Genomic DNA, 72089 nt, shown 5'->3' on the forward strand with positions numbered 1-72089 from the left:
AAGGCCCGACGGGCTCCCGGAAAATTCGGAATGGCGATATACCTTTAGATCTCAGTTGGCCGTAACTTCTTCGGTGACGTCAAATTAGTGAAATTTTGCGATTTCTTTGTCGCCGCATAGCTCGAGAACGGGTTAACGCCCGGGGGCGAGAGTAGACTCTTCGGACGGAGGACGCGGAGACGAAGGTTTACCGCGCGAAAAATTCGCGACAATTCGCGAAAAATTTTTTACGTGTGCATCGGTGACGCGTCGACCTCGGCGGAAGATATGTTACAGACCACCACCGGCAGTGGTCGGTAACGCTCGGGGGGTATAAGCTGCCGCGTTAAAAATGAAACCCGAATCTCGGCGCTTCCACGGTTCAGGGCTGAAAAGGGCCCGAAAGAAAATAACTGATTCAAACGTTCGAATTTAACGCCAATTTCGCAACGCTGACTTCGCATCGGTGGTGAGTGCGGCTACAGTCGCCGCATTTACTCTCCCCTGATAGTTGAGCGAATCGACTTGTAACTTCGAGGTTACGAATCCGATTCTACGTTTAGGTTTACATTTTCCATTCATTTTGAAGGGACGGGGGTTGGGGGGGAGGATGGCGATGACAGACCAATCGCGCGCCTCTCCGCCACCATCGTCACTACAGACGACCACGACCTCGAGCCGAGCCGAGCCCAGCCGGGCGGGGCCGAAGGCCCGACAGGCTCCCGGAAAATTCGGAAAGGCGATATACCTTTAGTTCCCAGTTGGCCGTAACTTTTTCGGTGACGTCAAATTAGTGAAATTTTGCGATTTCTTTGTCGCCGTATAGCTCTAGAACGGGTCGACGGGTGCGGGCGAGAGTAAGCTCGTCGGACGGAGGACGCGGAGACGAAAGTTTACCGCGCGAAAAATTCGCGAAAACTCGCGAGAAATTTTTTACGTGTGCATCGGTAACGCGCGTCGACCTCGGTGGAGGATAACTTACCGACCACCACCGGCAGTGGTCGGTAACGCTCGGGGGGTATAAGTTGCCGCGTTAAAAATGAAACCCGAATTTCGGCGCTTCCACGGTTCAGGGCTGAAAAGGGCCCGAAAGAATATAACTGATTCAAACATTCGAATTTAACGCCAACTGCGCGACGCTGACTTCGCATCGGTGGTGAGTGCCGCCACAGTCGCCGCGTTTACTCTCCCCTGATACTTGAGCGAATCGACTTGTAACTTCGAGGTTACGAATCCGATTCTACGTTTAGGTTTACATGTTCCATTCATTTTAAAGGGAGGGGGGTTGGGGGGGGAGGATGTCGATGACAGACCAATCGCGCGCCTCCCCGCCACCATCGTCGCTACCGACGACCTCGACCTCGAGCCGAGCCGAGCCGAGCCGAACGGGGCCGAAGGCCCGATGAGCTCCCGGAAAATTTGGGAAGGCGATATACCTTTAATTCCCAGTTGGCCGTAACTTTTTCGATGACGTCAAATTAGTGCAAAATCAAAGTTTCTTTGTCGCCGTATAGCTCGAAAACGGGTCGACGGGTGCGGGCGAGAGTAGGCTCGTCGGACGGAGGACGCGGAGACGAAGGTTTACCGCGCGAAAAATTCGCGAATCTCGGCGCTTCCACGGTTCAGGGCTGAAAAGGGCCCGAAAGAAAATAACTGATTCAAACGTTCGAATTTAACGCCAACTTCGCGACGCTGACTTCGCATCGGTGGCGAGTGCCGCCACAGTCGCCGCGTTTACTCTACCTTGATAGTTGAGCGAATCGACTTGTAACTTCGAGCTTACGAATCCGATTCTACGTTTAGGCTTACATGTTCCATTCATTTTAAAGGGAGGGGGGTTGGGGGGGGAGGATGACGATGACAGACCAATCGCGCGCCTCCCCGCCACCATCGTCGCTACCGACGACCTCGACCAAAAGCCGAGGCGAGCGGGGCCCAAGGCCCGATGGCCTCCCGGAAAATTCGGGAAGGCGATATACCTTTAATTCCCAGTTGGCCGTAACTTTTTGGATGACGTCAAATTAGTGAAAAGTCAAAGTTTCTTTGTCGCCGTATAGCTCGAGAACGGGTCGAGGGGTGCGGGCGAGAGTAGGCTCGTCGGACGGAGGATGCGGAGACGAAGGTTTACCGCGCGAAAAATTCGCGACAATTCGCGAAAAATTTTTTACGTGTGCATCGGTAACGCGCGTCGACCTCGGCGGAGGATAACTTACCGACCACCACCGGCAGTGGTCGGTAACGCTCGGGGGGTATAAGCTGCCGCGTTAAAAATGAAACCCGAATTTCGGCGCTTCCACGGTTCAGGGCTGAAAAGGGCCCGAAAGAATATAACTGATTCAAACATTCGAATTTGACGCCAACTGCGCGACGCTGACTTCGCATCGGTGGTGAGTGCCGCCACAGTCGCCGCGTTTACTCTACCTTGATAGTTGAGCGAATCGACTTGTAACTTCGAGCTTACGAATCCGATTCTACGTTTAGGCTTACATGTTCCATTCATTTTAAAGGGAGGGGGGTTGGGGGGGGGAGGATGACGATGACAGACCAATCGCGCGCCTCCCCGCCACCATCGTCGCTACCGACGACCTCGACCTCGAGCCGAGCCGAGCGGGGCCGAAGGCCCGATGGCCTCCCGGAAAATTCGGGAAGGCGATATACCTTTAATTCCCAGTTGGCCGTAACTTTTTGGATGACGTCAAATTAGTGAAAAATCAAAGTTTCTTTGTCGCCGTATAGCTCGAGAACGTGTCGACGGGTGCCGGCGAGAGTAGGCTCGTCGGACGGAGAACGCGGAGACGAAGGTTTACCGCGCGAAAAATTCGCGAAAAATTTTTTACGTGTGCATCGGTGACGCGTCGACCTCGGCGGAGGATAAGTTACCGACCACCACCGGCAGTGGTCGGTAACGTTCGGGGGGTATAAGCTGCCGCGTTAAAAATGAAACCCGAATCTCGGCGCTTCCACGGTTCAGGGCTGAAAAGGGCCCGAAAGAAAATAACTGATTCAAACGTTCGAATTTAACGCCAACTTCGCGACGCTGACTTCGCATCGGTGGCGAGTGCCGCCACAGTCGCCGCGTTTACTCTACCTTGATAGTTGAGCGAATCGACTTGTAACTTCGAGCTTACGAATCCGATTCTACGTTTAGGCTTACATGTTCCATTCATTTTAAAGGGAGGGGGGTTGGGGGGGGAGGATGACAATGACAGACCAATCGCGCGCCTCCCCGCCACCATCGTCGCTACCGACGACCTCGACCAAGAGCCGAGGCGAGCGGGGCCGAAGGCCCGATGGCCTCCCGGAAAATTCGGGAAGGCGATATACCTTTAATTCCCAGTTGGCCGTAACTTTTTGGATGACGTCAAATTAGTGAAAAATCAAAGTTTCTTTGTCGCCGTATAGCTCGAGAACGGGTCGAGGGGTGCGGGCGAGAGTAGGCTCGTCGGACGGAGGATGCGGAGACGAAGGTTTACCGCGCGAAAAATTCGCGACAATTCGCGAAAAATTTTTTACGTGTGCATCGGTAACGCGCGTCGACCTCGGCGGAGGATAACTTACAGACCACCACCGGCAGTGGTCGGTAACGCTCGGGGGGTATAAGCTGCCGCGTTAAAAATGAAACCCGAATCTCGGCGCTTCCACGGTTCAGGGCTGAAAAGGGCCCGAAAGAAAATAACTGATTCAAACGTTCGAATTTAACGCCAACTTCGCGACGCTGACTTCGCATCGGTGGCGAGTGCAGCCACAGTCGCCGCGTTTACTCTACCTTGATAGTTGAGCGAATCGACTTGTAACTTCGAGCTTACGAATCCGATTCTACGTTTAGGCTTACATGTTCCATTCATTTTAAAGGGAGGGGGGTTGGGGGGGGGGGAGGATGACAATGACAGACCAATCGCGCGCCTCCCCGCCACCATCGTCGCTACCGACGACCTCGACCAAGAGCCGAGGCGAGCGGGGCCGAAGGCCCGATGGCCTCCCGGAAAATTCGGGAAGGCGATATACCTTTAATTCCCAGTTGGCCGTAACTTTTTGGATGACGTCAAATTAGTGAAAAATCAAAGATTCTTTGTCGCCGTATAGCTCGAGAACGGGTCGACGGGTGCGGGCGAGAGTAGGCTCGTCGGACGGAGGACGCGGAGGCGAAGGTTTACCGCGCGAAAAATTCGCGAAACATTTTTTACGTGTGCATCGGTAACGCGCGTCGACCTCGGCGGAGGATAACTTACCGACCACCACCGGCAGTGGTCGGTAACGCTCGGGGGGTATAAGCTGCCGCGTTAAAAATGAAACCCGAATTTCGGCGCTTCCACGGTTCAGGGCTGAAAAGGGCCCGAAAGAATATAACTGATTCAAACATTCGAATTTAACGCCAACTTCGCGACGCTGACTTCGCATCGGTGGCGAGTGCCGCCACAGTCGCCGCGTTTACTCTACCTTGATAGTTGAGCGAATCGACTTCTAACTTCGAGCTTACGAATCCGATTCTACGTTTAGGTTTCCATGTTCCATTCATTTTAAAGGGAGGGGGGTTGGGGGGGGAGGATGACGATGACAGACCAATCGCGCGCCTCCCCGCCACCATCGTTGCTACCGACGACCTCGACCTCGATCCGAGCCGAGCGGGGCCGAAGGCCCGATGGCCTCCCGGAAAATTCGGGAAGGCGATATACCTTTAATTCCCAGTTGGCCGTAACTTTTTGGATGACGTCAAATTAGTGAAAAATCAAAGTTTCTTTGTCGCCGTATAGCTCGAGAACGGGTCGACGGGTGCCGGCGAGAGTAGGCTCGTCGGACGGAGAACGCGGAGACGAAGGTTTACCGCGCGAAAAATTTGCGAAAAATTTTTTACGTGTGCATTGGTAACGCGCGTCGACCTCGGCGGAGGATAACTTACCGACCACCACCGGCAGTGGTCGGTAACGCTCGGGGGGTATAAGCTGCCGCGTTAAAAATGAAACCCGAATTTCGGCGCTTCCACGGTTCAGGGCTGAAAAGGGCCCGAAAGAATATAACTGATTCAAACATTCGAATTTAACGCCAACTGCGCGACGCTGACTTCGCATCGGTGGTGAGTGCCGCCACAGTCGCCGCGTTTACTCTACCTTGATAGTTGAGCGAATCGACTTGTAACTTCGAGCTTACGAATCCGATTCTACGTTTAGGCTTACATGTTCCATTCATTTTAAAGGGAGGGGGGTGGGGGGGGGAGAATGACGATGACAGACCAATCGCGCGCCTCCCCGCCACCATCGTCGCTACCGACGACCTTGACCTCGAGCCGAGCCGAGCGGGGCCGAAGGCCCGATGGCCTCCCGGAAAATTCGGGAAGGCGATATACCTTTAATTCCCAGTAGGCCGTAACTTTTTGGATGACGTCAAATTAGTGAAAAATCAAAGTTTCTTTGTCGCCGTATAGCTCGAGAACGGGTCGACGGGTGCCGGCGAGAGTAGGCTCGTCGGACGGAGAACGCGGAGACGAAGGTTTACCGCGCGAAAAATTCGCGAAAAATTTTTTACGTGTGCATCGGTGACGCGTCGACCTCGGCGGAGGATAAGTTACCGACCACCACCGGCAGTGGTCGGTAACGTTCGGGGGGTATAAGCTGCCGCGTTAAAAATGAAACCCGAATCTCGGCGCTTCCACGGTTGAGGGCTGAAAAGGGCCCGAAAGAAAATAACTGATTAAAACGTTCGAATTTAACGCCAATTTCGCGACGCTGACTTCGCATCGGTGGTGAGTGCCGCTACAGTCGCCGCATTTACTCTCCCCTGATAGTTGAGCGTATCGACTTGTAACTTCGAGGTTACGAATCCGATTCTACGTTTAGGCTTACATGTTCCATTCATTTTAAAGGGAGGGGGGTTGGGGGGGGGAGGATGACGATGACAGACCAATCGCGCGCCTCCCCGCCACCATCGTCTCTACCGACGACCTTGACCTCGAGCCGAGCCGAGCGGGGCCGAAGGCCCGATGGCCTTCCGGAAAATTCGGGAAGGCGATATACCTTTAATTCCCAGTTGGCCGTAACTTTTTGGATGACGTCATATTAGTGAAAAATCAAAGTTTCTTTGTCGCCGAATAGCTAGAGAACGGGTCGACGGGTGCCGGCGAGAGTAGGCTCGTCGGACGGAGAACGCGGAGACGAAGGTTTACCGCGCGAAAAATTCGCGAAAAATTTTTTACGTGTGCATCGGTCACGCGTCGACCTCGGCGGAGGATAAGTTACCGACCACCACCGGCAGTGGTCGGTAACGTTCGGGGGGTATAAGCTGCCGCGTTAAAAATGAAACCCGAATCTCGGCGCTTCCACGGTTCAGGGCTGAAAAGGGCCCGAAAGAAAATAACTGATTCAAACGTTCGAATTTAACGCCAACTTCGCGACGCTGACTTCGCATCGGTGGCGAGTGCAGCCACAGTCGCCGCGTTTACTCTACCTTGATAGTTGAGCGAATCGACTTGTAACTTCGAGCTTACGAATCCGATTCTACGTTTAGGCTTACATGTTCCATTCATTTTAAAGGGAGGGGGGTTGGGGGGGGAGGATGACAATGACAGACCAATCGCGCGCCTCCCCGCCACCATCGTCGCTACCGACGACCTCGACCAAGAGCCGAGGCGAGCGGGGCCGAAGGCCCGATGGCCTCCCGGAAAATTCGGGAAGGCGATATACCTTTAATTCCCAGTTGGCCGTAACTTTTTGGATGACGTCAAATTAGTGAAAAATCAAAGTTTCTTTGTCGCCGTATAGCTCGAGAACGGGTCGACGGGTGCGGGCGAGAGTAGGCTCGTCGGACGGAGGACGCGGAGGCGAAGGTTTACCGCGCGAAAAATTCGCGACAATTCGCGAAACATTTTTTACGTGTGCATCGGTAACGCGCGTCGACCTCGGCGGAGGATAACTTACCGACCACCACCGGCAGTGGTCGGTAACGCTCGGGGGGTATAAGCTGCCGCGTTAAAAATGAAACCCGAATTTCGGCGCTTCCACGGTTCAGGGCTGAAAAGGGCCCGAAAGAATATAACTGATTCAAACATTCGAATTTAACGCCAACTTCGCGACGCTGACTTCGCATCGGTGGCGAGTGCCGCCACAGTCGCCGCGTTTACTCTACCTTGATAGTTGAGCGAATCGACTTGTAACTTCGAGCTTACGAATCCGATTCTACGTTTAGGTTTCCATGTTCCATTCATTTTAAAGGGAGGGGGGTTGGGGGGGGAGGATGACGATGACAGACCAATCGCGCGCCTCCCCGCCACCATCGTTGCTACCGACGACCTCGACCTCGATCCGAGCCGAGCGGGGCCGAAGGCCCGATGGCCTCCCGGAAAATTCGGGAAGGCGATATACCTTTAATTCCCAGTTGGCCGTAACTTTTTGGATGACGTCAAATTAGTGAAAAATCAAAGTTTCTTTGTCGCCGTATAGCTCGAGAACGGGTCGACGGGTGCCGGCGAGAGTAGGCTCGTCGGACGGAGAACGCGGAGACGAAGGTTTACCGCGCGAAAAATTTGCGAAAAATTTTTTACGTGTGCATTGGTAACGCGCGTCGACCTCGGCGGAGGATAACTTACCGACCACCACCGGCAGTGGTCGGTAACGCTCGGGGGGTATAAGCTGCCGCGTTAAAAATGAAACCCGAATTTCGGCGCTTCCACGGTTCAGGGCTGAAAAGGGCCCGAAAGAATATAACTGATTCAAACATTCGAATTTAACGCCAATTGCGCGACGCTGACTTCGCATCGGTGGTGAGTGCCGCCACAGTCGCCGCGTTTACTCTACCTTGATAGTTGAGCGAATCGACTTGTAACTTCGAGCTTACGAATCCGATTCTACGTTTAGGTTTCCATGTTCCATTCATTTTAAAGGGAGGGGGGTTGGGGGGGGGGAGGATGACGATGACAGACCAATCGCGCGCCTCCCCGCCACCATCGTTGCTACCGACGACCTCGACCTCGATCCGAGCCGAGCGGGGCCGAAGGCCCGATGGCCTCCCGGAAAATTCGGGAAGGCGATATACCTTTAATTCCCAGTTGGCCGTAACTTTTTGGATGACGTCAAATTAGTGAAAAATCAAAGTTTCTTTGTCGCCGTATAGCTCGAGAACGGGTCGACGGGTGCCGGCGAGAGTAGGCTCGTCGGACGGAGAACGCGGAGACGAAGGTTTACCGCGCGAAAAATTTGCGAAAAATTTTTTACGTGTGCATCGGAGACGCATCGACCTCGGCGGAGGATAAGTTACCGTCCACCATCGGCAGTGGTCGGTAACGGTCGGGGGGTATAAGTTGCCGCGTTAGAAATGAAATCCGAATCTCGGCGATTCCACGGTTCAGGGCTGAAAAGGGCCCGAAAGAAAATAACTGATTCAAACGTTAAAATTTAACGCCAACTTCGCGACGCTGACTTCGCATCGGTGGCGAGTGCCGCCACAGTCGCCGCGTTTACTCTACCTTGATAGTTGAGCGAATCGACTTGTAACTTCGAGGTTACGAATCCGATTCTACGTTTAGGTTTACATGTTCCATTCATTTTAAAGGGAGGGGGGTTGGGGGGGGGATGACGATGACAGACCAATCGCGCGCCTCCCCGCCACCATCGTCGCTACAGACGACCTCGACCTCGAGCCGAGCCGAGCCCAGCCGGGCGGGGCCGAAGGCCCGACGGGCTCCCGGAAAATTCGGAATGGCGATATACCTTTAGATCTCAGTTGGCCGTAACTTCTTCGGTGACGTCAAATTAGTGAAATTTTGCGATTTCTTTGTCGCCGCATAGCTCGAGAACGGGTTAACGCCCGGGGGCGAGAGTAGACTCGTCGGACGGAGGACGCGGAGACGAAGGTTTACCGCGCGAAAAATTCGCGACAATTCGCGAAAAATTTTTTACGTGTGCATCGGTGACGCGTCGACCTCGGCGGAAGATATGTTACAGACCACCACCGGCAGTGGTCGGTAACGCTCGGGGGGTATAAGCTGCCGCGTTAAAAATGAAACCCGAATCTCGGGGCTTCCACGGTTCAGGGCTGAAAAGGGCCCGAAAGAAAATAACTGATTCAAACGTTCGAATTTAACGCCAATTTCGCAAAGCTGACTTCGCATCGGTGGTGAGTGCGGCTACAGTCGCCGCATTTACTCTCCCCTGATAGTTGAGCGAATCGACTTGTAACTTCGAGGTTACGAATCCGATACTACGTTTAGGTTTACATTTTCCATTCATTTTGAAGGGACGGGGGTTGGGGGGGAGGATGGCGATGACAGACCAATCGCGCGCCTCTCCGCCACCATCGTCACTACAGACGACCACGACCTCGAGCCGAGCCGAGCCCAGCCGGGCGGGGCCGAAGGCCCGACAGGCTCCCGGAAAATTCGGAAAGGCGATATACCTTTAGTTCCCAGTTGGCCGTAACTTTTTCGGTGACGTCAAATTAGTGAAATTTTGCGATTTCTTTGTCGCCGTATAGCTCTAGAACGGGTCGACGGGTGCGGGCGAGAGTAAGCTCGTCGGACGGAGGACGCGGAGACGAAAGTTTACCACGCGAAAAATTCGCGAAAACTCGCGAGAAATTTTTTACGTGTGCATCGGTAACGCGCATCGACCTCGGTGGAGGATAACATACCGACCACCACCGGCAGTGGTCGGTAACGCTAGGGGGGTATAAGCTGCCACGTTAAAAATGAAACCCGAATTTCGGCGCTTCCACGGTTCAGGGCTGAAAAGGGCCCGAAAGAATATAACTGATTCAAACATTCGAATTTAACGCCAACTGCGGGACGCTGACTTCGCATCGGTGGTGAGTGCCGCCACAGTCGCCGCGTTTACTCTACCTTGATAGTTGAGCGAATCGACTTGTAACTTCGAGCTTACGAATCCGATTCTACGTTTAGGCTTACATGTTCCATTCATTTTAAAGGGAGGGGGGTTGGGGGGGGGGGGAGGATGACGATGACAGACCAATCGCGCGCCTCCCCGCCACCATCGTCGCTACCGACGACCTCGACCTCGAGCCGAGCCGAGCGGGGCCGAAGGCCCGATGGCCTCCCGGAAAATTCGGGAAGGCGATATACCTTTAATTCCCAGTTGGCCGTAACTTTTTGGATGACGTCAAATTAGTGAAAAATCAAAGTTTCTTTGTCGCCGTATAGCTCGAGAACGTGTCGACGGGTGCCGGCGAGGGGAGGCGCTCAGTTGCCCACAATACGATTGCCCACATGCACATTGCGCACATATCTTTTGGACACAGCATGATTGGGCACAAGTACAATCGGACACATCTCGATTGCGCACAAGGAGAATCGGACACATCTCGATTGCGCACAAGAAGAATCGGACACATCTCGATTGCGCACATGAAGAATCGGACACATCTCGATTGCGCACAAATAGAATTGGATTCATCTTTATTGGGCACACATAAAATGTAAAATTGCACACACGCGAATCGTGCACAAATAGAATTGCTTACAGTAATTTTTAAACGCAGATGGAAATGCGGCCGATGGCAGATGGAAATGATGGAAGTGCATATCTAGGTTTATGAATTCTTGTGAAGGATCTGCCAAATACACCTTGACGAATTAATTTTTGAAGTGTAGAAATGAATGGTTTTTGGTGTGTGCAATAAATTTTAGGTTATAATGTTTTTACTCATTAAGAGATAAAATTTGTGCAGGAAGAGTACATTAATTATATGTAGATATAACACGTGCCACGGAAAAATGAGTAGATTGTTCGATTTTTAATATTAATGTGATGTGAATTAAAATATTGACAACGAAGAGCGAAGGACTGAAAAATTACACGAATGTATAGAATTGATTTCACAGCTCCCGAATAATTCTGTGTGAAAAAGATAATTTAGATAAGTATTTTTTGCCTATAAAATATAACCATTTTTCTGAGTAATGGATAAGATACTTTGTGATTTTTTATATTTTTCTTTTACATGTGGTGTACGAAGCAGATCTACTAGCTGATCTATTTTAATTTGAACGCACGGTCAGATCCTGATTATTGCAAGGAAAATGTTCTCACGGTGAGTAATATGTAACTTGTGATCTTGAAAACCATCATATTCTTAGATAGAAAGCATTAATAATTGAAGTTTATACGCGACATATATGATCGTGCTTTATACAATCTGTTTTAAACCAGTTAGTCAGCGTGTAATGTCACAGCAGCGTTTAGAATGATAACTGTAAATGTATACTGAATTTCCCCAATCAGATGTACCTTCTTTGATATAGATATATAATCCCTTTTACTTGTCATTTTAACTACATAATATAATGTGAGAAGTAAACCTTGCGGTTGAGTTTTAATTCTTGTATTTTAAATTATCATAAACGCTCCGTAATTTGTGCGTGCCAATGTATGAAATAAGTAAAGGAAAGTAAGTAGATATAGAAAGTAAGAAAGCTTGTATGTAATAATTAAAGGAAAGATTAAATAAGCAGTGCTGGGTAGAATTCAAATGTATTTGTAGAATTATAATATGTAGATACGTACATAAGTTTCTATAACAATAAAAAATGGGAATATAGTAATCTCAACTCTAAACAGTTCTGTTAAAATATATAAGTTTATGAAAGAAGAGTACATCAATTAAATGTAAATATAAGACATGCAACGGAATTCGTGGATTATTAAATTTTTGAAATTAATGTGATTGCGAATTAAAATAGTGACAACGAAGAGCGAAGGACTGAAAAATTACACGAATATGTAGAATTGCTTTCACAGCTCCGGAATAATTCTGTGTGAAAAAGATAATTTAGATAAGTATTTTTTGCCTATAAAATATAATCATTTTTCTGAGTAATGAATACAATACTTTGTGATTTTTTATATTTTTCTTTTACATGTGGTGTACGAAGCAGAATTACTAGCTGAACTATTTTAATTGGAACACACGGTCAGATCCTGATTATTGCAATGACAATGTTCTAACGGTAAAAAGCATTGATAATTTAACTTTCTATTCTTTGTATGTCTTGAAATATTCATAATATGAAGAATAAATAATAATTATCAGTGATAAGAAACATTTTTTAATAAATTTTAGTGCAAATTTCATCCCGATATCTCTGATGGTTCAAGAGTTATAGTAAAATGTCAGGATCCAACCTGCTGTGTTCGGTCGTCGTATGCTGTGTATCGCGCGGTGCAGCATTCAAACAAATTTTTAACAACATTCTTTGTTAGAACTAATTTTACGGAAAGTTTCTATCTTTGTCAGCGATAATATCATCGACCATATTTTCATTTTTATGTTCTTCAGAATCATTTGTTTAGTCAGCGACCACCATTTGTTATTTCATCTGACGCACGCAACGCGTAGCTAACGAATATTACAATACAATATTGTTAGAATCAATTATATTCTAGGTAACGATCGTATTTTCATATTCATTCTATAAAATGTGTAATCGTAATTTTACCGTGTCGTCAATGTTTTACCAATTTTTTTACATATGTTGAATTATGGCTGTTTAAAATTCATTGTATTGCCGATAATATTTTGTTTCTCTCAAAGTAATCATACTGTTAATAGATGGAAAAAATCGCAGGTAAAGTGAAAGGTTCTTTTGTCTTTGTACACAACGATTACGTGTACAATAAAGATCATCGCAGTGAAAATATTTATCGTTGCAACACACGACGCACCACACGATGTTGTGGGGCTGTGATGGTTCTCAGCGATGGGACTATTACGCTATTAAAACCCCATAACCACCCTGGGCAAGAATATATTGCTACGCAGCATTTTATGATAGAGGAAATGATGAAGCTGAGTCGGGAGACATTGATCCCATTTAAACAAATATTTGATGATGTTTGTAGAAAGTATGTTTATGCTTACTTTTCTTATGTGTTTCTTTTATCAACTTTTTTTTATATTTTCTCCAAATATTTTGATCAAATATTTATCTATCTATCGATATGTGACACTCTTACAGATTTCAAAGATTTTTTAATATGTTGTAGAATTGATTTGGAATAGCAGATGTACACAGGAAAGAACAACCATATGGAGTTAGTTTGTGTTAAATTTTTAGAGTGTGTGGGGGTTTTTAAAACATATTAAGAAATCACTGAAATTAATTGTTGACAGTGTCACATATATATAAATTCACTGAAATGTTATACAAATATTTATTTAAAGACATCCAGATGCTGCAGCTTACTGTTCATTTTCAAAATTAAGACCAACGTTGCACAGACAGAGAGCTAATTTCAAACCCACAATTCCGCAATCCTTAGAAATTTTGTATGATCAGATGAAAACTTATCAACCATTGGAAAAACTAAAAATATCTGTTGTGAAGTCATTAAAAGACGAATTTGCTGTTATAATTACAACTGACGGCTTGCTAGAAGGATTAAAGAATTCAAAAGAAATATTCGTTGATGGAACATTTGCAGTAAGTAGCATAAAACTCTTAGATATAATGTTTTTGTTTAACAATTTAATTAACTTAAACTCTATATATTACAGAAGCTATTTAACTTAAATGTTTATATCAAGAATATCAGACTTTTCAAAGTAAACTTACTGTGTATATATGATAATAATAGATAATAATAATAATAGTAGATAATAATAGTCGTCTGTAATTTTAGGTTTTACCCAAGAAGCCACACATGGGACAGCTCTACACCATCCATATACGCTACATGGATAATGTAAAACATAATTTATATTGGATTTACTTCTTAAATTGTATCCAATGCTCCTTCACAAACATAAAGAATTGCTTCTCTGCAGGGTATTGCAACTATACTTGTACTGTGCGAAACACGGACGGCTGCGATGTATACTGCCATATGGAAACAAATATTTACTTTAATACCCGAATTACCAAATAATATAAGATTCATAATGAGTGATTATGAAGCAGCTGCTGTTACAACTCTAAATGAGTTATTCCCTAATGCGCATATACATGGTTGCTGGTTTCACTATTGTCAGGTTGGTGATACTGTTTGAAGTTATATATTATCATATAAATTACAATTTTGTCTATGTATAGAAAGCTACATTTTTTGTCATACATATATGTACGATATATCGCAGGCTATTCTGCGAAAGTGGCGCAAACTTGGTTTGACTAATGTACCTAATACTGTTCTGCGTATGTCAATGTCTTTGGCTTTAGTACCTGAAACAAAATTTCAAGAAGCCTTATTAATTATACAAAAAGAGGCAGACAACATAGCAAGTAATTTCCCCAATGTTCTTTTATTTATGACTTACATGCGAATTAATTGGTTAAAAATGGCATCGCAAGTAAGCGTATACAATTGTCCGGTGCGCACTAACAATATTGCAGAGTCTTTCCATAATGTTGCTGGTCAAAAATTAGGAAAACAGAACATAAACGTTTGGGCATTTCTAGGTATAGTATTATTTAATTTTTTGCAATCAATTTATTTATAATTTAATAACTATATACTTACATCATTGTCATGTCACTCTAAATATGCGGCAGTATGTAGTTAAATGTTATTAAATTTTAGAAAAAATAAGAGATTTGCTTATGGATCAAGAATTAGATTTGAATCGGCTACAAAATGGTGTAGCGTCTCGAAAACCACGTACTCGTGAAAATATTAGTCGAAGGAAAAAAATTGCTAAAGCTCAAGCTGAATTTGATACTGGAAGGTTAACATTCTTTCTATTTATAATTATTTTTATTGTATATATGTTTATAAATTTATATGATTTTGTAGATTATCTCTAGAGGAGTTTTTAAATATATTTCATCATAAAGACACAATTTTTAAAATCAATCAAATCAGTGCATTGGCAGGTAAATATATATTGATAATTTTAAAGCTACCTCATAGAATTAAAATACTTTTTGTACAGATGAAGATATTAATGACGAAATTGCTGATGCTAACTCTTTTGCCAAAACAACTTATAATCCTACAGAAACCGGTAAATAAATTAATTTTATATTATGTAGTACGTATTATCGATTGTAGATATTATATATATTATAATGTTCTCTCCGTATATAATTTGTTGTTAAAGATAAACTAGAATGGATGCATGCAAAAACGTTACCAGGTACGACTTCAGCATCATCGAATTCCTCGACAATACAGGACGGGACAGTGTCAGCAGGTTATCTCCAATCCACATATTAATCTCAACTTTTCTAAATCGTTATTATTAATATAATAAGTGGTGTCAATTATCACCAATTGTGACCGAGGTGTATCGAAAAATCAAATTTTTCATATAACCAAGCAGTACGGATAATTAATTGAACATATATTTTTTAGGCGATTATATTGTTGAAATACTTAATGATAGTTTTTGGGAATGTGAAAAAGGAGATACTAATGATCAAGAAGATAGTAATAACCACAAATCAGGATTTTGCATAATCTGTTTTATTAACAAAGCAACAGAAGTTTGTGTGCCTTGCGGTCATCTTGCTTGTTGTATAACTTGTATCAGCCAATGTGATTGCAAACGATGCCCTGTATGCAATGTCAGCTTTACGATGTACGTGACACTTCGTGAACCAGAAATATAAGTATGCTCAGAAAACATCAACACTATATATCTTAGAATAATAGAAATACGGTTATAACATATCTGGGTCACACATTCCACGCGAAAACGAATACATTTTGGAGTAAAATTTCGGATTTTGTTCTTTAAATATGTGTAGTCTTTAGTGATCTATGAACGAATCTCAAAGGATTTTTCGATGTCTTAAAAATTGTTGATTTTACACACGTGTAAACAAACGTGTTATCTTTTTGTCATTGAGTCATAAGTATAAAACTATCCCAGTATTCATTGTAGTGAAAACACAAGAGTATCTACTAAAAATGTTTTTTCCATAGACATATAGAGATAGACTGCGCGGCCTGAACGAAGCGCTGAAGCCCACAATGGCGGCGTGCGAGAGAGAGAGAGAGCATTAGCCGGGGTCCATAGCGCTCTCTTTCTAATTGATGTGTCGACACATCATATAGAAAGAGAGCGCTATGGACCCCGGCTAATGCTCTCTCTCTCACTCTTTGTACCGCGCGCCGCCATTGTGGGCTTCAACTCGCCCATAAGACGGCGCAGTCTATCTCTATATGTCTATGTGTTTTTTCACCATTTCTTTTGCAATTGTTTTAAACAAATAACGTGTTTTCATAGCAGACCAAATTTGTTGTTTTAAAATAAAATTAAAAATTGTACATTTGTTACTCTTTGGTTATAAATTAACCAGATACATTGATATCTTTGGTTATAAATTTCTCTGTATTTCTTGACATTTATTTTTCATATTATGAATACTTCAAGAAATACAGAGTTTATAACCAAAGACATTGGCTGATTTAAATTATCTGAAAAAATACTGAATAAGTAACAAATTAACAATTTTAAATTCCATTTTAAGACAACAAAATTTGAACAATTAATTAAAAATGATTACAAAAAGTATATATTTATTACAAGAATTATCAACGCATAAAAATCATTTTATAATGAATTTTAGTGCAAATTTTATCTCGATATCTTTTATGGTTCAGCAGTTATAGTAAAATGTCACGATCCAGCCCACTGTGTTTGGCTGTCTGAGGCAGTATATCTTTTTTAATAGAGGTCCGTAAAGGGGACACGGGTCTATTGAAAATTCGGAATATGTTTAAAATGATAGCAAAAGAAATGGTGAAAAAAACATTTTTAGTAGATACTCTTATGATTTCACTACAAGTTCCCAAAAACCCATTTTCATCGCTTTGATAATTCTAAACTTATGACTCAATGAAAAAAGGTTAACACGTTTTGTTAAGATATCAAAAATCACCATATTTAAATTTGAACAAAATCTGAAATTTTACTCCAAAATGTGTCCGTTTTCGCGTGGAATGACCCATCTGTGAAGGTCAATTGGAATCTCTTTGTAAATATTGAAGATCTCTTTGTAACGTACATCCAAAATGGCCAAACGACAAAAATTGTGTTAAAAACTCAAATATTGAGTTTTTCCAATATTACAAGTGGCATTTTTAAGTTTGTGAATTTAGCCTTTTTGCCCAGCAATTCTGCATGTCCACGTACGTTCAGATTATCTGTAAAAAAACAATTTAGTAAGAGAGAAATGAGTTCTTCTCTAGCAATACTAAGTTTAGTCCATATAAATTGTACCTTTGTCCTCCAATTCTTGGTTGACTCTTTTCTTCGTACATTTTTTATATGCACCTGGAATTGTTAAAATAATTATTAAGAAATAATTATTAAGATTGTAGATTTACCGGTTGTCATAAAATTTTCACTAAATTCTGTTTCTCAACTATATCCAGATAGCACTGACAATGAGACGTCTTAAAGATGTCTTTAAACGAGTAAATTCGTTTTTCCTGGATTGCGAGGGTGCGGGATTCGCGTTCTCATTTCTCGATAATACAAAAATGGGGGTTTTCAGTAGACAAAATCGCTAGATAGCTCGATCTAGGCCGCTCTCGCCCTCAAGAGTTCTATTTTTTTATTTGCGGGCGTAATTTGCATTATTCGGAAGCATACAACTAACGTATGTAGCTGATTTCATAGCTATTTTCATAGCTACATGCTTGTCGAATAATGCAAATTACGCCTCATAAACGTAAAAATAGGACTATAGAGGGCGATCGCAGCCCAGATTAATCTTTTATCTAGCGCTTTTCACTACTTAAAATCCCATCTTTGTATTATCTAGAAATGAGAACGCGCATCCCGCATCCTTGCAATTCTGGAAACAAGTCTACCGCCTTAGGGTGGATTTATAGTGGAGCAGCGAGGTGAGCTGTGCGGTGAAAAAAAAAGAAAAACAATGAAAATACATATGTACTTTTTCATTAGTATGTGTCGAAATGTTGTCACGCATGTTGGTTTGTTTTCACCGCGCCGCTATCATCGATGCTCGCAGCTCCACTATAAATCCACACTTAAGTATTAACTTACTTCGATTTTGATCAGTAATTTCATTTTTTATAACACAAATCGGTTCTGGAGTAGTGCAAACATGTACCGCTATAAATAAGGAAAATATTTTATATATTTTATTAAAGTGATTATTAATTTAATATTAATTAGATTATCTATTATAAGTAAAATGTTGAAAATTTTGCAACCTCGGTAAATCATGACAAGAGTATTAAAAGACTTTTTTTATGAGAATCCTCATTACACACTGTTTTAACCAGTCCCGCGTGTTTAAATTATTAATAGATTCAAGACAGGTAACCTAGTCCTACGACATTTCAAATTCTGTAGCTGTATACCGATAGCGTAGTCGTAGACCTATGTTTGTGACCTTACGGTATTCAGCTATAGGCGGTACATAGCTATAAGTCTCACTTAATAACCGCCGGTCGTGAATGTGTTAACAGTTCGAAGTAAAAATGGATGGTAGTTTATTTTGATTGAGGTCATTACGATTCTGGGAAAAACTTATGTGCAATGAAAACAATGCGCGATTAGAACAATCCCTATTTTTGTTTACATTAACACCAATTTTCATACTTTACCTTCATGATCTCCATACATTAATATCTTATGACCTTTATGAAACGATAATAAAAACTCTTTCAAAGTTAATCTAAAAACCAATAAGTAAATATCTTTTATGTATAATTATATTTTTTAACATTTAGGACAAAATCAAACCTTCCACTAGCAAGATGTTTCTGTAGTAATCCAATCTTATTATCTCTTATTACACTTTTCTTGTTGCTTTTACGACGTACACATTGTCCTTCATTGAGTCTTTTTAATTTAATTTCTTCATCCATTATTAGTTGCTTTATAGTTTCTGTAAAGTTTACACAGTTAACTTGGCTTGGATGAGAAATCGTTCTTTTAAATTTTATTTTATACACAAATAAAAATGTATAAATGAAATAAAATTAATGAAAGAATTACCCAAAAATATCCATATGTTTTTTTTCCCTCTTCCTAACTTCAATGAAACAACATTATTGTAAGACTCGGTGGTATTGTTTGTTCTCATGGGACAATCATATACTGAAACTTTTTCTGCTTTTGGCAACCACGTGGATCGTATGTATTCGATAAAAATTTTGATTGGAGGATGCTCAGCGGTAAAAGAAGCTGATTCTCTTTCAATTTCAGCAAACCCTTTTTTAAAGAGGTCTGCAGGAGCTAAAGCTAATGTCATTGCCATTGACAATACTTTAGTTGGTGCATCTGCGAGACCTAAATGGCGCCATTTTCGTAATAAAGCCTGTAAAACGTACACTTGGTTTAAAATTATATCTTTTTATGGGCAGTAAATTTATTCCCTATAAAATTATATTAACCTGATTATAGTGGAACCAGCAGCCTTTTACACTGCTCAATGGAAACTGCTGCTCCAATGCAATCATTGCTGCACTTTCATAATCAGTCATTGTAAACTTCAAATTCTCATGAAGCGTTGGAGCTAATTCTTTTATCTTGCTCCATATTGCTATATACATAGCTTTTGTTAATGTTTCGCACAATATAAATATTGTACCCACTCCCTTTCAAAGCAAAACTTTCATAAGTATAATATAAGCTGTTAAATTTGGTACCACTATCAATACGATGTGAATTTTTACCCTGGTCATAGGGCAGCAGTTACCATGTATTAAAGGGAAAGAATAAAAATTATATGCACTTTTATGCTTGTAGTAAAATTACAAAATAAATAATGTTACAATGGGATATTTAAAACAAACGTCTAAATGCTAATTTCTATATTACATAACAAAACATTACGATAACCTGTAAATGCTCTCTCAATTTAGGGTACTTCGTCAATTATCAAACGTTAACTCGAAAAATATTTCACCTAAAGTGCTATTAACATCTGTCAGTGTTGAGTGCATTTTGATCTTCAAATCTATTTGTCGTGAACTAATTTCGAATAACAAAACATAGTATTTATTTATTACGATACAGATTTATTCGTTACTAATAAATAATTTTTCTCCAAATAATATCGTTACTCGTGATTCAGGAATAAATTCTTACATTATTCTTTGTACGATAATCAAAATAAAATTTGCCCAACATTGCCTATACACATCATATAATTATAGTATAACAAACTAAAATAACATACTTTGGTAATGTATATTATACTTACGGTATCCATGTATACAATGTGAATAATATAAAGTTGTGCAATTGGTGGTTTAGGAGGTAAAACCTTGAATAGAAATAAAATGCAAATTGTATAGAATTGAATAGAAATAAAATATAATATATGTATATGTATACATCTTTTCCATTATTTCGTATTAAAAGAATATTTGTATCACATTATGTCCCCCTTCATATGAAACAACTTTCGGAAGAACATTTTTTAACATTTTCTGTTCCTTCTAAGAAATTAAAAACAGTCCAACTATTATATAATTCGTTGATACATAATACATATATACATTCAGTATTATGTCTATACTACATATTATATGAATACCAGGTATTTCGTTTATCTCATCCATTTTAATGTCTTCATTACTTTTACAAATAACAAAATATACAAAACAATAGTTGTTTTCATTTTCATGTTTTTTTCCGTCAAGAAAATTTTTTTCAAGTTTTAAAGTTTATCGACGATTTTTTTTGTAACAGCGACACATTTTTACTAGTGTAGCTGATTTAAAAAAATGGATTTTAAACACGTATGTTGATCTTGAAATGACCAGACAATTCATAATAATTTGAAGGACTAATAAATTTAATATTTTCTTGTCTGACCAATATCTTTGTTATCTTACAAGAAGCGGTCCTTGCCTGTCCAAGTAGCGTAAGTTCAGGGTAATGAAATACCGTGCTGGAAGTAAGGATGCTACATCTGGTCAGCAGTCGCTCGAAAAATATTTGACTTGGAACATAATTAATAAAGTAAATCTCTATAGAAATATTTTCTTTGTCTTGAGAGTAATAGAGGTCATATCAAGTGTATTTCTTGATAGCCTCATTCAAATTATCATGAATTTTCGGCACAGAGGCATTCCAATATCAACACATTTATACTCATTTATTAGTGAAAAATCGTCGATTACTTCAAAAAGTTGAAAAAACACGAATCGCACAATTTGCTAATTCTTTTACAAGTTACTTCTCAGTGTAATAAACATTTGGATTTGCAAAAACGACAGCAATATTAGAGTAGACAAAATCCTAGAAATACCTTATATATTAATAATAATATACACTATACACACTTTAAACACTGACATAATGTTGTGTGTTTGTCTTATGTGTCTATACATACACATATATTATACAAGGTGTAACAGAATATGTGAGACCCACTTCAGAAACTGATTGTACGTCTAAAACAATGAAAAAAATTCATATAAACATATGCTTGATCTATCTTTGTTTACGAGATATAACGGATTTTGTAAAAAGAGCAAACTCTCTCTGTCCATAAACTGCACAGTAAACCGGTATATCTCATAAGCAAGAATTCACGCAAGCTTCAGACTACAATAAGCTTCTCAACAAATTCGGCAAACACCAGGAGTCTTTCAGAGTGTAACCGGATCCATAACAAGACTTCTACAAGTTTTCTGGAAATTGGCAAGATAGTCATTTTCAATATCTTATGCACACACAGATGGAATTAGATAAGACAAAATTAAAACAGAAAAATCTCATCAAGACAGATAGACATACATTTATATGAATATTTCTCAATGTTTTTAAATATAGTACAATTACAGTTCCTGAGTTGATTCTCACATGTTCTCTGTTACACCCTACATATATACTTTACTTTCACTTGTATACTACTTACGGAGAAAATACCATCAGCATAGATACAGTGGGAGGTATCAAGAACGTTCAAAAGTGTGCCTGTAGTGAACAAAATGGCTGCTTTACCCTCTTCATCCTTTATTACTATTTTAGTAATGTTATCCATGATAGAATGAGTCTCAATGCAGTCATTTATGGCGATTAAATTAGGCGCAACTTGTGGATAGCTTTTTTGTCTTTCTCGGAAAAGTACAGCTTTTATACTGTTATATGATAATGTGCTTGCAGCAATAGGATACCTACACAAAAAAAGAATTTTATTTAGTTTTCTGATAATTTTTAAATCTATTTCATATTGTTCAAAGTTTCTTTCAAAAATATGGTACAATAATTACTGTCTACAGATGTCATCGAAGATTTTTTTTAATGGGATCAATGTCTCCCGACATAGTTGAAGCATATCACTTTTCATTTTCTCCCGCTGGATTGTATGAAACAATTTAGAATGATTGTGGGATTTTAATAGCGTAATAGTCCCATCGCTGAGAACCATCACAGCCCCACAACATCGTGTGGTGCGTCGTGTGTTGCAACGATAAATATTTTCACTGCGATGATCTTTATTGTACACGTAATCGTTGTGTACAAAGACAAAAGAACCTTTCACTTTACCTGCGATTTTTTCCATCTATTAACAGTATGATTACTTTGAGAGAAACAAAATATTATCGGCAATACAATGAATTTTAAACAGCCATAATTCAACATATGTAAAAAAATTGGTAAAACATTGACGACACGGTAAAATTACGATTACACATTTTATAGAATGAATATGAAAATACGATCATTACCTTGAATATAATTGATTCTAACAATATTGTATTGTAATATTCGTTAGCTACGCGTTGCGTGCGTCAGATGAAATAACAAATGGTGGTCGCTGACTAAACAAATGATTCTGAAGAAAATAAAAATGAAAATATGGTCGATGATATTATCGCTGACATAGATAGAAACTTTCCGTAAAATTAGTTCTAACAAGGAATGTTGTTAAAAATTTGTTTGAATGCTGCACCGCGCGATACACAGCATACGACGACCGAACACAGCAGGTTGGATCCTGACATTTTACTATAACTCTTGAACCATCAGAGATATCGGGATGAAATTTGCACTAAAATTTATTAAAAAATGTTTCTTATCTACTGATAATTATTATTTATTCTCCATATTATGAATATTTCAAATCATACAAAGAATAGAAAGTTAAATTATCAATGCTTTTTACCGTTAGAACATTGTCATTGCAATAATCAGGATCTGACCGTGTGTTCCAATTAAAATAGTTCAGCTAGTAATTCTGCTTCGTACACCACATGTAAAAGAAAAATATAAAAAATCACAAAGTATCGTATTCATTACTCAGAAAAATTATTATATTTTATAGGCAAAAAATACTTATCTAAATTATCTTTTTCACACAGAATTATTCAGGAGCTGTGAAAGCAATTCTACATATTCGTGTAATTTTTCAGTCCTTCGCTCTTCGTTGTCACTATTTTAATTCGCAATCACATTAATTTCAAAAATTTAATAATCTACGAATTCCGTTGCATGTCTTATATTTACATTTAATTGATGTACTCTTCTTTCATAAACTTATATATTTTAACAGAACTGTTTAGAGTTGAGATTACTATATTCCCATTTTTTATTGTTATAGAAACTTATGTACGTATCTACATATTATAATTCTACAAATACATTTGAATTCTACCCAGCACTGCTTATTTAATCTTTCCTTTAATTATTACATACATGCTTTCTTACTTTCTATATCTACTTACTTTCCTTTACTTATTTCATACATTGGCACGCACAAATTACGGAGCGGTTATGATAATTTAAAATACAAGAATTAAAACTCAACCGCAAGGTTTACTTCTCACATTATATTATGTAGTTAAAATGACAAGTAAAAGGGATTATGTATCTATATCAAAGAAGGTACATCTGATTGGGGAAATTCAGTATACATTTACAGTTATCATTCTAAACGCTGCTGTGACATTACACGCTGATCAACTGGTTTAAAAAAGATTGTATAAAGCACGATCATATATGTCGCGTATAAACTTCAATTATTAATGCTTTCTATCTAAGAATATAATGGTTTTCAAGATCACAAGTTACATATTACTCACCGTGAGAACATTTTTCTTGCAATAATCAGGATCTGACCGCGCGTTCCAATTAAAATAGTTCAGCTAGTAGATCTGCTTTGTACACCACATGTAAAAGAAAAATATAAAAAATCACAAAGTATCGTATTCATTACTCAGAAAAATTATTATATTTTATAGGCAAAAAATACTTATCTAAATTATCTTTTTCACACAGAATTATTCGGGAGCTGTGAAATCAATTCTATACATTCGTGTAATTTTGTAGTCCTTCGCTCTTCGTTGTCAATATTTTAATTCAAAATCACATTAATATTAAAAATCGAACAATCTACTCATTTTTCCGTGGCACGTGTTATATCTACATATAATTAATGTACTCTTCCTGCACAAATTTACTATCGAAACCATATATCGAGTAAAACATTATAACCTAAAATTTATTGCAGACTCCAAAAACCATTCATTTCTACACTTCAAACATTAATTGGTCCCGGTACATGCGACAGACCCATCACAAGAATTCCTAACAAACATTTGGCACTTCAGATCAAACACAGATAACACGACATTATGACAACGTGGTTGCAATTCCACGTATGTCAAACTTACAAAGACCAAAGCTTACACCACATTCGAAATCCACGAACCAGATTGTTTACTTTATAAACAAGTATTTATAAATGAAAAAAAAAACAGAACTGTTAAGAGTCGAGTTTTCAATATTCCCATTTTTTATTGTTATAGAAACTTATGTACGTATCTACATATTATAATTCTACAAATATATTTGAATTCTACCCAGCACTGCTTATTTAATCTTTCCTTTAATTATTACATGCATGCTTTCTTACTTTCTATATCTACTTACTTTCCTTTACTTATTTCATACATTGGCACGCACAAATTACGGAGCGGTTATGATAATTTAAAATACAAGAATTAAAACTCAACCGCAAGGCTTACTTCTCACATTATATTATGTAGTTAAAATGACAAGTAAAAGGGATTATGTATCTATATCAAAGAAGGTACATCTGATTGGGGAAATTCAATATACATTTACAGTTATCATTCTAAACGCTGCTGTGACATTACACGCTGATTAACTGGTTTAAAAAAGATTGTATAAAGCACGATCATATATGTCGCGTATAAACTTCAATTATTAATGCTTTCTATCTAAGAATATAATGGTTTTCAAGATCACAAGTTACATATTACTCACCGTGAGAACATTTTTCTTGCAATAATCAGGATATGACCGTGCGTTCCAATTAAAATAGTTCAGCTAGTAGATCTGCTTTGTACACCACATGTAAAAGAAAAATATAAAAAATCACAAAGTATCGTATTCATTACTCAGAAAAATTATTATATTTTATAGGCAAAAAATACTTATCTAAATTATTTTTTTCACACAGAATTATTCGGGAGCTGTGAAATCAATTCTATACATTCGTGTAATTTTGTAGTCCTTCGCTCTTCGTTGTCAATATTTTAATTCAAAATCACATTAATATTAAAAATCGAATAATCTACTACTACCCAGACAACCAACTGCTCCGTTCTGCAGCTGTACTGCGCCGCAGCTATGTCGCGTTTTGGATCCCTGCTGCCGCGCCACTGCACGGAGAACGGGGCTCGATTTTGCCTCGCCGTAAGAGGGCAACACGGTCGCGCCAGGTCGCATTAATGTAGGACGTGCTATGTGGTAGATGTCGCTAAAGTAAATGTCTATTATACAAATGTGTAGCAGCAGCAGTCTTTCTTTTTACTGACAAAATTAATATTTTTATTTAAATTACATACTACATACTATCAGGTCGTTCGGAAAGTAATTTCGTTTATCGTGTAGGGATGGCAATGCTTCCGTTTGTCATTACTAGACTGCGAATCTTTCTGCAAAGTAGAAATTGACTACATCGATTGCAAGAAATAGAAATCAAATTGAATGTTATTTCTTCAGCAAAGGAGAAAACGAAATGACTTTCCGAACGAGCTAATACATTAACATATTACAATAGGAGAGCTGCATAAAGTCTAAATAAAATCAATCTCATCATTTTCATACAAAGAAACATTTACCAGTTACTTTTAAGGTTCGGTAGGTGTAGAGGGTTGAAACGTCTTCGTGCAAAAAAATGTGTCGTAGAAGGGAAAAGAAACTTAATTTATAATTTTCGGCTCGAGCGCGTTTCCAGCTACCCGAGTGCATCGGGCTGCCCGGGAGTGTCTCGATCTCGTCGGGCGGGTTCGGAAAGAATCGGACAAGTTCGGGCGAGCGAGTTTTCGCGCTACTCGAGATTCAATTCTGCGTTCGCACGAACTTGTCCGCTTCTGTCTGACGTCTGAACGCGCTCGACGAAGGAGAGCCACTCTCGGGCCACCGGGCCACCCGATGGTGTGTCACGGATAGACTGCGGATCTTTCTGCAAAATAAAAATTTACTATATCGATTGCAAGAAATAGAAATCAAATTGAATTGAATTGTTTCTTCAGCAAAGGAGAAAACGAAATGACTTTCCGAACGAGCTAATACATTAACATATTACAAGGAGAGCTGCATAAAGTCTAAATAAAATCAATCTCATCACTTTCATACAAAGAAACATTTACCAGTTACTTTTAAGGTTCGGTAGGTGTAGAGTGTTGAAATTTATAATTTTCGACTCGAGCGCGTTTCAAGCTACCCGAGTGCATCGGGCTGCCAAGGGGTTTCGAGCTGCCCGGGAGTGTCTCGATCTCGTCGGGCGGGTTCGGAAAGAATCGGACAAGTTCGGGCGAGCGAGTTTTCGCGCTACTCGAGATTCAATTCTGCGTTCGCACGAACTTGACCGCTTCTGTCTGACGTCTGAACGCGCTCGACGAAGTCGAGCCACTCTCGGGCCACCGGGCCACCTGATAGTGTGTCACGGATAGACTGCGTATCTTTATGCAAAATAAAAAATGTCAGCGTCGATTACAGGAAATAGAAACTAAATTGAATGTCATCTCTTCCCTTAATGATTTTAATAGAGGAGAAATCATATATTGACATCTTCAATTTAAAAAATTTTCCAACAACTATCAATTTCATCTACTCAAGTTTGCTATAAATGCATAAAGATCCGCAGTCTATTCGTGACATATCAAGCGGCCCGAGAGTGGCTCGACTTCGTCGAGTGATTTGGAAATTACAGTCAAAACGTGTTGGTCGAGGAAGTGTCGACTTCCAGCTCAATAGTAATGACCTGTCATAAATCTCCCTGTAGAGAACAGCCCCGGGAACGGCACTGAAAGAAATCGAGTCTACCGGGTTGGGTCTGCCTGGGTCTGCCTAGCCCGACCTCAGCCGCGCGCCCGTGGTCTGCCTAGCCCGACCCCAGCCGCGCGCCCGTAGTCTCAATGTGTTGACTTCGATGGCGCACGCTGCGTAGTATGTGTGACCGCTGTAATAAGTATTTCAATACAGCCGAAAATGCATGTGAAACGAGTTCTGCCTCCTCCACTCTGATCCAATCGTCCGCGCATTCGCACCTAGACACGTCACCGTAATCCTGCCTGGGAACCTTCTTCTCAGGCTTACACCAAGTACAATGTCACCAGTTCGAATCCATGCGTGTTGGCGTCTTGCCGCCATCCCCTACAATTGCGTAGTATGTAGTGGGCGGTAACGGTATCGTATCCTAACCCACTGCTGTTCCGCTATCGCTCGTACTTACGAGGCAGTGTATTGGATCACTTGTTGGACATAGACAAATCTAAAATGTTTTTTCACTACGTGAATGAAATATGTAATTTCAGGACCGACGCTGTCGATCCTTACGTTAGAAAATGTCTGTTCCAGGGTTGTTACCTTTCACTTAAAAAGGCATCGTTGGTGAAGACTGGTTGCTAATATTATTCTCGAGGTGTAAATGGGGTTATTTAGTCGTATACAGCGTCCGTTGCCAGCTCCTTGTGACGCCAATTTTTATACCTCCATTTCTTTTGAAGGGCTCATTTTACAGTGGAAACTCCAAGGAATATAAACATATTTTGTTCAAAATTTAAATCACTGACGCACAGTGGTCTGGATTGGAAAATCGTGTGCCATTTTGTTATAACTTTTGAACCAGTAGAGATACTGCAATGAAATTTTCACTAAAAATATTTAAAAAATAGTCATTTTTAACTATAGGTAATTAAATATTTTTTGCGTTTGTTAAACAATAATTTTTTATAAATTTTCATTGATATTTTTGATTTAAAAAAAAATTTTTGGAATATAATCGTACATACTATTTTTTACTGTCTAAATACGTATTTTTTATATTTATGTTTCACACATGTGTAACGTTTTATGGAATACGTAAAATATAAATTTGAGAAGTCTTGTTGCAATCAACATACACAAAAAAAATTACCGTAAAGGTAAAAACGCATTACAAGCGTGTCAAAGATATTTTATATAATAATTTATAATGATTAAAAAACGAAACGAGCCTACTACCTTATATCTTTATTTTGCTAGAGGTGAGCGAAATATCAGAACGAAACAGAATTGAAAAACTTCTATTATATTTTAATACTAAAGAATTACCTCGGATGCAATATTTAACACTAAAATCTTACATTTTTCGCTATGTGAAGTCATCTGATAATAATTTGTACCAACAATATACCTCGCAAACATTCTATTACCAACTTTAATGGCTTTAAACAATAATAATTTGAGCGGGCGGAGAGGGGCGGAATTAATTTTTTCATGATTATTTAGAAGGAAGGTGTACTAAAAATATTCCAATTAATTAGAAAGCTAAACTCGGCTAAACTTTAAAGATATACCATCTTAAATGGAAAGGACTTCACAAATTTTTCTTACGGCATTGAGCATTATTATATAAATAGAGTATTTACGTTAATAAATAATAGAAAGATATGATTTTTATCACAAAAGTCTGCTCTTCAATATAAAAAAAAAGCGAGAGATAATATTAAATAGGAACGTCAGGGCACCGCATCACAGAGAAGCAATTTTTCTCGTGAAAAATCCTCCTCTTAAAATGTCCTATTTTCAATGTTTATTGCAACTATTATATTTATTAAATTGTACTATTTTCTTCATTTCCGAGGTCTGTGAACATTTGGGAAGCAATGTTTATAGATATCGATACGAGAAAGTTCGTTTTTGGGCAGAAAGGCACACGATTTTCCAATCCAGACCACTGTGTGACGGCTCATCGAAAAAGACGTAAAAAACGAATTAGTTTAAATTTTTCGACTCCATACAGTTGATGGTCGAGGTTAAAAAAATAATTTTGCAATAGCCCAATCCTTTCCTAATAAAACCACCAAAAAAAAAAGTGTAGCTCAATCGGATTTCAACGAAAATATGGATTTCATGATGTTTCGTTGACAAAAAATTCGATTTTTTGGAAAATCCTGAGGTGGTAGACAAATTCTGAGACCAGATTTGAAATAAGCGTGGAAGAATGTACGGGAAATGATGTACAGCATGTTGCAAAAAAGTTTTATTGAAATTGTGCAGGTTTAACGAATTTTGTCAAGGTTAAAAAACGTTCGTACCATCATTTCCCTACTTTCCGCATATTCTGCAAAGTTAGAGCTTTAATTTAAAAAAAAATTCATCGTTCTATCTCTTTTCTATCGAAAGTTATTCGACTTTAACACAGAAACTTGCGGCGACCCGTGCAGCGACCCTTGCAGCGACCCAATAGCTGCACGGGTCGCTGCAAGGGTCGCCGCCTGGATCGCGACGGAATGGCCAAAAAAGGTGTGTCACAGCTCTGACCGACCAGTCCTGAACCGCTAGAGGACTCATCAGTAAGGCGGGCCCTGCCCGAGACGCTGCGATATCGGAAGGTGGTTTAAGACTGTATATATAGAGATCGGTGACGGATCAGGTAGCAGCGAGAAAGGTCTTTCTTTGACTATCTGTCCATCTTGTGGCAAATGTAGGAAATTAGCTGCCACAAAAGAGAGCGAGTTATTATTGTCCGCTTCTGTCCGAACGCGCCCGACGAGGTCGACCACGTTCGGGCCACCCGCCCGATGTGTTACGGATAGACAGCGGGTCTTTATGCAAAATAAAAAACGTCAGCGTTGATTACAAGAAATAGAAACTCAAAAGAATGTCATCCCTTTCCTTAATGATTTTAATAAAGGAGAAATCATATATTGACATTTTCAATTTTAAAAATTTTCCAACAACTATCAATTTCATCTGCTCAATTTTGCTATAAATGCATACAGATCCCAAGTCTATCCGTTACACATCGGACGGCTCGAGAGCGGCTCGACATCGGCGAGTGATTTGAGGAGTTGGTGACAGATGGATAGACCGTATGGCGATTAACTTCATCAATCGATTGAATCAATTCGATCAAATTTGTTGCCGGTCAAATCTGGAGTCGGTGAAATGTCGGCGAAAACCGTGTGCGCCGTCCGGCGCAATGTTCGTCGAAATGTCATAACATCTCCAAAAATTCAAGTCTTTTAGTCTCGAATCTAATGTCGTTAATGCTTCGTACAGCGCTGAACATTTCGCTTTGAAACTTTAATTCACTGTGTGAAATTAGGGACTTAATCCCGGTAAAATATTTATACATACCGGACAATACCGGTAACGGTACTATGCCAAGCGGCTGAAATAACACCGAAACCGTTAATATACTTTTTCGAGCAAAAGCTCCTGAAAAACGAAGTTTGGGCTTTTGTTGTGCCATGGCCGAACTGCAATGTGCCACCAGCCGTACCCTTAGGAGTTAATAGCCGTAATAACCATAAAGACATTAAAGACCAAATCGGTCTAACCAGATTCCTTGGGGTTACCGTGCGCTCGCTACCCCCGCCATATAAAAGATTCTGTAGACTTTTTCAAATACAGTGATAGCCAATATTAATACAGTATGATTGTTTAAACATGTTTAAACAACGGTTTTGGAAACAGCGGGACAAACGATTTTTTCGAATCCATATTTATTAAGCTTAAGATTTTTAAAACTAAGAAAATGAAAAAACACTATCCGATTACCCGAAATGTCATCGAAAACGGTCAACACATAAACCAGATATACATAGTAGGCATTGAAAGATGTAAAGAAAAGAATCTTTGAATTTTTCTGCTCACGATTGATCTAAATCGCAGTTTCTTATAATTGTTTTAATTTTTAATTGTTTTCGAGTATCCATATTTCCATGCGAAATAGAACTACTGTTTCGGATTTTGTTCAAATTTGGATATGTTGCAGTCTTTAGTGAAATATGAGAAAACGTATCTCAAACAATTCCTTGAAGTCTTGAAAATTGTTGGTTTTACGGACGTGTAATATGAGGTGTCACAAGTTTTTCCTTAAATTATAACGGCCAAACTAACTGTTTACCCCGACACGAGCACTTCGTTTAAAATCAGGTATGAAGGGTCGGATCAGTCCGGTAGTGGAGAAAGTGTAAGTGGGTGAATTAAAACCACTGGTTTAAACAGGGAAGCCGGGTTTCTGCGACTTCAAGATCACTTTTAATAATAATTTTAAACACGCGGTACAAATAACTGACAATTGAGATGTCGTTTCGGAGGAACAGAGATCTCTCTCAGTCATCAATCTCGACTGTTGCGGATCGGGGTCCTCGCGTAATACGCGGGCATCCCCACCATACTCTCATACTGGGGAGCTCGTTAGAAATCGTTCAAATTGAACGCGAACGGTAAAGACAATAACACGGGACGAGACGGTAGCACAATGCTTTGAACGTATTTACAATCGTGTGTCAAACACTAACAAAACGATGAAAATTAGTTTTTGGTGCTCATATACAGGGTGCTCGACATAATAAAAAGAGACACCTAGCACATATTTTTAAATTTCTTATATTTAAAGGTGGAAAGTGTACACTCCATTATGAATAAAACCACTAGAAACGGTCCTAATTCCGTCGAGTTTAGGCTTTTCTTAATCGGCAGAACGCCACGAATTGGCTCGTGTGACTTTCGTGAGGGCAGCACGGAAAATAATTAAGTTCAGCATTCGCTCCTTAGCGGTTTCATGCCGAGCTACCTGGCTGGCCGGGGGATTGTCGGGCCGTGTTTATTGCACTACTATTGTGTTCTGGGCTCAGGCCTCAGGGCTCGACCCTCGGGCGTCGGTCGTGTTCATTGTAGCCTCGAGTTGGCCGAAAGTATTCATGGATTTATTCATTTTCGAGAAAATAGAATAAAAATAAAATCACTAACCAGTGTTGGGCAAAAATTCAATCGACGATTGACGACTAAATTTCTACTTCAATCGTTAATCGCGATTAACAATTAATATCCTCGTTTAGTCGTTAATTGTGGTTAACGAATAAATACCGATTGATCGTTATATTTGCGGATAAGATTAAATACTTATTAATCGTTAATTGCGGATAACGATTAAATTTCTACTTTAGTCGTTAATCGCGACTAACGATTATCAATCGTAAATCGGATGACCGATTAAATGCCCAACTCATCTGTCACCAACTCCTCAAATCACTCGCCGATGTCGAGCCGCTCTCGAGCCGTCCGATGTGTAACGGATAGACTTGGGATCTGTATGCATTTATAGCAAAATTGAGCAGATGAAATTGATAGTTGTTGGAAAATTTTTAAAATTGAAAATGTCAATATATGATTTCTCCTTTATTAAAATCATTAAGGAAAGGGATGACATTCTTTTGAGTTTCTATTTCTTGTAATCAACGCTGACGTTTTTTATTTTGCATAAAGACCCGCTGTCTATCCGTAACACATCGGGCGGGTGGCCCGAACGTGGTCGACCTCGTCGGGCGCGTTCGGACAGAAGCGGACAATAATAACTCGCTCTCTTTTGTGGCAGCTAATTTCCTACATTTGCCACAAGATGGACAGATAGTCAAAGAAAGACCTTTCTCGCTGCTACCTGATCCGTCACCGATCTCTATATATACAGTCTTAAACCACCTTCCGATATCGCAGCGTCTCGGGCAGGGCCCGCCTTACTGATGAGTCCTCTAGCGGTTCAGGACTGGTCGGTCAGAGCTGTGACACACCTTTTTTGGCCATTCCGTCGCGATCCAGGCGGCGACCCTTGCAGCGACCCGTGCAGCTATTGGGTCGCTGCAAGGGTCGCTGCAAGGGTCGCTGCAAGGGTCGCTGCACGGGTCGCCGCAAGTTTCTGTGTTAAAGTCGAATAACTTTCGATAGAAAAGAGATAGAACGATGAATTTTTTTTAAAATTAAAGCTCTAACTTTGCAGAATATGCGGAAAGTAGGGAAATGATGGTACGAACGTTTTTTAACCTTGACAAAATTCGTTAAACCTGCACAATTTCAATAAAACTTTTTTGCAACATGCTGTACATCATTTCCCGTACATTCTTCCACGCTTATTTCAAATCTGGTCTCAGAATTTGTCTACCACCTCAGGATTTTCCAAAAAATCGAATTTTTTGTCAACGAAACATCATGAAATCCATATTTTCGTTGAAATCCGATTGAGCTACACTTTTTTTTTTGGTGGTTTTATTAGGAAAGGATTGGGCTATTGCAAAATTATTTTTTTAACCTCGACCATCAACTGTATGGAGTCGAAAAATTTAAACTAATTCGTTTTTTACGTCTTTTTCGATGAGCCGTCACACAGTGGTCTGGATTGGAAAATCGTGTGCCTTTCTGCCCAAAAACGAACTTTCTCGTATCGATATCTATAAACATTGCTTCCCAAATGTTCACAGACCTCGGAAATGAAGAAAATAGTACAATTTAATAAATATAATAGTTGCAATAAACATTGAAAATAGGACATTTTAAGAGGAGGATTTTTCACGAGAAAAATTGCTTCTCTGTGATGCGGTGCCCTGACGTTCCTATTTAATATTATCTCTCGCTTTTTTTTTATATTGAAGAGCAGACTTTTGTGATAAAAATCATATCTTTCTATTATTTATTAACGTAAATACTCTATTTATATAATAATGCTCAATGCCGTAAGAAAAATTTGTGAAGTCCTTTCCATTTAAGATGGTATATCTTTAAAGTTTAGCCGAGTTTAGCTTTCTAATTAATTGGAATATTTTTAGTACACCTTCCTTCTAAATAATCATGAAAAAATTAATTCCGCCCCTCTCCGCCCGCTCAAATTATTATTGTTTAAAGCCATTAAAGTTGGTAATAGAATGTTTGCGAGGTATATTGTTGGTACAAATTATTATCAGATGACTTCACATAGCGAAAAATGTAAGATTTTAGTGTTAAATATTGCATCCGAGGTAATTCTTTAGTATTAAAATATAATAGAAGTTTTTCAATTCTGTTTCGTTCTGATATTTCGCTCACCTCTAGCAAAATAAAGATATAAGGTAGTAGGCTCGTTTCGTTTTTTAATCATTATAAATTATTATATAAAATATCTTTGACACGCTTGTAATGCGTTTTTACCTTTACGGTAATTTTTTTTGTGTATGTTGATTGCAACAAGACTTCTCAAATTTATATTTTACGTATTCCATAAAACGTTACACATGTGTGAAACATAAATATAAAAAATACGTATTTAGACAGTAAAAAATAGTATGTACGATTATATTCCAAAAATTTTTTTTTAAATCAAAAATATCAATGAAAATTTATAAAAAATTATTGTTTAACAAACGCAAAAAATATTTAATTACCTATAGTTAAAAATGACTATTTTTTAAATATTTTTAGTGAAAATTTCATTGCAGTATCTCTACTGGTTCAAAAGTTATAACAAAATGGCACACGATTTTCCAATCCAGACCACTGTGCGTCAGTGATTTAAATTTTGAACAAAATATGTTTATATTCCTTGGAGTTTCCACTGTAAAATGAGCCCTTCAAAAGAAATGGAGGTATAAAAATTGGCGTCACAAGGAGCTGGCAACGGACGCTGTATACGACTAAATAACCCCATTTACACCTCGAGAATAATATTAGCAACCAGTCTTCACCAACGATGCCTTTTTAAGTGAAAGGTAACAACCCTGGAACAGACATTTTCTAACGTAAGGATCGACAGCGTCGGTCCTGAAATTACATATTTCATTCACGTAGTGAAAAAACATTTTAGATTTGTCTATGTCCAACAAGTGATCCAATACACTGCCTCGTAAGTACGAGCGATAGCGGAACAGCAGTGGGTTAGGATACGATACCGTTACCGCCCACTACATACTACGCAATTGTAGGGGATGGCGGCAAGACGCCAACACGCATGGATTCGAACTGGTGACATTGTACTTGGTGTAAGCCTGAGAAGAAGGTTCCCAGGCAGGATTACGGTGACGTGTCTAGGTGCGAATGCGCGGACGATTGGATCAGAGTGGAGGAGGCAGAACTCGTTTCACATGCATTTTCGGCTGTATTGAAATACTTATTACAGCGGTCACACATACTACGCAGCGTGCGCCATCGAAGTCAACACATTGAGACTACGGGCGCGCGGCTGGGGTCGGGCTAGGCAGACCCAGGCAGACCCAACCCGGTAGACTCGATTTCTTTCAGTGCCGTTCCCGGGGCTGTTCTCTACAGGGTGATTTATGACAGGTCATTACTATTGAGCTGGAAGTCGACACTTCCTCGACCAACACGTTTTGACTGTAATTTTCAAATCACTCGACGAAGTCGAGCCACTCTCGGGCCGCTTGATATGTCACGAATAGACTGCGGATCTTTATGAATTTATAGCAAACTTGAGTAGATGAAATTGATAGTTGTTGGAAAATTTTTTAAATTGAAGATGTCAATATATGATTTCTCCTCTATTAAAATCATTAAGGGAAGAGATGACATTCAATTTAGTTTCTATTTCCTGTAATCGACGCTGACATTTTTTATTTTGCATAAAGATACGCAGTCTATCCGTGACACACTATCAGGTGGCCCGGTGGCCCGAGAGTGGCTCGACTTCGTCGAGCGCGTTCAGACGTCAGACAGAAGCGGTCAAGTTCGTGCGAACGCAGAATTGAATCTCGAGTAGCGCGAAAACTCGCTCGCTCGAACTTGTCCGATTCTTTCCGAACCCGCCCGACGAGATCGAGACACTCCCGGGCAGCTCGAAACCCCTTGGCAGCCCGATGCACTCGGGTAGCTTGAAACGCGCTCGAGTCGAAAATTATAAATTTCAACACTCTACACCTACCGAACCTTAAAAGTAACTGGTAAATGTTTCTTTGTATGAAAGTGATGAGATTGATTTTATTTAGACTTTATGCAGCTCTCCTTGTAATATGTTAATGTATTAGCTCGTTCGGAAAGTCATTTCGTTTTCTCCTTTGCTGAAGAAACAATTCAATTCAATTTGATTTCTATTTCTTGCAATCGATATAGTAAATTTTTATTTTGCAGAAAGATCCGCAGTCTATCCGTGACACACCATCGGGTGGCCCGGTGGCCCGAGAGTGGCTCGCCTTCGTCGAGCGCGTTCAGACGTCAGACAGAAGCGGACAAGTTCGTGCGAACGCAGAATTGAATCTCGAGTAGCGCGAAAACTCGCTCGCCCGAACTTGTCCGATTCTTTCCGAACCCGCCCGACGAGATCGAGACACTCCCGGGCAGCTCGAAACCCCTTGGCAGCCCGATGCACTCGGGTAGCTTGAAACGCGCTCGAGCCGAAAATTATAAATTTCAACACTCTACACCTACCGAACCTTAAAAGTAACTGGTAAATGTTTCTTTGCATGAAAGTGATGAGATTGATTTTATTTAGACTTTATGCAGCTCTCCTTGTAATATGTTATAATGTATTGGCTCGTTCGGAAAGTCATTTCGTTTTCTCCTTTGCTGAAGTAACAATTCAATTCAATTTGATTTCTATTTCTTGCAATCGATATAGTAAATTTTTATTTTGCAGAAAGATCCGCAGACTATCCGTGACACACCATCGGGTGGCCTGGTGGCCCGAGAGTGGCTCGACTTCGTCGAGCGCGTTCAGACGTCAGACAGAAGCGGACAAGTTCGTGCGAACTGGTGCGAACGCAGAATTGAATTTCGAGTAGCGCGAAAACTCGCTCGCCCGAACTTGTCCGATTCTTTCCGAACCCGCCCGACGAGATCGAGACACTCCCGGGCAGCGCGATGCACTCGGGTAGCTGGAAACGCGCTCGAGCCGAAAATTATAAATTAAGTTTCTTTTCCCTTCTACGACACATTTTTTTTTGCACGAAGACGTTTCAACCCTCTACAGCTACCGAACCTTAAAAGTAACTGGTAAATGTTTCTTTGTATGAAAATGATGAGATTGATTTTATTTAGACTTTATGCAGCTCTCCTATTGTAATATGTTAATGTATTAGCTCGTTCGGAAAGTCATTTCGTTTTCTCCTTTGCTGAAGAAATAATTCAATTCAATTTAGTTTCTATTTCCTGTAATCGACGCTGACATTTTTTATTTTGCAGAAAGATCCGCAGTCTAGTAATGACAAACGGAAGCATTGCCATCCCTACACGATAAACAAAATTACTTTCCGAACGACCTGATAGTATGTAGTATGTAATTTAAATAAAAATATTAATTTTTGTCAGTAAAAAGAAAGACTGCTGCTGCTGCTGCTACACATTTGTACAATAGACATTTACTTTACCGACATCTTAATGTGGAAGATCCACATCAGCGCGACCAGCTCTGTATCACCTTACCGGGGCGAGAGACCCCCTGCTCCCTAGTACAAGGCCTGTACGTGCCTGTATGGCGCTGCGTACGGCATTCGAAACATTGGCGCGACTGTGTTGCCCTCTTACGGTGAGGCAAAATCCCCCACCGTTTTCCGTGCAGCCTCGCGGCAGCAGGGATCCAAAACGCGACATTGCTGCCCGGTGCAGCCCTGGTTGTCTGGGTAACTGCACAAATTTTATCTCTTAATACAGACACTATTGAAACCATATTTCGAGTAAAAACATTATAACCTAAAATTTATTGCACACACCAAAAACCATTAATTTCTACACTTCAAAAATTAATTCGTCTAGGTGTATCTGGCAGATCCTTCACAAGAATACATAAACCTAGATTTGCACTTCCATCATTTCCATCTGCCATCGGCCGCATTTCCATCTGCGTTCAAAATTACAGTAAGCAATTCTATTTGTGCACGATTCGCGTGTGTGCAATTTTGTCTGTGCCCAATAAAGATGAATCCAATTCTATTTGTGCGCAATCGAGATGTGCCCGATTCTTCTTGTGCGCAATCGAGATGTGTCCGATGCTCCTTGTGCGCAATCGAGATGTGTCTGATTGTACTTGTGCCCAATCATGCTGTGTCCAAAAGATATGTGCGCAATGTGCATGTGGGCAATCGTATTGTGCGCAACTGAAGGCCTCTCGCCGGCGAGAGTAGGCTCGTCGGACGGAGAACGCGGAGACGAAGGTTTACCGCGCGAAAAATTCGCGAAAAATTTTTTACGTGTGCATCGGTGACGCGTCGACCTCGGCGGAGGATAAGTTACCGACCACCACCGGCAGTGGTCGGTAACGTTCGGGGGGTATAAGCTGCCGCGTTAAAAATGAAACCCGAATCTCGGCGCTTCCACGGTTCAGGGCTGAAAAGGGCCCGAAAGAAAATAACTGATTCAAACGTTCGAATTTAACGCCAACTTCGCGACGCTGACTTCGCATCGGTGGCGAGTGCCGCCACAGTCGCCGCGTTTACTCTACCTTGATAGTTGAGCGAATCGACTTGTAACTTCGAGCTTACGAATCCGATTCTACGTTTAGGCTTACATGTTCCATTCATTTTAAAGGGAGGGGGGTTGGGGGGGGAGGATGACAATCACAGACCAATCGCGCGCCTCCCCGCCACCATCGTCGCTACCGACGACCTCGACCAAGAGCCGAGGCGAGCGGGGCCGAAGGCCCGATGGCCTCCCGGAAAATTCGGGAAGGCGATATACCTTTAATTCCCAGTTGGCCGTAACTTTTTGGATGACGTCAAATTAGTGAAAAATCAAAGTTTCTTTGTCGCCGTATAGCTCGAGAACGGGTCGACGGGTGCGGGCGAGAGTAGGCTCGTCGGACGGAGGACGCGGAGACGAAGGTTTACCGCGCGAAAAATTCGCGACAATTCGCGAAAAATTTTTTACGTGTGCATCGGTAACGCGCGTCGACCTCGGCGGAGGATAACTTACAGACCACCACCGGCAGTGGTCGGTAACGCTCGGGGGGTATAAGCTGCCGCGTTAAAAATGAAACCCGAATTTCGGCGCTTCCACGGTTCAGGGCTGAAAAGGGCCCGAAAGAATATAACTGATTCAAACATTCGAATTTAACGCCAACTGCGCGACGCTGACTTCGCATCGGTGGTGAGTGCCGCCACAGTCGCCGCGTTTACTCTACCTTGATAGTTGAGCGAATCGACTTGTAACTTCGAGCTTACGAATCCGATTCTACGTTTAGGCTTACATGTTCCATTCATTTTAAAGGGAGGGGGGTTGGGGGGGGGGGAGGATGACGATGACAGACCAATCGCGCGCCTCCCCGCCACCATCGTCGCTACAGACGACCTCGACCTCGAGCCGAGCCGAGCCCAGCCGGGCGGGGCCGAAGGCCCGACGGGCTCCCGGAAAATTCGGAATGGCGATATACCTTTAGATCCCAGTTGGCCGTAACTTTTTCGGTGACGTCAAATTAGTGAAATTTTGCGATTTCTTTGTCGCCGCATAGCTCGAGAACGGGTTAACGCCCGGGGGCGAGAGTAGACTCGTCGGACGGAGGACGCGGAGACGAAGGTTTACCGCGCGAAAAATTCGCGACAATTCGCGAAAAATTTTTTACGTGTGCATCGGTGACGCGTCGACCTCGGCGGAAGATAAGTTACCGACCACCACCGGCAGTGGTCGGTAACGCTCGGGGGGTATAAGTTGCCACGTTAAAAATGAAACCCGAATTTCGGCGCTTCCACGGTTCAGGGCTGAAAAGGGCCCGAAAGAATATAACTGATTCAAACATTCGAATTTAACGCCAACTGCGCGACGCTGACTTCGCATCGGTGGTGAGTGCCGCCACAGTCGCCGCGTTTACTCTCCCCTGATACTTGAGCGAATCGACTTGTAACTTCGAGGTTACGAATCCGATTCTACGTTTAGGTTTACATGTTCCATTCATTTTAAAGGGAGGGGGGTTGGGGGGGGGAGGATGTCGATGACAGACCAATCGCGCGCCTCCCCGCCACCATCGTCGCTACCGACGACCTCGACCTCGAGCCGAGCCGAGCCGAGCCGAACGGGGCCGAAGGCCCGATGAGCTCCCGGAAAATTTGGGAAGGCGATATACCTTTAATTCCCAGTTGGCTGTAACTTTTTCGATGACGTCAAATTAGTGCAAAATCAAAGTTTCTTTGTCGCCGTATAGCTCGAAAACGGGTCGACGGGTGCGGGCGAGAGTAGGCTCGTCGGACGGAGGACGCGGAGACGAAGGTTTACCGCGCGAAAAATTCGCGAATCTCGGCGCTTCCACGGTTCAGGGCTGAAAAGGGCCCGAAAGAAAATAACTGATTCAAACGTTCGAATTTAACGCCAACTTCGCGACGCTGACTTCGCATCGGTGGCGAGTGCCGCCACAGTCGCCGCGTTTACTCTACCTTGATAGTTGAGCGAATCGACTTGTAACTTCGAGCTTACGAATCCGATTCTACGTTTAGGCTTACATGTTCCATTCATTTTAAAGGGAGGGGGGTTGGGGGGGGAGGATGACGATGACAGACCAATCGCGCGCCTCCCCGCCACCATCGTCGCTACCGACGACCTCGACCAAAAGCCGAGGCGAGCGGGGCCCAAGGCCCGATGGCCTCCCGGAAAATTCGGGAAGGCGATATACCTTTAATTCCCAGTTGGCCGTAACTTTTTGGATGACGTCAAATTTGTGAAAAATCAAAGTTTCTTTGTCGCCGTATAGCTCGAGAACGGGTCGACGGGTGCGGGCGAGAGTAGGCTCGTCGGACGGAGGACGCGGAGACGAAGGTTTACCGCGCGAAAAATTCGCGACAATTCGCGATAAATTTTTTACGTGTGCATCGGTAACGCGCGTCGACCTCGGCGGAGGATAACTTACCGACCACCACCGGCAGTGGTCGGTAACGCTCGGGGGGTATAAGCTGCCGCGTTAAAAATGAAACCCGAATTTCGGCGCTTCCACGGTTCAGGGCTGAAAAGGGCCCGAAAGAATATAACTGATTCAAACATTCGAATTTAACGCCAACTGCGCGACGCTGACTTCGCATCGGTGGTGAGTGCCGCCACAGTCGCCGCGTTTACTCTACCTTGATAGTTGAGCGAATCGACTTGTAACTTCGAGCTTACGAATCCGATTCTACGTTTAGGCTTACATGTTCCATTCATTTTAAAGGGAGGGGGGTTGGGGGGGGGGGAGGATGACGATGACAGACCAATCGCGCGCCTCCCCGCCACCATCGTCGCTACCGACGACCTCGACCTCGAGCCGAGCCGAGCGGGGCCGAAGGCCCGATGGCCTCCCGGAAAATTCGGGAAAGCGATATACCTTTAATTCCCAGTTGGCCGTAACTTTTTGGATGACGTCAAATTAGTGAAAAATCAAAGTTTCTTTGTCGCCGTATAGCTCGAGAACGTGTCGACGGGTGCCGGCGAGAGTAGGCTCGTCGGACGGAGAACGCGGAGACGAAGGTTTACCGCGCGAAAAATTGGCGAAAAATTTTTTACGTGTGCATCGGTGACGCGTCGACCTCGGCGGAGGATAAGTTACCGACCACCACCGGCAGTGGTCGGTAACGTTCGGGGGGTATAAGCTGCCGCGTTAAAAATGAAACCCGAATCTCGGCGCTTCCACGGTTCAGGGCTGAAAAGGGCCCGAAAGAAAATAACTGATTCAAACGTTCGAATTTAACGCCAACTTCGCGACGCTGACTTCGCATCGGTGGCGAGTGCCGCCACAGTCGCCGCGTTTACTCTACCTTGATAGTTGAGCGAATCGACTTGTAACTTCGAGCTTACGAATCCGATTCTACGTTTAGGCTTACATGTTCCATTCATTTTAAAGGGAGGGGGGTTGGGGGGGAGGATGACAATGACAGACCAATCGCGCGCCTCCCCGCCACCATCGTCGCTACCGACGACCTCGACCAAAAGCCGAGGCGAGCGGGGCCGAAGGCCCGATGGCCTCCCGGAAAATTCGGGAAGGCGATATACCTTTAATTCCCAGTTGGCCGTAACTTTTTGGATGACGTCAAATTAGTGAAAAATCAAAGTTTCTTTGTCGCCGTATAGCTCGAGAACGGGTCGACGGGTGCGGGCGAGAGTAGGGTCGTCGGACGGAGGACGCGGAGACGAAGGTTTACCGCGCGAAAAATTCGCGACAATTCGCGAAAAATTTTTTACGTGTGCATCGGTAACGCGCGTCGACCTCGGCGGAGGATAACTTACAGACCACCACCGGCAGTGGTCGGTAACGCTCGGGGGGTATAAGCTGCCGCGTTAAAAATGAAACCCGAATTTCGGCGCTTCCACGGTTCAGGGCTGAAAAGGGCCCGAAAGAATATAACTGATTCAAACATTCGAATTTAACGCCAACTGCGCGACGCTGACTTCGCATCGGTGGTGAGTGCCGCCACAGTCGCCGCGTTTACTCTACCTTGATAGTTGAGCGAATCGACTTGTAACTTCGAGCTTACGAATCCGATTCTACGTTTAGGCTTACATGTTCCATTCATTTTAAAGGGAGGGGGGTTGGGGGGGGGAGGATGACGATGACAGACCAATCGCGCGCCTCCCCGCCACCATCGTCTCTACCGACGACCTCGACCTCGAGCCGAGCCGAGCGGGGCCGAAGGCCCGATGGCCTCCCGGAAAATTCGGGAAGGCGATATACCTTTAATTCCCAGTAGGCCGTAACTTTTTGGATGACGTCAAATTAGTGAAAAATCAAAGTTTCTTTGTCGCCGTATAGCTAGAGAACGGGTCGACGGGTGCCGGCGAGAGTAGGCTCGTCGGACGGAGAACGCGGAGACGAAGGCTTACCGCGCGAAAAATTCGCGAAAAATTTTTTACGTGTGCATCGGTGACGCGTCGACCTCGGCGGAGGATAAGTTACCGACCACCACCGGCAGTGGTCGGTAACGTTCGGGGGGTATAAGCTGCCGCGTTAAAAATGAAACCCGAATCTCGGCGCTTCCACGGTTGAGGGCTGAAAAGGGCCCGAAAGAAAATAACTGATTCAAACGTTCGAATTTAACGCCAATTTCGCGACGCTGACTTCGCATCGGTGGTGAGTGCCGCTACAGTCGCCGCATTTACTCTCCCCTGATAGTTGAGCGAATCGACTTGTAACTTCGAGGTTACGAATCCGATTCTACGTTTAGGTTTACATTTTCCATTCATTTTAAAGGGAGGGGGGATGGGGGGGAGGATGGCGATGACAGACCAATCGCGCGCCTCTCCGCCACCATCGTCACTACAGACGACCTCGACCTCGAGCCGAGCCGAGCCCAGCCGGGCGGGGCCGAAGGCCCGACAGGCTCCCGGAAAATTCGGAAAGGCGATATACCTTTAGTTCCCAGGTGGCCGTAACTTTTTCGGTGACGTCAAATTAGTTAAATTTTGCGATTTCTTTGTCGCCGTATAGCTCGAGAACGGGTCGACGGGTGCGGGCGAGAGTAGGCTCGTCGGACGGAGGACGCGGAGACGAAGGTACCGCGCGAAAAATTCGCGACAATTCGCGAAAAATTTTTTACGTGTGCATCGGTAACGCGCGGCGACCTCGGCGGAGGATAACTTACCGACCACCACCGGCAGTGGTCGGTAACGCTCGGGGGGTATAAGCTGCCGCGTTAAAAATGAAACCCGAATTTCGGCGCTTCCACGGTTCAGGGCTGAAAAGGGCCCGAAAGAATATAACTGATTCAAACATTCGAATTTAACGCCAACTGCGCGACGCTGACTTCGCATCGGTGGCGAGTGCCGCTACAGTCGCCGCATTTACTCTACCTTGATAGTTGAGCGAATCGACTTGTAACTTCGAGGTTACGAATCCGATTCTACGTTTAGGCTTACATGTTCCATTCATTTTAAACGGAGGGGGGTTGGGGGGGGAGGATGACGATGACAGACCAATCGCGCGCCTCCCCGCCACCATCGTCGCTACCGACGACCTCGACCAAAAGCCGAGGCGAGCGGGGCCCAAGGCCCGATGGCCTCCCGGAAAATTCGGGAAGGCGATATACCTTTAATTCCCAGTTGGCCGTAACTTTTTGGATGACGTCAAATTAGTGAAAAATCAAAGTTTCTTTGTCGCCGTATAGCTCGAGAACGGGTCGACGGGTGCGGGCGAGAGTAGGCTCGTCGGACGGAGGACGCGGAGACGAAGGTTTACCGCGCGAAAAATTCGCGACAATTCGCGAAAAATTTTTTACGTGTGCATCGGTAACGCGCGTCGACCTCGGCGGAGGATAACTTACCGACCACCACCGGCAGTGGTCGGTAACGCTCGGGGGGTATAAGCTGCCGCGTTAAAAATGAAACCCGAATTTCGGCGCTTCCACGGTTCAGGGATGAAAAGGGCCCGAAAGAAAATAACAGATTCAAACGTTCGAATTTAACGCCAACTTCGCGATGCTGACTTCGCATCGGTGGCGAGTGCCGCTACAGTCGCCGCATTTACTCTACCTTGATAGTTGAGCGAATCGACTTGTAACTTCGAGGTTACGAATCCGATTCTACGTTTAGGCTTACATGTTCCATTCATTTTAAAGGGAGGGGGGTTGGGGGGGAGGATGACGATGACAGACCAATCGCGCGCCTCCCCGCCACCATCGTCGCTACCGACGACCTCGACCAAAAGCCGAGGCGAGCGGGGCCCAAGGCCCGATGGCCTCCCGGAAAATTCGGGAAGGCGATATACCTTTAATTCCCAGTTGGCCGTAACTTTTTGGATGACGTCAAATTAGTGAAAAATCAAAGTTTCTTTGTCGCCGTATAGCTCGAGAACGTGTCGACGGGTGCCGGCGAGAGTAGGCTCGTCGGACGGAGAACGCGGAGACGAAGGTTTACCGCGCGAAAAATTCGCGAAAAATTTTTTACGTGTGCATCGGTAACGCGCGTCGACCTCGGCGGAGGATAACTTACCGACCACCACCGGCAGTGGTCGGTAACGCTCGGGGGGTATAAGCTGCCGCGTTAAAAATGAAACCCGAATTTCGGCGCTTCCACGGTTCAGGGCTGAAAAGGGCCCGAAAGAATATAACTGATTCAAACATTCGAATTTAACGCCAACTGCGCGACGCTGACTTCGCATCGGTGGTGAGTGCCGCCACAGTCGCCGCGTTTACTCTACCTTGATAGTTGAGCGAATCGACTTGTAACTTCGAGCTTACGAATCCGATTCTACGTTTAGGCTTACATGTTCCATTCATTTTAAAGGGAGGGGGGTTGGGGGGGGAGGATGACGATGACAGATCAATCGCGCGCCTCCCCGCCACCATCGTCGCTACCGACGACCTTGACCTCGAGCCGAGCCGAGCGGGGCCGAAGGCCCGATGGCCTCCCGGAAAATTCGAGAAGGCGATATACCTTTAATTCCCAGTTGGCCGTAACTTTTTGGATGACGTCAAATTAGTGAAAAATCAAAGTTTCTTTGTCGCCGTATAGCTCGAGAACGGGTCGACGGGTGCGGGCGAGAGTAGGCTCGTCGGACGGAGGACGCGGAGACGAAGGTACCGCGCGAAAAATTCGCGACAATTCGCGAAAAATTTTTTACGTGTGCATCGGTAACGCGCGTCGACCTCGGCGGAGGATAACTTACCGACCACCACCGGCAGTGGTCGGTAACGCTCGGGGGGTATAAGCTGCCGCGTTAAAAATGAAACCCGAATTTCGGCGCTTCCACGGTTCAGGGCTGAAAAGGGCCCGAAAGAATATAACTGATTCAAACATTCGAATTTAACGCCAACTTCGCGACGCTGACTTCGCATCGGTGGCGAGTGCCGCCACAGTCGCCGCGTTTACTCTACCTTGATAGTTGAGCGAATCGACTTGTAACTTCGAGCTTACGAATCCGATTCTACGTTTAGGCTTATATGTTCCATTCATTTTAAAGGGAGGGGGGTTGGGGGGGGAGGATGACGATGACAGACCAATCGCGCGCCTCCCCGCCACCATCGTCACTACAGACGACCTCGACCTCGAGCCGAGCCGAGCCCAGCCGGGCGGGGCCGAAGGCCCGACAGGCTCCCGGAAAATTCGGAAAGGCGATATACCTTTAGTTCCCAGGTGGCCGTAACTTTTTCGGTGACGTCAAATTAGTTAAATTTTGCGATTTCTTTGTCGCCGTATAGCTCGAGAACGGGTCGACGGGTGCGGGCGAGAGTAGGCTCGTCGGACGGAGGACGCGGAGACGAAAGTTTACCGCGCGAAAAATTCGCGAAAATTCGCGAAAAATTTTTTACGTATGCATCGGTAACGCGCGTCGACCTCGGTGGAGGATAACTTACCGACCACCACCGGCAGTGGTCGGTAACGCTAGGGGGGTATAAGCTGCCGCGTTAAAAATGAAACCCGAATTTCGGCGCTTCCACGGTTCAGGGATGAAAAGGGCCCGAAAGAAAATAACTGATTCAAACGTTCGAATTTAACGCCACCTTCGCGATGCTGACTTCGCATCGGTGGCGAGTGCCGCTACAGTCGCCGCATTTACTCTACCTTGATAGTTGAGCGAATCGACTTGTAACTTCGAGGTTACGAATCCGATTCTACGTTTAGGCTTACATGTTCCATTCATTTTAAAGGGAGGGGGGTTGGGGGGGGAGGATGACGATGACAGACCAATCGCGCGCCTCCCCGCCACCATCGTCGCTACCGACGACCTCGACCAAAAGCCGAGGCGAGCGGGGCCCAAGGCCCGATGGCCTCCCGGAAAATTCGGGAAGGCGATATACCTTTAATTCCCAGTAGGCCGTAACTTTTTGGATGACGTCAAATTAGTGAAAAATCAAAGTTTCTTTGTCGCCGTATAGCTAGAGAACGGGTCGACGGGTGCGGGCGAGAGTAGGCTCGTCGGACGGAGGACGCGGAGACGAAAGTTTACCGCGCGAAAAATTCGCGAAAATTCGCGAAAAATTTTTTACGTATGCATCGGTAACGCGCGTCGACCTCGGTGGAGGATAACTTACCGACCACCACCGGCAGTGGTCGGTAACGCTAGGGGGGTATAAGCTGCCGCGTTAAAAATGAAACCCGAATTTCGGCGCTTCCACGGTTCAGGGATGAAAAGGGCCCGAAAGAAAATAACTGATTCAAACGTTCGAATTTAACGCCAACTTCGCGATGCTGACTTCGCATCGGTGGCGAGTGCCGCTACAGTCGCCGCATTTACTCTACCTTGATAGTTGAGCGAATCGACTTGTAACTTCGAGGTTACGAATCCGATTCTACGTTTTGGCTTACATGTTCCATTCATTTTAAAGGGAGGGGGGTTGGGGGGGAGGATGACGATGACAGACCAATCGCGCGCCTCCCCGCCACCATCGTCGCTACCGACGACCTCGACCAAAAGCCGAGGCGAGCGGGGCCCAAGGCCCGATGGCCTCCCGGAAAATTCGGGAAGGCGATATACCTTTAATTCCCAGTTGGCCGTAACTTTTTGGATGACGTCAAATTAGTGAAAAATCAAAGTTTCTTTGTCGCCGTATAGCTCGAGAACGGGTCGACGGGTGCGGGCGAGAGTAGGCTCGTCGGACGGAGGACGCGGAGACGAAGGTTTACCGCGCGAGAAATTCGCGACAATTTGCGAAAAATTTTTTACGTGTGCATCGGTAACGCGCGTCGACCTCGGCGGAGGATAACTTACCGACCACCACCGGCAGTGGTCGGTAACGCTCGGGGGGTATAAGCTGCCGCGTTAAAAATGAAACCCCAATTTCGGCGCTTCCACGGTTCAGGGCTGAAAAGGGCCCGAAAGAATATAACTGATTCAAACATTCGAATTTAACGCCAACTGCGCGACGCTGACTTCGCATCGGTGGTGAGTGCCGCCACAGTCGCCGCGTTTACTCTACCTTGATAGTTGAGCGAATCGACTTGTAACTTCGAGCTTACGAATCCGATTCTACGTTTAGGCTTACATGTTCCATTCATTTTAAAGGGAGGGGGGTTGGGGGGGGGGAGGATGACGATGACAGACCAATCGCGCGCCTCCCCGCCACCATCGTCGCTACCGACGACCTCGACCTCGAGCCGAGCCGAGCGGGGCCGAAGGCCCGATGGCCTCCCGGAAAATTCGGGAAGGCGATATACCTTTAATTCCCAGTTGGCCGTAACTTTTTGGATGACGTCAAATTAGTGAAAAATCAAAGTTTCTTTGTCGCCGTATAGCTCGAGAACGTGTCGACGGGTGCCGGCGAGAGTAGGCTCGTCGGACGGAGAACGCGGAGACGAAGGTTTACCGCGCGAAAAATTCGCGAAAAATTTTTTACGTGTGCATCGGTAACGCGCGTCGACCTCGGCGGAGGATAACTTACCGACCACCACCGGCAGTGGTCGGTAACGCTCGGGGGGTATAAGCTGCCGCGTTAAAAATGAAACCCGAATTTCGGCGCTTCCACGGTTCAGGGCTGAAAAGGGCCCGAAAGAATATAACTGATTCAAACATTCGAATTTAACGCCAACTGCGCGACGCTGACTTCGCATCGGTGGTGAGTGCCGCCACAGTCGCCGCGTTTACTCTACCTTGATAGTTGAGCGAATCGACTTGTAACTTCGAGCTTACGAATCCGATTCTACGTTTAGGCTTACATGTTCCATTCATTTTAAAGGGAGGGGGGTTGGGGGGGGGGGGAGGATGACGATGACAGACCAATCGCGCGCCTCCCCGCCACCATCGTCGCTACCGACGACCTTGACCTCGAGCCGAGCCGAGCGGGGCCGAAGGCCCGATGGCCTCCCGGAAAATTCGAGAAGGCGATATACCTTTAATTCCCAGTTGGCCGTAACTTTTTGGATGACGACAAATTAGTGAAAAATCAAAGTTTCTTTGTCGCCGTATAGCTCGAGAACGGGTCGACGGGTGCGGGCGAGAGTAGGCTCGTCGGACGGAGGACGCGGAGACGAAGGTTTACCGCGCGAAAAATTCGCGACAATTCGCGAAAAATTTTTTACGTGTGCATCGGTAACGCGCGTCGACCTCGGAAGAGGATAACTTACCGACCACCACCGGCAGTGGTCGGTAACGCTAGGGGGGTATAAGCTGCCGCGTTAAAAATGAAACCCGAATTTCGGCGCTTCCACGGTTCAGGGATGAAAAGGGCCCGAAAGAAAATAACTGATTCAAACGTTCGAATTTAACGCCAACTTCGCGATGCTGACTTCGCATCGGTGGCGAGTGCCGCTACAGTCGCCGCATTTACTCTCCCATGATAGTTGAGCGAATCGACTTGTAACTTCGAGGTTACGAATCCGATTCTACGTTTAGGTTAACACTTTCCATTAATTTTAAAGGGAGGGGGGTGGGGGGTGGTTGGCGATGACAGACCAATCGCACGCCTCTCCGCCACCATCGTCGCTACAGACAACCTCGACCTCGAGCCGAGCCGAGCCCAGCCGGGCCGGGCCGAAGGCCCGACGGGCTCCCGGAAAATTCGGAAAGGCGATATACCTTTAGTTCCCAGTTGGCCGTAACTTTTTCGGTGACGTCAAATTAGTGAAATTTTGCGATTTCTTTGTCGCCGTATAGCTCGAGAACGGGTCGACGGGTGCGGGCGAGAGTAGGCTCGTCGGACGGAGGACGCGGAGACGAAGGTTTACCGCGCGAAAAATACGCGAAAAATTTTTTACGTGTGCATCGGAGACGCATCGACCTCGGCGGAGGATAAGTTACCGTCCACCATCGGCAGTGGTCGGTAACGGTCGGGGGGTATAAGTTGCCGCGTTAAAAATGAAATCCGAATCTCGGCGATTCCACGGTTCAGGGCTGAAAAGGGCGCGAAAGAAAATAACTGATTCAAACGTTAAAATTTAACGCCAACTTCGCGACGCTGACTTCGCATCGGTGGCGAGTGCCGCCACAGTCGCCGCGTTTACTCTCCCCTGATAGTTGAGCGAATCGACTTGTAACTTCGAGGTTACGAATCCGATTCTACGTTTAGGTTTACATTTTCCATTCATTTAAAGGGAGGGGGGTTGGGGGGGGGATGGCGATGACAGACCAATCGCGCGCCTCCCCGCCACCATCGTCGCTACCGACGACCTCGACCTCGAGCCAAGCCGAGCCCAGCCGGGTGGGGCCGAAGGCCCGACGGGCTCCCGGAAAATTCGGGAAGGCGATATACCTTTAATTCCCAGGTGGCCGTAACTTTTTCGGTGACGTCAAATTAGTTAAATTTTGCGATTTCTTTGTCGCCGTATAGCTCGAGAACGGGTCGACGGGTGCGGGCGAGAGTAGGCTCGTCGGACGGAGGACGCGGAGACGAAGGTTTACCGCGCGAAAAATACGCGAAAAATTTTTTACGTGTGCATCGGAGACGCATCGACCTCGGCGGAGGATAAGTTACCGTCCACCATCGGCAGTGGTTGGTAACGCTCGGGGGGTATAAGTTGCCGCGTTAAAAATGAAATCCGAATCTCGGCGATTCCACGGTTCAGGGCTGAAAAGGGCCCGAAAGAAAATAACTGATTCAAACGTTAAAATTTAACGCCAACTTCGCGACGCTGACTTCGCATCGGTGGCGAGTGCCGCCACAGTCGCCGCGTTTACTCTACCTTGATAGTTGAGCGAATCGACTTGTAACTTCGAGGTTACGAATCCGATTCTACGTTTAGGTTTACATGTTCCATTCATTTTAAAGGGTGGGGGGTTGGGGGGGGATGACGATGACAGACCAATCGCGCGCCTCCCCGCCACCATCGTCGCTACAGACGACCTCGACCTCGAGCCGAGCCGAGCCCAGCCGGGCGGGGCCGAAGGCCCGACGGGCTCCCGGAAAATTCGGAATGGCGATATACCTTTAGATCTCAGTTGGCCGTAACTTCTTCGGTGACGTCAAATTAGTGAAATTTTGCGATTTCTTTGTCGCCGCATAGCTCGAGAACGGGTTAACGCCCGGGGGCGAGAGTAGACTCGTCGGACGGAGGACGCGGAGACGAAGGTTTACCGCGCGAAAAATTCGCGACAATTCGCGAAAAATTTTTTACGTGTGCATCGGTGACGCGTCGACCTCGGCGGAAGATATGTTACCGACCACCACCGGCAGTGGTCGGTAACGCTCGGGGGGTATAAGCTGCCGCGTTAAAAATGTACCCGAATTTCGGCGCTTCCACGGTTCTGGGCTGAAAAGGGCCCGAAAGAAAATAACTGATTCAAACGTTCGAATTTAACGCCAACTTCGCGACGCCGATTCGCATCGGTGGCGAGTGCTGCCACAGTCGCCGCGTTTACTCTACCTTGATAGTTGAGCGAATCGACTTGTAACTTCGAGGTTACGAATCCGATTCTACGTTTAGGTTTACATGTTCCATTCATTTTAAAGGGTGGGGGGTTGGGGGGGGATGACGATGACAGACCAATCGCGCGCCTCCCCGCCACCATCGTCGCTACAGACGACCTCGACCTCGAGCCGAGCCGAGCCCAGCCGGGCGGGGCCGAAGGCCCGACGGGCTCCCGGAAAATTCGGAATGGCGATATAACTTTAGATCTCAGTTGGCCGTAACTTCTTCGGTGACGTCAAATTAGTGAAATTTTGCGATTTCTTTGTCGCCGCATAGCTCGAGAACGGGTTAACGCCCGGGGGCGAGAGTAGACTCGTCGGACGGAGGACGCGGAGACGAAGGTTTACCGCGCGAAAAATTCGCGACAATTCGCGAAAAATTTTTTACGTGTGCATCGGTGACGCGTCGACCTCGGCGGAAGATAAGTTACCGACCACCACCGGCAGTGGTCGGTAACGCTCGGGGGGTATAAGCTGCCGCGTTAAAAATGAAACCCGAATTTCGGCGCTTCCACGGTTCTGGGCTGAAAAGGGCCCGAAAGAAAATAACTGATTCAAACGTTCGAATTTAACGCCAACTTCGCGACGCCGATTCGCATCGGTGGCGAGTGCTGCCACAGTCGCCGCGTTTACTCTACCTTGATAGTTGAGCGAATGGACTTGTAACTTCGAGGTTACAAATCCGATTCTACGTTTAGGTTTACTTTTTCCATTCATTTAAAGGGAGGGGGGTTGGGGGGGGATGGCGATGACAGACCAATCGCGCGCCTCTCCGCCACCATCGTCACTACCGACGACCTCGACCTCGAGCCAAGCCGAGCCCAGCCGGGTGGGGCCGAAGGCCCGACGGGCTCCCGGAAAATTCGGGAAGGCGATATACCTTTAATTCCCAGGTGGCCGTAACTTTTTCGGTGACGTTAAATTAGTGAAATTTTGCGATTTCTTTGTCGCCGTATAGCTCGAGAACGGGTCGACGGGTGCGGGCGAGAGTAGGCTCGTCGGACGGAGGACGCGGAGACGAAGGTTTACCGCGCGAAAAATACGCGAAAAATTTTTTACGTGTGCATCGGAGACGCATCGACCTCGGCGGAGGATAAGTTACCGTCCACCATCGGCAGTGGTTGGTAACGCTCGGGGGGTATAAGTTGCCGCGTTAAAAATGAAATCCGAATCTCGGCGATTCCACGGTTCAGGGCTGAAAAGGGCCCGAAAGAAAATAACTGATTCAAACGTTAAAATTTAACGCCAACTTCGCGACGCTGACTTCGCATCGGTGGCGAGTGCCGCCACAGTCGCCGCGTTTACTCTACCTTGATAGTTGAGCGAATCGACTTGTAACTTCGAGGTTACGAATCCGATTCTACGTTTAGGTTTACATGTTCCATTCATTTTAAAGGGAGGGGGGTTGGGGGGGGAGGATGACGATGACAGACCAATCGCGCGCCTCCCCGCCACCATCGTCGCTACAGACGACCTCGACCTCGAGCCGAGCCGAGCCCAGCCGGGCGGGGCCGAAGGCCCGACGGGCTCCTGGAAAATTCGGAATGGCGATATACCTTTAGATCTCAGTTGGCCGTAACTTCTTCGGTGACGTCAAATTAGTGAAATTTTGCGATTTCTTTGTCGCCGCATAGCTCGAGAACGGGTTAACGCCCGGGGGCGAGAGTAGACTCGTCGGACGGAGGACGCGGAGACGAAGGTTTACCGCGCGAAAAATTCGCGACAATTCGCGAAAAATTTTTTACGTGTGCATCGGTGACGCGTCGACCTCGGCGGAAGATATGTTACCGACCACCACCGGCAGTGGTCGGTAACGCTCGGGGGGTATAAGCTGCCGCGTTAAAAATGAAACCCGAATTTCGGCGCTTCCACGGTTCTGGGCTGAAAAGGGCCCGAAAGAAAATAACTGATTCAAACGTTCGAATTTAACGCCAACTTCGCGACGCCGATTCGCATCTGTGGCGAGTGCTGCCACAGTCGCCGCGTTTACTCTACCTTGATAGTTGAGCGAATCGACTTGTAACTTCGAGCTTACGAATCCGATTCTACGTTTAGGTTTACATGTTCCATTCATTTTAAAGGGTGGGGGGTTGGGGGGGGGGATGACGATGACAGACCAATCGCGCGCCTCCCCGCCACCATCGTCGCTACCGACGACCTCGACCTCGAGCCGAGCCGAGCCGAGCCGGGCGGGGCCGAAGGCCCGATGGGCTCCCGGAAAATTCGGGAAGGCGATATACCTTTAATTCCCAGTTGGCCGTAACTGTTTCGATGTCGTCAAATTAGTGCAAAATCAAAGTTTCTTTGTCGCCGTATAGCTCGAGAACGGGTCGACGGTTGCGGGCGAGAGTAGGCTCGTCGGACGGAGGACGCGGAGACGAAGGTTTACCGCGCGAAAAATTCGCGAATCTCGGCGCTTCCACGGTTCAGGGCTGAAAAGGGCCCGAAAGAAAATAACTGATTCAAACGTTCGAATTTAACGCCAACTTCGCGACGCTGACCTGGCATCGGTGGTGAGTGCCGCTACAGTCGCCGCAGTTACTCTCCCCTGATAGTTGAGCGAATCGACTTGTAACTTCGAGGTTACGAATCCGATTCTACGTTTAGGTTTACATTTTCCATTCATTTAAAGGGAGGGGGGTTGGGGGGGGGATGGCGATGACAGACCAATCGCGCGCCTCTGCGCCACCATCGTCACTACAGACGACCTCGAGCTCGAGCCGAGCCGAGCCCAGCCGGGCGGGGCCGAAGGCCCGACAGGCTCCCGGAAAATTCGGAAAGGCGATATACCTTTAGTTCCCAGTTGGCTGTAACTTTTTCGGTGACGTCAAATTAGTTAAATTTTGCGATTTCTTTGTCGCCGTATAGCTCGAGAACGGGTCGACGGGTGCGGGCGTGAGTAGGCTCGTCGGACGGAGGATGCGGAGACGAAAGTTTACCGCGCGAAAAATTCGCGAAAATTCGCGAAAAATTTTTTACGTGTGCATCGGTAACGCGCGTCGACCTCGGTGGAGGATAACTTACCGACCACCTCCGGCAGTGGTCGGTAACGCTAGGGGGGTATAAGCTCCCGCGTTAAAAATGAAATCCGAATCTCGGCGCTTCCACGGTTCAGGGCTGAAAAGGGCCCGAAAGAAAATAACTGATTCAAACGTTCGAATTTAACGCCAACTTCGCGACGCTGACTTCGCATCGGTGGTGAGTGCCGCTACAGTCGCCGCATTTACTCTCCCCTGATAGTTGAGCGAATCGACTTGTAACTTCGAGGTTACGAATCCGATTCTACGTTTAGGTTTACATTTCCCATTAATTTTAAAGGGCGGGGGGGTAGGGGGGAGGATGTCGATGACAGACCAATCGCGCGCCTCCCCGCCACCATCGTCGCTACCGACGACCTCGACCTCGAGCCAAGCCGAGCCCAGCCGGGTGGGGCCGAAGGCCCGACGGGCTCCCGGAAAATTCGGGAAGGCGATATACCTTTAATTCCCAGGTGGCCGTAACTTTTTCAGTGACGTTAAATTAGTGAAATTTTGCGATTTCTTTGTCGCCGTATAGCTCGAGAACGGGTCGACGGGTGCGGGCGAGAGTAGGCTCGTCGGACGGAGGACGCGGAGACGAAGGTTTACCGCGCGAAAAATACGCGAAAAATTTTTTACGTGTGCATCGGAGACGCATCGACCTCGGCGGAGGATAAGTTACCGTCCACCATCGGCAGTGGTTGGTAACGCTCGGGGGGTATAAGTTGCCGCGTTAAAAATGAAATCCGAATCTCGGCGATTCCACGGTTCAGGGCTGAAAAGGGCCCGAAAGAAAATAACTGATTCAAACGTTAAAATTTAACGCCAACTTCGCGACGCTGACTTCGCATCGGTGGCGAGTGCCGCCACAGTCGCCGCGTTTACTCTACCTTGATAGTTGAGCGAATCGACTTGTAACTTCGAGCTTACGAATCCGATTCTACGTTTAGGTTTACATGTTCCATTCATTTTAAAGGGAGGGGGGTTGGGGGGGGAGGATGACGATGACAGACCAATCGCGCGCCTCCCCGCCACCATCGTCGCTACAGACGACCTCGACCTCGAGCCGAGCCGAGCGGGGCCGAAGGCCCGATGGCCTCCCGGAAAATTCGGGAAGGCGATATACCTTTAATTCCCAGTTGGCCGTAACTTTTTGGATGACGTCAAATTAGTGAAAAATCAAAGTTTCTTTGTCGCCGTATAGCTCGAGAACGGGTCGACGGGTGCGGGCGAGAGTAGGCTCGTCGGACGGAAGACGCGGAGACGAAGGTTTACCGCGCGAAAAATTCGCGACAATTCGCGAAAAATTTTTTACGTGTGCATCGGTAACGCGCGTCGACCTCGGCGGAGGATAACTTACCGACCACCACCGGCAGTGGTCGGTAACGCTCGGGGGGTATAAGCTGCCGCGTTAAAAATGAAACCCGAATTTCGGCGCTTCCACGGTTCAGGGCTGAAAAGGGCCCGAAAGAATATAACTGATTCAAACATTCGAATTTAACGCCAACTTCGCGACGCTGACTTCGCATCGGTGGCGAGTGCCGCCACAGTCGCCGCGTTTACTCTACCTTGATAGTTGAGCGAATCGACTTGTAACTTCGAGCTTACGAATCCGATTCTACGTTTAGGCTTACATGTTCCATTCATTTTAAAGGGAGGGGGGTTGGGGGGGGAGGATGACGATGACAGACCAATCGCGCGCCTCCCCGCCACCATCGTCTCTACCGACGACCTTGACCTCGAGCCGAGCCGAGCGGGGCCGAAGGCCCGATGGCCTCCCGGAAAATTCGGGAAGGCGATATACCTTTAATTCCCAGTAGGCCGTAACTTTTTGGATGACGTCAAATTAGTGAAAAATCAAAGTTTCTTTGTCGCCGTATAGCTAGAGAACGGGTCGACGGGTGCCGGCGAGAGTAGGCTCGTCGGACGGAGAACGCGGAGACGAAGGTTTACCGCGCGAAAAATTCGCGAAAAATTTTTTACGTGTGCATCGGTGACGCGTCGACCTCGGCGGAGGATAAGTTACCGACCACCACCGGCAGTGGTCGGTAACGTTCGGGGGGTATAAGCTGCCGCGTTAAAAATGAAACCCGAATCTCGGCGCTTCCACGGTTGAGGGCTGAAAAGGGCCCGAAAGAAAATAACTGATTCAAACGTTCGAATTTAACGCCAATTTCGCGACGCTGACTTCGCATCGGTGGTGAGTGCCGCTACAGTCGCCGCATTTACTCTCCCCTGATAGTTGAGCGAATCGACTTGTAACTTCGAGGTTACGAATCCGATTCTACGTTTAGGTTTACATTTTCCATTCATTTTAAAGGGAGGGGGGTTGGGGGGGAGGATGGCGATGACAGACCAATCGCGCGCCTCTCCGCCACCATCGTCACTACAGACGACCTCGACCTCGAGCCGAGCCGAGCCCAGCCGGGCGGGGCCGAAGGCCCGACAGGCTCCCGGAAAATTCGGAAAGGCGATATACCTTTAGTTCCCAGGTGGCCGTAACTTTTTCGGTGACGTCAAATTAGTTAAATTTTGCGATTTCTTTGTCGCCGTATAGCTCGAGAACCGGTCGACGGGTGCGGGCGAGAGTAGGCTCGTCGGACGGAGGACGCGGAGACGAAAGTTTACCGCGCGAAAAATTCGCGAAAACTCGCGAAAAATTTTTTACGTATGCATCGGTAACGCGCGTCGACCTCGGTGGAGGATAACTTACCGACCACCACCGGCAGTGGTCGGTAACGCTAGGGGGGTATAAGCTGCCGCGTTAAAAATGAAACCCGAATTTCGTCGCTTCCACGGTTCAGGAATGAAAAGGGCCCGAAAGAAAATAACTGATTCAAACGTTCGAATTTAACGCCAACTTCGCGATGCTGACTTCGCATCGGTGGCGAGTGCCGCTACAGTCGCCGCATTTACTCTCCCATGATAGTTGAGCGAATCGACTTGTAACTTCGAGGTTACGAATCCGATTCTACGTTTAGGTTAACACTTTCCATTAATTTTAAAGGGAGGGGGGTGGGGGGTGGTTGGCGATGACAGACCAATCGCACGCCTCCCCGCCACCATCGTCGCTACAGACAACCTCGACCTCGAGCCGAGCCGAGCCCAGCCGGGCCGGGCCGAAGGCCCGACGGGCTCCCGGAAAATTCGGAAAGGCGATATACCCTTAGTTCCCAGTTGGCCGTAACTTTTTCGGTGACGTCAAATTAGTGAAATTTTGCGATTTCTTTGTCGCCGTATAGCTCGAGAACGGGTCGACGGGTGCGGGCGAGAGTAGGCTCGTCGGACGGAGGACGCGGAGACGAAGGTTTACCGCGCGAAAAATACGCGAAAAATTTTTTACGTGTGCATCGGAGACGCATCGACCTCGGCGGAGGATAAGTTACCGTCCACCATCGGCAGTGGTCGGTAACGGTCGGGGGGTATAAGTTGCCGCGTTAAAAATGAAATCCGAATCTCGGCGATTCCACGGTTCAGGGCTGAAAAGGGCGCGAAAGAAAATAACTGATTCAAACGTTAAAATTTAACGCCAACTTCGCGACGCTGACTTCGCATCGGTGGCGAGTGCCGCCACAGTCGCCGCGTTTACTCTCCCCTGATAGTTGAGCGAATCGACTTGTAACTTCGAGGTTACGAATCCGATTCTACGTTTAGGTTTACATTTTCCATTCATTTAAAGGGAGGGGGGTTGGGGGGGGGATGGCGATGACAGACCAATCGCGCGCCTCCCCGCCACCATCGTCGCTACCGACGACCTCGACCTCGAGCCAAGCCGAGCCCAGCCGGGTGGGGCCGAAGGCCCGACGGGCTCCCGGAAAATTCGGGAAGGCGATATACCTTTAATTCCCAGGTGGCCGTAACTTTTTCGGTGACGTCAAATTAGTTAAATTTTGCGATTTCTTTGTCGCCGTATAGCTCGAGAACGGGTCGACGGGTGCGGGCGAGAGTAGGCTCGTCGGACGGAGGACGCGGAGACGATGGTTTACCGCGCGAAAAATACGCGAAAAATTTTTTACGTGTGCATCGGAGACGCATCGACCTCGGCGGAGGATAAGTTACCGTCCACCATCGGCAGTGGTTGGTAACGCTCGGGGGGTATAAGTTGCCGCGTTAAAAATGAAATCCGAATCTCGGCGATTCCACGGTTCAGGGCTGAAAAGGGCCCGAAAGAAAATAACTGATTCAAACGTTAAAATTTAACGCCAACTTCGCGACGCTGACTTCGCATCGGTGGCGAGTGCCGCCACAGTCGCCGCGTTTACTCTACCTTGATAGTTGAGCGAATCGACTTGTAACTTCGAGGTTACGAATCCGATTCTACGTTTAGGTTTACATGTTCCATTCATTTTAAAGGGTGGGGGGTTGGGGGGGGATGACGATGACAGACCAATCGCGCGCCTCCCCGCCACCATCGTCGCTACAGACGACCTCGACCTCGAGCCGAGCCGAGCCCAGCCGGGCGGGGCCGAAGGCCCGACGGGCTCCCGGAAAATTCGGAATGGCGATATACCTTTAGATCTCAGTTGGCCGTAACTTCTTCGGTGACGTCAAATTAGTGAAATTTTGCGATTTCTTTGTCGCCGCATAGCTCGAGAACGGGTTAACGCCCGGGGGCGAGAGTAGACTCGTCGGACGGAGGACGCGGAGACGAAGGTTTACCGCGCGAAAAATTCGCGACAATTCGCGAAAAATTTTTTACGTGTGCATCGGTGACGCGTCGACCTCGGCGGAAGATATGTTACCGACCACCACCGGCAGTGGTCGGTAACGCTCGGGGGGTATAAGCTGCCGCGTTAAAAATGAAACCCGAATTTCGGCGCTTCCACGGTTCTGGGCTGAAAAGGGCCCGAAAGAAAATAACTGATTCAAACGTTCGAATTTAACGCCAACTTCGCGACGCCGATTCGCATCGGTGGCGAGTGCTGCCACAGTCGCCGCGTTTACTCTCCCCTGATAGTTGAGCGAATCGACTTGTAACTTCGAGGTTACGAATCCGATTCTACGTTTAGGTTTACATTTTCCATTCATTTTAAAGGGAGGGGGGTTGGGGGGGGGGATGGCGATGACAGACCAATCGCGCGCCTCTCCGCCACCATCGTCACTACAGACGACCTCGAGCTCGAGCCGAGCCGAGCCCAGCCGGGCGGGGCCGAAGGCCCGACAGGCTCCCGGAAAATTCGGAAAGGCGATATACCTTTAGTTCCCAGTTGGCTGTAACTTTTTCGGTGACGTCAAATTAGTTAAATTTTGCGATTTCTTTGTCGCCGGATAGCTCGAGAACGGGTCGACGGGTGCGGGCGTGAGTAGGCTCGTCGGACGGAGGATGCGGAGACGAAAGTTTACCGCGCGAAAAATTCGCGAAAATTCGCGAAAAATTTTTTACGTGTGCATCGGTAACGCGCGTCGACCTCGGTGGAGGATAACTTACCGACCACCTCCGGCAGTGGTCGGTAACGCTAGGGGGGTATAAGCTCCCGCGTTAAAAATGAAATCCGAATCTCGGCGCTTCCACGGTTCAGGGCTGAAAAGGGCCCGAAAGAAAATAACTGATTCAAACGTTCGAATTTAACGCCAACTTCGCGACGCTGACTTCGCATCGGTGGTGAGTGCCGCTACAGTCGCCGCATTTACTCTCCCCTGATAGTTGAGCGAATCGACTTGTAACTTCGAGGTTACGAATCCGATTCTACGTTTAGGTTTACATTTCCCATTAATTTTAAAGGGCGGGGGGGTAGGGGGGAGGATGTCGATGACAGACCAATCGCGCGCCTCCCCGCCACCATCGTCGCTACCGACGACCTCGACCTCGAGCCAAGCCGAGCCCAGCCGGGTGGGGCCGAAGGCCCGACGGGCTCCCGGAAAATTCGGGAAGGCGATATACCTTTAATTCCCAGGTGGCCGTAACTTTTTCAGTGAAGTTAAATTAGTGAAATTTTGCGATTTCTTTGTCGCCGTATAGCTCGAGAACGGGTCGACGGGTGCGGGCGAGAGTAGGCTCGTCGGACGGAGGACGCGGAGACGAAGGTTTACCGCGCGAAAAATACGCGAAAAATTTTTTACGTGTGCATCGGAGACGCATCGACCTCGGCGGAGGATAAGTTACCGTCCACCATCGGCAGTGGTTGGTAACGCTCGGGGGGTATAAGTTGCCGCGTTAAAAATGAAATCCGAATCTCGGCGATTCCACGGTTCAGGGCTGAAAAGGGCCCGAAAGAAAATAACTGATTCAAACGTTAAAATTTAACGCCAACTTCGCGACGCTGACTTCGCATCGGTGGCGAGTGCCGCCACAGTCGCCGCGTTTACTCTACCTTGATAGTTGAGCGAATCGACTTGTAACTTCGAGCTTACGAATCCGATTCTACGTTTAGGTTTACATGTTCCATTCATTTTAAAGGGAGGGGGGTTGGGGGGGGGGAGGATGACGATGACAGACCAATCGCGCGCCTCCCCGCCACCATCGTCGCTACAGACGACCTCGACCTCGAGCCGAGCCGAGCGGGGCCGAAGGCCCGATGGCCTCCCGGAAAATTCGGGAAGGCGATATACCTTTAATTCCCAGTTGGCCGTAACTTTTTGGATGACGTCAAATTAGTGAAAAATCAAAGTTTCTTTGTCGCCGTATAGCTCGAGAACGGGTCGACGGGTGCGGGCGAGAGTAGGCTCGTCGGACGGAAGACGCGGAGACGAAGGTTTACCGCGCGAAAAATTCGCGACAATTCGCGAAAAATTTTTTACGTGTGCATCGGTAACGCGCGTCGACCTCGGCGGAGGATAACTTACCGACCACCACCGGCAGTGGTCGGTAACGCTCGGGGGGTATAAGCTGCCGCGTTAAAAATGAAACCCGAATTTCGGCGCTTCCACGGTTGAGGGCTGAAAAGGGCCCGAAAGAAAATAACTGATTCAAACGTTCGAATTTAACGCCAATTTCGCGACGCTGACTTCGCATCGGTGGTGAGTGCCGCTACAGTCGCCGCATTTACTCTCCCCTGATAGTTGAGCGAATCGACTTGTAACTTCGAGGTTACGAATCCGATTCTACGTTTAGGTTTACATTTTCCATTCATTTTAAAGGGAGGGGGGATGGGGGGAGGATGGCGATGACAGACCAATCGCGCGCCTCTCCGCCACCATCGTCACTACAGACGACCTCGACCTCGAGCCGAGCCGAGCCCAGCCGGGCGGGGCCGAAGGCCCGACAGGCTCCCGGAAAATTCGGAAAGGCGATATACCTTTAGTTCCCAGGTGGCCGTAACTTTTTCGGTGACGTCAAATTAGTTAAATTTTGCGATTTCTTTGTCGCCGTATAGCTCGAGAACGGGTCGACGGGTGCGGGCGAGAGTAGGCTCGTCGGACGGAGGACGCGGAGACGAAAGTTTACCGCGCGAAAAATTCGCGAAAATTCGCGAAAAATTTTTTACGTATGCATCGGTAACGCGCGTCGACCTCGGTGGAGGATAACTTACCGACCACCACCGGCAGTGGTCGGTAACGCTAGGGGGGTATAAGCTGCCGCGTTAAAAATGAAACCCGAATTTCGTCGCTTCCACGGTTCAGGAATGAAAAGGGCCCGAAAGAAAATAACTGATTCAAACGTTCGAATTTAACGCCAACTTCGCGATGCTGACTTCGCATCGGTGGCGAGTGCCGCTACAGTCGCCGCATTTACTCTCCCATGATAGTTGAGCGAATCGACTTGTAACTTCGAGGTTACGAATCCGATTCTACGTTTAGGTTAACACTTTCCATTAATTTTAAAGGGAGGGGGTGGGGGGTGGTTGGCGATGACAGACCAATCGCACGCCTCTCCGCCACCATCGTCGCTACAGACAACCTCGACCTCGAGCCGAGCCGAGCCCAGCCGGGCCGGGCCGAAGGCCCGACGGGCTCCCGGAAAATTCGGAAAGGCGATATACCTTTAGTTCCCAGTTGGCCGTAACTTTTTCGGTGACGTCAAATTAGTGAAATTTTGCGATTTCTTTGTCGCCGTATAGCTCGAGAACGGGTCGACGGGTGCGGGCGAGAGTAGGCTCGTCGGACGGAGGACGCGGAGACGAAGGTTTACCGCGCGAAAAATACGCGAAAAATTTTTTACGTGTGCATCGGAGACGCATCGACCTCGGCGGAGGATAAGTTACCGTCCACCATCGGCAGTGGTCGGTAACGGTCGGGGGGTATAAGTTGCCGCGTTAAAAATGAAATCTTAATCTCGGCGATTCCACGGTTCAGGGCTGAAAAGGGCGCGAAAGAAAATAACTGATTCAAACGTTAAAATTTAACGCCAACTTCGCGACGCTGACTTCGCATCGGTGGCGAGTGCCGCCACAGTCGCCGCGTTTACTCTACCTTGATAGTTGAGCGAATCGACTTGTAACTTCGAGGTTACGAATCCGATTCTACGTTTAGGTTTACATGTTCCATTCATTTTAATGGGTGGGGGGTTGGGGGGGGGATGACGATGACAGACCAATCGCGCGCCTCCCCGCCACCATCGTCGGTACAGACGACCTCGACCTCGAGCCGAGCCGAGCCCATACGGGCGGGGCCGAAGGCCCGACGGGCTCCCGGAAAATTCGGAATGGCGATATACCTTTAGATCTCAGTTGGCCGTAACTTCTTCGGTGACGTCAAATTAGTGAAATTTTGCGATTTCTTTGTCGCCGCATAGCTCGAGAACGGGTTAACGCCCGGGGGCGAGAGTAGACTCGTCGGACGGAGGACGCGGAGACGAAGGTTTACCGCGCGAAAAATTCGCTACAATTCGCGAAAAATTTTTTACGTGTGCATCGGTGACGCGTCGACCTCGGCGGAAGATAAGTTACCGACCACCACCGGCAGTGGTCGGTAACGCTCGGGGGGTATAAGCTGCCGCGTTAAAAATGAAACCCGAATTTCGGCGCTTCCACGGTTCTGGGCTGAAAAGGGCCCGAAAGAAAATAACTGATTCAAACGTTCGAATTTAACGCCAACTTCGCGACGCCGATTCGCATCTGTGGCGAGTGCTGCCACAGTCGCCGCGTTTACTCTACCTTGATAGTTGAGCGAATCGACTTGTAACTTCGAGCTTACGAATCCGATTCTACGTTTAGGTTTACATGTTCCATTCATTTTAAAGGGAGGGGGGTTGGGGGGGGGGAGGATGACGATGACAGACCAATCGCGCGCCTCCCCGCCACCATCGTCGCTACCGACGACCTCGACCTCGAGCCGAGCCGAGCCGAGCCGGGCGGGGCCGAAGGCCCGATGGGCTCCCGGAAAATTCGGGAAGGCGATATACCTTTAATTCCCAGTTGGCCGTAACTGTTTCGATGTCGTCAAATTAGTGCAAAATCAAAGTTTCTTTGTCGCCGTATAGCTCGAGAACGGGTCGACGGTTGCGGGCGAGAGTAGGCTCGTCGGACGGAGGACGCGGAGACGAAGGTTTACCGCGCGAAAAATTCGCGAATCTCGGCGCTTCCACGGTTCAGGGCTGAAAAGGGCCCGAAAGAAAATAACTGATTCAAACGTTCGAATTTAACGCCAACTTCGCGACGCTGACCTGGCATCGGTGGTGAGTGCCGCTACAGTCGCCGCATTTACTCTCCCCTGATAGTTGAGCGAATCGACTTGTAACTTCGAGGTTACGAATCCGATTCTACGTTTAGGTTTACATTTTCCATTCATTTAAAGGGAGGGGGGTTGGGGGGGGGATGGCGATGACAGACCAATCGCGCGCCTCTCCGCCACCATCGTCACTACAGACGACCTCGAGCTCGAGCCGAGCCGAGCCCAGCCGGGCGGGGCCGAAGGCCCGACAGGCTCCCGGAAAATTCGGAAAGGCGATATACCTTTAATTCCCAGTTGGCCGTAACTGTTTCGATGTCGTCAAATTAGTGCAAAATCAAAGTTTCTTTGTTGCCGTATAGCTCGAGAACGGTTCGACGGTTGCGGGCGAGAGTAGGCTCGTCGGACGGAGGACGCGGAGACGAAGGTTTACCGCGCGAAAAATTCGCGAAAATTCGCGAAAAATTTTTTACGTGTGCATCGGTAACGCGCGTCGACCTCGGTGGAGGATAACTTACCGACCACCTCCGGCAGTGGTCGGTAACGCTAGGGGGGTATAAGCTCCCGCGTTAAAAATGAAATCCGAATCTCGGCGCTTCCACGGTTCAGGGCTGAAAAGGGCCCGAAAGACAGTAACTGATTCAAACGTTCGAATTTAACGCCAACTTCGCGACGCTGACCTGGCATCGGTGGTGAGTGCCGCTACAGTCGCCGCATTTACTCTCCCCTGATAGTTGAGCGAATCGACTTGTAACGTCGAGGTTACGAATCCGATTCTACGTTTAGGTTTACATTTTCCATTCATTTAAAGGGAGGGGGGTTGGGGGGGGGATGGCGATGACAGACCAATCGCGCGCCTCTCCGCCACCATCGTCACTACAGACGACCTCGACCTCGAGCCGAGCCGAGCCCAGCCGGGCGGGGCCGAAGGCCCGACGGGCTCCCGGAAAGTTCGGAATGGCGATATACCTTTAGATCTCAGTTGGCCGTAACTTCTTCGGTGACGTCAAATTAGTGAAATTTTGCGATTTCTTTGTCGCCGTATAGCTCGAGAACGGGTCGACGGGTGCGGGCGAGATTAGGCTCGTCGGACGGAGGACGCGGAGACGAAGGTTTACCGCGCGAAAAATACGCAAAAAATTTTTTACGTGTGCATCGGAGACGCATCGACCTCGGCGGAGGATAAGTTACCGTCCACCATCGGCAGTGGTCGGTAACGGTCGGGGGGTATAAGTTGCCGCGTTAAAAATGAAATCTTAATCTCGGCGATTCCACGGTTCAGGGCTGAAAAGGGCGCGAAAGAAAATAACTGATTCAAACGTTAAAATTTAACGCCAACTTCGCGACGCTGACTTCGCATCGGTGGCGAGTGCCGCCACAGTCGCCGCGTTTACTCTACCTTGATAGTTGAGCGAATCGACTTGTAACTTCGAGGTTACGAATCCGATTCTACGTTTAGGTTTACATGTTCCATTCATTTTAATGGGTGGGGGGTTGGGGGGGGGGATGACGATGACAGACCAATCGCGCGCCTCCCCGCCACCATCGTCGGTACAGACGACCTCGACCTCGAGCCGAGCCGAGCCCATACGGGCGGGGCCGAAGGCCCGACGGGCTCCCGGAAAATTCGGAATGGCGATATACCTTTAGATCTCAGTTGGCCGTAACTTCTTCGGTGACGTCAAATTAGTGAAATTTTGCGATTTCTTTGTCGCCGCATAGCTCGAGAACGGGTTAACGCCCGGGGGCGAGAGTAGACTCGTCGGACGGAGGACGCGGAGACGAAGGTTTACCGCGCGAAAAATTCGCGACAATTCGCGAAAAATTTTTTACGTGTGCATCGGTGACGCGTCGACCTCGGCGGAAGATATGTTACCGACCACCACCGGCAGTGGTCGGTAACGCTCGGGGGGTATAAGCTGCCGCGTTAAAAATGAAACCCGAATTTCGGCGCTTCCACGGTTCTGGGCTGAAAAGGGCCCGAAAGAAAATAACTGATTCAAACGTTCGAATTTAACGCCAACTTCGCGACGCCGATTCGCATCGGTGGCGAGTGCTGCCACAGTCGCCGCGTTTACTCTACCTTGATAGTTGAGCGAATCGACTTGTAACTTCGAGGGTACGAATCCGATTCTACGTTTAGGTTTACATTTTCCATTCATTTAAAGGGAGGGGGGTTGGGGGGGGGATGGCGATGACAGACCAATCGCGCGCCTCTCCGCCACCATCGTCACTACAGACGACCTCGAGCTCGAGCCGAGCCGAGCCCAGCCGGGCGGGGCCGAAGGCCCGACAGGCTCCCGGAAAATTCGGAAAGGCGATATACCTTTAGTTCCCAGTTGGCTGTAACTTTTTCGGTGACGTCAAATTAGTTAAATTTTGCGATTTCTTTGTCGCCGTATAGCTCGAGAACGGGTCGACGGGTGCGGGCGTGAGTAGGCTCGTCGGACGGAGGACGCGGAGACGAAAGTTTACCGCGCGAAAAATTCGCGAAAATTCGCGAAAAATTTTTTACGTGTGCATCGGTAACGCGCGTCGACCTCGGTGGAGGATAACTTACCGACCACCTCCGGCAGTGGTCGGTAACGCTAGGGGGGTATAAGCTCCCGCGTTAAAAATGAAATCCGAATCTCGGCGCTTCCACGGTTCAGGGCTGAAAAGGGCCCGAAAGAAAATAACTGATTCAAACGTTCGAATTTAACGCCAACTTCGCGACGCTGACTTCGCATCGGTGGTGAGTGCCGCTACAGTCGCCGCATTTACTCTCCCCTGATAGTTGAGCGAATCGACTTGTAACTTCGAGGTTACGAATCCGATTCTACGTTTAGGTTTACATTTCCCATTAATTTTAAAGGGCGGGGGGGTAGGGGGGAGGATGTCGATGACAGACCAATCGCGCGCCTCCCCGCCACCATCGTCGCTACCGACGACCTCGACCTCGAGCCGAGCCGAGCCGAGCCGGGCGGGGCCGAAGGCCCGATGGGCTCCCGGAAAATTCGGGAAGGCGATATACCTTTAATTCCCAGTTGGCCGTAACTGTTTCGATGTCGTCAAATTAGTGCAAAATCAAAGTTTCTTTGTCGCCGTATAGCTCGAGAACGGGTCGACGGTTGCGGGCGAGAGTAGGCTCGTCGGACGGAGGACGCGGAGACGAAGGTTTACCGCGCGAAAAATTCGCGAAAATTCGCGAAAAATTTTTTACGTGTGCATCGGTAACGCGCGTCGACCTCGGTGGAGGATAACTTACCGACCACCTCCGGCAGTGGTCGGTAACGCTAGGGGGGTATAAGCTCCCGCGTTAAAAATGAAATCCGAATCTCGGCGCTTCCACGGTTCAGGGCTGAAAAGGGCCCGAAAGACAGTAACTGATTCAAACGTTCGAATTTAACGCCAACTTCGCGACGCTGACCTGGCATCGGTGGTGAGTGCCGCTACAGTCGCCGCATTTACTCTCCCCTGATAGTTGAGCGAATCGACTTGTAACGTCGAGGTTACGAATCCGATTCTACGTTTAGGTTTACATTTTCCATTCATTTAAAGGGAGGGGGGTTGGGGGGGGGGATGACGATGACAGACCAATCGCGCGCCTCCCCGCCACCATCGTCGCTACAGACGACCTCGACCTCGAGCCGAGCCGAGCCCAGCCGGGCGGGGCCGAAGGCCCGACGGGCTCCCGGAAAGTTCGGAATGGCGATATACCTTTAGATCTCAGTTGGCCGTAACTTCTTCGGTGACGTCAAATTAGTGAAATTTTGCGATTTCTTTGTCGCCGTATAGCTCGAGAACGGGTCGACGGGTGCGGGCGAGATTAGGCTCGTCGGACGGAGGACGCGGAGACGAAGGTTTACCGCGCGAAAAATACGCAAAAAATTTTTTACGTGTGCATCGGAGACGCATCGACCTCGGCGGAGGATAAGTTACCGTCCACCATCGGCAGTGGTTGGTAACGCTCGGGGGGTATAAGTTGCCGCGTTAAAAATGAAATCCGAATCTCGGCGATTCCACGGTTCAGGGCTGAAAAGGGCCCGAAAGAAAATAACTGATTCAAACGTTAAAATTTAACGCCAACTTCGCGACGCTGACTTCGCATCGGTGGCGAGTGCCGCCACAGTCGCCGCGTTTACTCTACCTTGATAGTTGAGCGAATCGACTTGTAACTTCGAGGTTACGAATCCGATTCTACGTTTAGGTTTACATGTTCCATTCATTTTAAAGGGAGGGGGTTGGGGGGGGGAGAATGACGATGACAGACCAATCGCGCGCCTCCCCGCCACCATCGTCGCTACAGACGACCTCGACCTCGAGCCGAGCCGAGCCCAGCCGGGCGGGGCCGAAGGCCCGACGGGCTCCCGGAAAGTTCGGAATGGCGATATACCTTTAGATCTCAGTTGGCCGTAACTTCTTCGGTGACGTCAAATTAGTGAAATTTTGCGATTTCTTTGTCGCCGCATAGCTCGAGAACGGGTTAACGCCCGGGGGCGAGAGTAGACTCGTCGGACGGAGGACGCGGAGACGAAGGTTTACCGCGCGAAAAATTCGCGACAATTCGCGAAAAATTTTTTACGTGTGCATCGGTGACGCGTCGACCTCGGCGGAAGATATGTTACCGACCACCACCGGCAGTGGTCGGTAACGCTCGGGGGGTATAAGCTGCCGCGTTAAAAATGAAACCCGAATTTCGGCGCTTCCACGGTTCTGGGCTGAAAAGGGCCCGAAAGAAAATAACTGATTCAAACGTTCGAATTTAACGCCAACTTCGCGACGCCGATTCGCATCGGTGGCGAGTGCTGCCACAGTCGCCGCGTTTACTCTACCTTGATAGTTGAGCGAATCGACTTGTAACTTCGAGGGTACGAATCCGATTCTACGTTTAGGTTTACATGTTCCATTCATTTTAAAGGGTGTGGGGTTGGGGGGGGGGATGACGATGTCAGACCAATCGCGCGCCTCCCCGCCACCATCGTCGCTACAGACGACCTCGACCTCGAGCCGAGCCGAGCCCAGCCGGGCTCCCGGAAAATTCGGAATGGCGATATACCTTTAGATCTCAGTTGGCCGTAACTTCTTCGGTGACGTCAAATTAGTGAAATTTTGCGATTTCTTTGTCGCCGCATAGCTCGAGAACGGGTTAACGCCCGGGGGCGAGAGTAGACTCGTCGGACGGAGGACGCGGAGACGAAGGTTTACCGCGCGAAAAATTCGCGGCAATTCGCGAAAAATTTTTTACGTGTGCATCGGTGACGCGTCGACCTCGGCGGAAGATATGTTACCGACCACCACCGGCAGTGGTCGGTAACGCTCGGGGGGTATAAGCTGCCGCGTTAAAAATGAAACCCGAATTTCGGCGCTTCCACGGTTCTGGGCTGAAAAGGGCCCGAAAGAAAATAACTGATTCAAACGTTCGAATTTAACGCCAACTTCGCGACGCCGATTCGCATCGGTGGCGAGTGCTGCCACAGTCGCCGCGTTTACTCTACCTTGATAGTTGAGCGAATCGACTTGTAACTTCGAGCTTACGAATCCGATTCTACGTTTAGGTTTACATGTTCCATTCATTTTAAAGGGAGGGGGGTTAGGGGGGGAGGATGACGATGAGAGACCAATCGCGCGCCTCCCCGCCACCATCGTCGCTACCGACGACCTCGACCTCGAGCCGAGCCGAGCCGAGCCGGGCGGGGCCGAAGGCCCGATGGGCTCCCGGAAAATTCGGGAAGGCGATATACCTTTAATTCCCAGTTGGCCGTAACTGTTTCGATGTCGTCAAATTAGTGCAAAATCAAAGTTTCTTTGTCGCCGTATAGCTCGAGAACGGGTCGACGGTTGCGGGCGAGAGTAGGCTCGTCGGACGGAGGACGCGGAGACGAAGGTTTACCGCGCGAAAAATTCGCGAAAATTCGCGAAAAATTTTTTACGTGTGCATCGGTAACGCGCGTCGACCTCGGTGGAGGATAACTTACCGACCACCTCCGGCAGTGGTCGGTAACGCTAGGGGGGTATAAGCTCCCGCGTTAAAAATGAAATCCGAATCTCGGCGCTTCCACGGTTCAGGGCTGAAAAGGGCCCGAAAGAAAATAACTGATTCAAACGTTCGAATTTAACGCCAACTTCGCGACGCTGACCTGGCATCGGTGGTGAGTGCCGCTACAGTCGCCGCATTTACTCTCCCCTGATAGTTGAGCGAATCGACTTGTAACGTCGAGGTTACGAATCCGATTCTACGTTTAGGTTTACATTTTCCATTCATTTAAAGGGAGGGGGGTTGGGGGGGGGATGGCGATGACAGACCAATCGCGCGCCTCTCCGCCACCATCGTCACTACAGACGACCTCGACCTCGAGCCGAGCCGAGCCCAGCCGGGCGGGGCCGAAGGCCCGACGGGCTCCCGGAAAGTTCGGAATGGCGATATACCTTTAGATCTCAGTTGGCCGTAACTTCTTCGGTGACGTCAAATTAGTGAAATTTTGCGATTTCTTTGTCGCCGCATAGCTCGAGAACGGGTTAACGCCCGGGGGCGACAGTAGACTCGTCGGACGGAGGACGCGGAGACGAAAGTTTACCGCGCGAAAAATTCGCGAAAATTCGCGAAAAATTTTTTACGTGTGCATCGGTAACGCGCGTCGACCTCGGTGGAGGATAACTTACCGACGACCTCCGGCAGTGGTCGGTAACGCTAGGGGGGTATAAGCTCCCGCGTTAAAAATGAAATCCGAATCTCGGCGCTTCCACGGTTCAGGGCTGAAAAGGGCCCGAAAGAAAATAACTGATTCAAACGTTCGAATTTAACGCCAACTTCGCGACGCTGACTTCGCATCGGTGGTGAGTGCCGCTACAGTCGCCGCATTTACTCTCCCCTGATAGTTGAGCGAATCGACTTGTAACTTCGAGGTTACGAATCCGATTCTACGTTTAGGTTTACATTTCCCATTAATTTTAAAGGGCGGGGGGGGGGGTAGGGGGGAGGATGTCGATGACAGACCAATCGCGCGCCTCCCCGCCACCATCGTCGCTACCGACGACCTCGACCTCGAGCCAAGCCGAGCCCAGCCGGGTGGGGCCGAAGGCCCGACGGGCTCCCGGAAAATTCGGGAAGGCGATATACCTTTAATTCCCAGGTGGCCGTAACTTTTTCGGTGACGTTAAATTAGTGAAATTTTGCGATTTCTTTGTCGCCGTATAGCTCGAGAACGGGTCGACGGGTGCGGGCGAGATTAGGCTCGTCGGACGGAGGACGCGGAGACGAAGGTTTACCGCGCGAAAAATACGCGAAAAATTTTTTACGTGTGCATCGGAGACGCATCGACCTCGGCGGAGGATAAGTTACCGTCCACCATCGGCAGTGGTTGGTAACGCTCGGGGGGTATAAGTTGCCGCGTTAAAAATGAAATCCGAATCTCGGCGATTCCACGGTTCAGGGCTGAAAAGGGCCCGAAAGAAAATAACTGATTCAAACGTTAAAATTTAACGCCAACTTCGCGACGCTGACTTCGCATCGGTGGCGAGTGCCGCCACAGTCGCCGCGTTTACTCTACCTTGATAGTTGAGCGAATCGACTTGTAACTTCGAGCTTACGAATCCGATTCTACGTTTAGGTTTACATGTTCCATTCATTTTAAAGGGAGGGGGGTTGGGGGGGGGGAGGATGACGATGACAGACCAATCGCGCGCCTCCCCGCCACCATCGTCGCTACAGACGACCTCGACCTCGAGCCGAGCCGAGCGGGGCCGAAGGCCCGATGGCCTCCCGGAAAATTCGGGAAGGCGATATACCTTTAATTCCCAGTTGGCCGTAACTTTTTGGATGACGTCAAATTAGTGAAAAATCAAAGTTTCTTTGTCGCCGTATAGCTCGAGAACGGGTCGACGGGTGCGGGCGAGAGTAGGCTCGTCGGACGGAAGACGCGGAGACGAAGGTTTACCGCGCGAAAAATTCGCGACAATTCGCGAAAAATTTTTTACGTGTGCATCGGTAACGCGCGTCGACCTCGGCGGAGGATAACTTACCGACCACCACCGGCAGTGGTCGGTAACGCTCGGGGGGTATAAGCTGCCGCGTTAAAAATGAAACCCGAATTTCGGCGCTTCCACGGTTGAGGGCTGAAAAGGGCCCGAAAGAAAATAACTGATTCAAACGTTCGAATTTAACGCCAATTTCGCGACGCTGACTTCGCATCGG

General features: G+C 46.7%; 2 protein-coding genes across 12 annotated transcripts; one reads left to right on the forward strand and one right to left on the reverse strand.

Moving 5' to 3' along the window:
• Positions 1–10960: 10960 nt before the first annotated feature.
• On the forward strand, positions 10961–15842 carry LOC143217508 (uncharacterized). The gene is made up of 10 exons (XM_076441877.1): positions 10961–12821; positions 13141–13399; positions 13599–13661; positions 13744–13947; positions 14053–14374; positions 14496–14640; positions 14709–14788; positions 14848–14919; positions 15016–15108; positions 15270–15842. Exons 1-10 carry the CDS (start codon positions 12529–12531, stop codon positions 15524–15526), a joined length of 1788 nt encoding a protein of 595 aa, XP_076297992.1. The 5' UTR covers positions 10961–12528; the 3' UTR covers positions 15527–15842.
• Positions 15356–25267, reverse strand: LOC143217509 (uncharacterized). Of its 11 annotated transcripts, none has more exons than XM_076441878.1 (11): positions 22125–23911; positions 21770–22028; positions 20105–20167; positions 19293–19496; positions 18895–19216; positions 18640–18784; positions 18501–18571; positions 17935–18003; positions 17143–17196; positions 16928–17066; positions 15356–15505 (listed from the first exon to the last, which is right to left on the reverse strand). In XM_076441878.1, exons 1-10 carry the CDS (start codon positions 22415–22417, stop codon positions 16966–16968), a joined length of 1581 nt encoding a protein of 526 aa, XP_076297993.1. In that variant the 5' UTR covers positions 22418–23911; the 3' UTR covers positions 15356–15505; positions 16928–16965. The 11 variants fall into 11 exon arrangements, 9 of the variants coding, with proteins under 9 accessions (XP_076297993.1, XP_076298001.1, XP_076297996.1 ...); XM_076441881.1 differs by lacking the exon at positions 15356–15505 and having other exon boundaries at positions 16078–17066; positions 22125–22417; positions 23021–23911; XM_076441879.1 differs by lacking the exon at positions 15356–15505 and having other exon boundaries at positions 16078–17066; positions 22125–22417; positions 22584–23911.
• Positions 25268–72089: the final 46822 nt, after the last annotated feature.

This window comes from Lasioglossum baleicum, chromosome 17, assembly GCF_051020765.1.
Source record: "Lasioglossum baleicum chromosome 17, iyLasBale1, whole genome shotgun sequence".
NCBI lineage: Eukaryota > Metazoa > Arthropoda > Insecta > Hymenoptera > Halictidae > Lasioglossum > Lasioglossum baleicum.

Excerpts from the sequence above, each read along its gene's own strand:
- LOC143217508 (XM_076441877.1), top strand. The coding sequence starts at position 12,529 with ATGGAAAAAATCGCAGGTAAAGTGAAAGGTTCTTTTGTCTTTGTACAC. Across the intron at positions 13,400-13,598 it reads TCGTTGATGGAACATTTGCA|GTTTTACCCAAGAAGCCACA; the intron begins GTAAGTAGCATA and ends CTGTAATTTTAG. Across the intron at positions 15,109-15,269 it reads GGACGGGACAGTGTCAGCAG|GCGATTATATTGTTGAAATA; the intron begins GTTATCTCCAAT and ends TATATTTTTTAG.
- LOC143217509 (XM_076441878.1), bottom strand. The coding sequence starts at position 22,417 with ATGGAAAAAATCGCAGGTAAAGTGAAAGGTTCTTTTGTCTTTGTACAC. Across the intron at positions 18,785-18,894 it reads AAACATATGGATATTTTTGG|AAACTATAAAGCAACTAATA; the intron begins GTAATTCTTTCA and ends TAAACTTTACAG. Across the intron at positions 17,067-17,142 it reads CCAAGAATTGGAGGACAAAG|ATAATCTGAACGTACGTGGA; the intron begins GTACAATTTATA and ends GTTTTTTTACAG.